We start from the raw sequence: 72089 nt of genomic DNA on the forward strand, positions 1-72089 counted from the left end.
CCATCAGTAGCACAGGTATGGGAAAAAAAGGTGGCCATTCTCGGCAAACCACCCACGAGCACAGGCTCTGAATGCAGGCATTGCAAAACTTCTGTCACTTGAAATGCTCTCATTCAGGCTGGTGGAGACTGACAGCTTCCGTAACTTGATGGCATCGGCAGTCCACAATACAATGTGCCCAGCCGCTTTTATTTCAGCTGGCAAGCCGTCCCTGCCCTGCAAAAGCATGTGGAGGGAAACATCAAACATGCGCTACTAAACACCATTAGTAGCAAGGTCCACCTCACCATCGATGCGTGGACCAGTCACCATTGGGTCAATGTTGTGGAGCCGGGTACAGACATGGCGAGTGGCTCTCTAGGTGTACTGCCAACGCCAAGGATTGCAGAAATCCAGTCTGTGCACATTGACTCATCCTCATACTCCAGTTCCTCAGAATCATTGCTGCAGGAGCCGTCACGGTCTACCTCCACCTTGACCCGTAAACGCTTACCTGTTACAACCGATATGAGCACAGCTGTGGCCAAACATCAACAGGCTGTACTTAAATTAATTTCTTTGGGGAATCGAAGCCACACAGTGCAGGAGCTCTGGAATGCCATCAATTCTGAGAGCGACGTGTGGATTGTTCCAGTGAATCTCCAGCCAGGCATGGTAGTGTGTGACAATGGCTGAAATCTGGTGGCAGCTCTGGGCCTAGGCAGCCTCACTCACATCCCATGTCTGGCACATGTGCTCAACTTGGTCGTGCAGAGTTTTTTGAGGGACTATCTGGATCTTGATGCACTGCTGCACAAGGTCCACCTAGAGTGCGCTCACTTACGGCGTTCAAGCATGGCAAAATCGCACATTGCAGCTCTGCAGCGCTAATTCCGCCTTCCGGAACATTGCATCATATGTGACCTACCCACCAGGTGGAATTAAACGTTACATAGGTTGGAGCGGTTGTGTGAGCAGCAGGTAGCAGTAATGGAGTACCAGCTGCATCCGGCGCAAAAAAGGCGCACTGCGCGCCATTCAGAACTTCACAACCACTGGGTGGGCCACTATGAAGGACATCTGCCAGGTTTTGCGTGCCTTCGATGATTCCATGCGGATGGAGAGTGCAGATGATGCACTAGTCAGCATGACTATGCCCCTTATCTGCCTGCTTGAAAAAACACTGCAAGCACTAAGGGATGAGGATGTGGAAGAGGTGGAGGATGAGGAGTCACAAATGCCACCTGCTTCTGGACAGTCTGCGCAGCGTGGTACCGCACAAAGTCCTAGGCAGGGGACACTTTGTGAGAAAGATGAGGAGGAGTCAATGGAGGAGGAAGACATCTGTCCAGAGGAGCGAGTTACACAATGCTCTAGCAGTCAGTATGTAGAATGAGGGTGGGGTAATGCAGAGCAGGCAGAGATCATGCCTCAAACAGGGGACAGCATTTCTTGGCCAGTTGGCAGTCTGCAGCACATGATTGATTTCATGCTGCAGTGCCTGTGAAACGACCGCCGCATCACCCACATTCTTAACACGGCTGATTATTGGGTGTACACCCTCCTAGATCCTCTCTACCATGACAACTTATAAAGCCTCATAACACCTTTGAACCGGGAGCGTAAAATGTGGGAGTACCAAGACACACTGGTGCATTCCATCATCTTCTCCATTGCAACCGAGAGCAGTGCTGCTAGTGCTTTACAAAGCAGCTCAGTGCATCGAGGCAGTGGAGGACGCTCTGCACAAAGAGGGAACAGAAGCAGTGCCTCAGCACAAGGCAAGACCAGTTTGGCCCAAATGTGGCAAAGTTTTGTGTGCCCGCCACAAATGTCTACACCATCACAGATAGCTCCAGTCAGCAGGAGGCAATGTTTCCATCAGATGGTGACAGACTACATGTCTTGCCCTCTCAGTGTACTCCCACATGGCTCATCCCCCTTCAAGTTTAGGGTCTGTAAGCTGGATACATGGCCAGAGCTTAACCAGTATGCATTGGAGGTGCTGGCTTACCCTGCTGCTAGTGTATTATCGGAACGCGTCTTTAGTGCCGCAGGTGGTGTACTAACAGACCGTCGCATGTGACTATCCTCCGATAACGATGACTGGCTCACTTTTCTTGATGCAGTGTTATTGGGGTTCAATAACGTCAGCTGATCCCCTGCTGTGTATTCGGCAATTTCTCCTGCTACGTCCACACTCACACTACTTCAGATATTAAACTTGCTCCAATTAAGCCTCGGCCTACACCCTGATTGACCCTGGGCTCCAACACTGCCAGTTGCTGCTCGGAAGTGCAGTTTGCACAGAGAAAAACACTAGCTCCTGTGTTAGTGGGGTTCAGTAGTGTCAGCTGATCCCCAGCTGTGTATCTGACAATTGCTCCTGCTACCTTCACACTCACAATACTTCAGATATTAAACTTGCTCCAATTAGGCCTCAGCCCACACTCTGCTTCTCTTGTATTCCCTCGGCTCCAACACCACCAGTTGCTGCTCAGAAGTGCCGTCTGAACAGTCAGCACTTGATGCAGTGTTATTGAGGTTCCGTAACGTCAGCTGATCCCCTGCTGTGTATCCAGCAATTTCTCCTGCTACATCCACACTCCCACTACTTCAGATATTAAACTTGTAAAATGTGTCCCCTCATACCGTGAAAGTCCCAGAGGCAGGACTTTCCTACCTAATCAGACGCGGCACAGCTGTCATTCATACCCCATTGGCACCATGCGCCGCCTCCTGAGCATTGTTTGAATCTGCCCAGAGCCTGTGCTGTTATGTTATCCCTTGGCCATGCGCAGTTAGCGCTGCCGGTCTTCTGACATCATTAGATGTCAGGCTGAGTGCGCCTGTGCGGCCGCACTGCCCGAGATCCCGCCCCGCAGTGTCTTCTGATTTATTTACACTGCGGGGCTGGGATTCATGGGCATGTGAAGTGCATATCTTCGCCTCTCACTCATCTCCCTCCGCCTTCTTCAGACTGTGTGGCGTCAGCTGATCCCTAATTGCCGTGGCATGCGCTTAGGGATCAGCTAACGCCGCAGTCTGAATAAGGTGGAAGGAGATGAGTGAGAGGCGAAGATATGCACAGCACATGCCCATGAATCCCAGCCCCGCAGTGTGAATAAATAAGAAGACACTGTGTGGCGGGATCTTGGGCAGCGTGGCCGCACAGGCGCAGTCAGCCTGACAACAAACGATGTCAGAAGACGGGCAGCGCTAACTGCCATGCCCAAGGGATAACATAACAGCGCAGGCTCCAGGACAGATTCAAACAACGCTGAGGGGGCGGCACCCAGCGCCAAGGGGGTATGAAAGACGGCTGTGCTGCGTCTCATTAAGAAAGAAAGTCCAGCCTCTGGGACGGTTTCACGGTATGAGGGAGCACATTTTATAAGGGTTTACTTCAGCGTGTGCAAGGAGCATAACTAAAAGAGCCACCTTTTCCTTGTGCAGCATTAGTGCTGCACAAGGTGGCTCTTTTAGGTACAAACGCCTTGGGGGGGTTACAGGTTCCCTTTCAACTTGCTCCAATTAGGCCTCAGCCTACACTCCTACGTTTCTCCTGTAATCCCTGGGCTCCAACACTGCCAGTTGCTGCTCGGAAGTGCCGTCTGCACTGTCAAGACATGCTCCAATATTTTGGGGTTCAGAAACATCAGCTGATCTCCAGCTGTGTGTGTGGCAATTTCTCCTGCTCCCTCCACATTGACACCACTACAGATTTTAAACTTGCTCCAATTAGGCCTCAGCCTACACTCTGTTTCTCCTGTAAAACCTGGGCTCCAACACCACCAGTTGCTGCTCAGAAGTGTTTTTGGCACGCGTACTCCCTACTGCCTAGCCTGGTTCCAGCATGCCAGCTGTTTCCGGGTAGTGTCAAGGTCACTTTGCCTCCAATACGTTGCCCTGTCGGGTTGTGGTCGGGTTAGCCACCTCTATGGTGCCTGCAGTTTAGGTTCTTCCTATGTGGGCTGCGTGAACTGGCAATCAAGGCTGGTTCCATAGTGCCAATAGGACAAGCTCCCCCTCTCGGACTGTGGGATTTCGGTATCTTGCAGCCCAGTAATTTTTTTCATGTGGACCTTCTGCCGCCTATCAAAGTTCCAGCACCATTAGCTGGTTCTTTTGAAGTGAATCTTGAATAGGTCCCCCTGGGTTCCAGTACCGTCAGCTGGTTCCAGGCAGAGCCTTTGGCATATGTGCCTTCTTCTTGGTATCCGAATTCCACCAATGTATGGTGGTCCATGGTACTGCTTTCTGGCACGGTACCTCCTGCTTAGTAACCGGGTTCCAGTACCATCAGCTGGTCCTCGGTAGTTCCATTGGCTCTTGTACCTTCTGCTACCCATCCGGGTTTCAGTACTGTCAGCTGGTTCTCGGCAGTGTCTTTTGCTCTTGTACCTTCTGCTCCCCATCCTGGTTCCAGTACCATCAGCTGGCTCCAGGCTCAGCCTTTGGCTTAGGTACCTCCTTCTCAGTTTCTGAGTTCCACCAACGTCTGGTGGTCCTTGGTAGTGCTTTCTGGCACGGGTACCTCTTGCTTAGTAACCGGGTTCCAGTACCGTCAGCTGGTCCTCGGTAGTTCCATTGGCTCTTGTACCTTCTGCTACCCATCCGGGTTCCAGTACAATCAGCTTGTTCTCAGCAGTGTCTTTTGCTCTTGTACCTTCTGCTCCCCATCCTGGTTCCAGTACCGTCAGCTGGTTCCAGGCACAGCCTTTGGCTTAGGTGCCTCCTTCTCTGTATCCAAGTTCCACCAACGTGTGCTGGTCCTTGGTAGTGCTTTCTGGCACGGGTACCTCCTGCTTAGTAACCGGGTTCCAGTACCGTCAGCTGGTCCTCGGCAGTTCCATTGGCTCTTGCACCTTCTGCTACCCATCCGCGTTCCACTACTGTCAGCTGGTTCTCGGCAGTGTCTTTTGCTCTCGTACCTTCTGCTCCCCATCCTGGTTCCAGTACTGTCAGCTGGTTCCAGTACTGTTAGCTGGTTCCAGGCACAGCCTTTGGCTTATGTACCTCCTTCTCTGTATCCGAGTTCCACCAACATCTGGTGGTCTTTGGTAGTGCTTTCTGACACGGGTACCTCCTGCTTAGTATTCAGGTTCCAGTACCGTCTGCTGGTCCTCGGTAGTTCCATTGGCTCTTGTACCTTCTGCTACCCATCCGGGTTCCAGTACCGTCAGCTGGTTCTCGGCAGTGTCTTTTGCTCTTGTACCTTCTGCTCCCAAGCCTGTTCCAGTACCAACAGCTGGTTCCAGGCAGAGCCTTTGGCTTAGGTGCCTCTTTCTCGGTATCCAAGTTCCACCAACATCTGGTGGTCCTTGGTAGTGCATTCTGGCACGGGTACCTCCTGCTTAGTAACTGGGTTCCAGTACCGTCAGCTGGTTCTCGGCAGTTCCTCAGCCTTCTTGCACCTTCTGCTACATTTCCAAGTTCAAGCTTTTGGAAACGGCTTTTGCTAATCACTCTGGATCTCCCTGACGATGACCCTAAAGACGACGACCCTGAAGACCACCCCGAAGAAGACGACGACCCCGGAGACGACGACCCTGGAGACGACAACCCTGGAGACGACGACCCTGGAGACGATGACCCTGAAGACCACCCCGAAGAAGACCAAGAAGCAGAAGAGCAAGAAGCTGCAGAACAAAAAGCAGAAGAACATTAAGCATAAGACTAAAAATCACAGCAAAGGATATTATCTAAATTATAAGCAGAAGACTAAGCAGTGTATGGGGGTGAGACCATTCCTTCTTGTGGTGCCCCTGGAAAAAACCTGCTGCGGCAGTCCAAACTCAACGCGGACAAATCCTGTTGTAAATCTTTGTGACAGGCAGAACGGAAGGTGTAATCTTCTAACTTTCAGAGATAACAACTATAGGAATGCCTGTCACAAGTAAGAATATGATGAAGAGGAAGACTATGAAGAAGATGAAGAAGTACAATATGAAGAAGAATAATAGTTGAATAAATAGAATATGGAGAATGTAAGAAAAAGAATAATAGGAAGAAGGTGAAGAAGAAGAAGATGAATAAGGTGAAGAAGAAGTTGATGAAAAAGATGCTGCTGCTGAGGATGATGAAGAAGAAAGTATGGGAGAAGTAAAAAAGAAGGTGAAGAGCATGGAAGTAGTGAAACATAAATATCTGACAAAATATAAAAAATCTTAACATAGTCAATATCTTTGTAACTCCGAACGTCTTTTAAAAAAAATAATTCCTGCTATTCCATTTGATTGGGCTAAACCTCTATGCCTTTAATGTCTCCTCCACCTCCCCCAATACATCCTACATTATTCTTAGTTGTTTTTCTTCATGTAGAATTAACCTACAAGGTAAGAAAGGGTTTATCTTAATTCCGATATTTTTGTCCCATTGACTTGCATTGGTATCGGGTATCGGTATCGTCGATATCCAATATTTTTGGGATATCAGCCGATCCTATCCGCTACCGATATTTCCGAATATCGGATGGTATCGCTCAACACTAGGCCAGACACATATAGACAGAATGCGACTGGAAGTATGCAATTCACGTGCCCACTCCTGGCGCCATCATGAAAGAAACCTTACAGCATGCAGTGCACATGATGTGAGGATTCATAAGTCTGCAGTCACATAAACTCACTGCAGAGTTGTAGCCTAAGGCCGACTACCCATTTAACAATAGCTAAAGGTAGAGAGCTCCTCAGCTACAATACAACATTTTTAACAAGAGCCCCCAATATACCAAGAGCAAGTCATAATATCATTCAGAATATGATGCTATGTAACAATGCAAGCAGTCATAAGGACCAGAACCAAAGTGATTTTGCTTCTCTACCTCTGGATCATCTGTAGCTGGGGTCTCAAACCTTACTTAACTTGGAAGCCAAACCTCAGGGGCCAGCAAATTAAATGTATGTTACAAACTATGGGTTTAGGATCCTTGCCTTATTGTTGCATCCCGGTGTAACAAGCCAGATTAACCCCCCACCCAGAATATACCCGGGGTTAACCGCTTTACCCCCAAGGGTGGTTTGCACGTTAATGACCGGGCCAATTTTTACAATTCTGACCACTGTCCCTTTATGAGGTTATAACTCTGGAACGCTTCAACGGATCCCAGTGAATCTGACATTGTGTTCTCGTGACATATTGTACTTCATGACAATGGTAAAAATTCTTTGATAGTACCTGCGTTTATTTGTGAAAAAAATGGAAATTTGGCAAAAATTATGAAAATTTCGCAATTTTCCAACTTTGAATTTTTATGCAATTAAATCACAGAGATATGTCACACAAAATACTTAATAAGTAACATTTCCCACATGTCTACTTTACATCAGCACAATTTTGGAACCAATTTTTTTTTTGTTAGGGAGTTATAAGGGTGAAAAGTTGACCAGCAATTTCTCATTTCTACAACATCATTTTTTTTTAGGGACCACATCTCATTTGAAGTCATTTTGAGGGGTCTATATGATAGAAAATACCCAAGTGTGACACCATTCTAAAAACTACACCCCTCAACGTGCTCAAAACCACATTCAAGAAGTTTACTAACCCTTCTGGTGCTTCACAGGAATTTTTTGAATGTTTAAATAAAAATGAACATTTAACTTTTTTTCACAAAAAATTTAATTCAGCTCCAATTTATTTTATTTTACCAAGGGTAACAGGAGAAAATGGATCCCAAACATTTTTGTACAATTTGTCCTGAGTATGCCAATACCCCACATGTGGGGGTGAACCACTGTTTGGGCCCATGTCACAGCTCGGAAGCGAAGGAGCGCCATTTGACTTTTCAATGCAAAATTGACTGGAATTGAGATGGGACGCCATGTTTCGTTTGGAGAGCCCCTGATGTGCCTAAACATTGAAACCCCCCACAAGTGACACCATTATGGAAAGTAGACCCCCTAAGGAACTTATCTAGAGGTGTGGTGAGCACTTTGACCCACCAAGTGCTTCACAGAAGTTTATAATGTAGAACCGTAAAAATAAAAAATCATATTTTTTCACAAAAATTATCTTTTCGCCCCCAATATTTTATTTTTCCAAGGGCAAGAGAAGAAATTAGACCCCAAAAGTTGTTGTACAATTTGTCCTGAGTATGCTGATACCCCATATGTGGGGGTAAACCACTGTTTGGGCGGATGGGAGAGCTCGGAAGGGAAGGAGCGCCGTTTGACTTTTCAATGCAAAATTGACAGGAATTGAGATGGGACGCCATGTTGCGTTTGGAGAGCCACTGATGTGCCTAAACATTGAAACCCCCCACAAGTGACACCATTTTGGAAAGTAGACCCGCTAAGGAACTTATCTAGAGGTGTGGTGAGCACTTTGACCCACCCAGTGCTTCACAGAAGTTTATAATGCAGAACCGTAAAAATAAAAAATCATATTTTTTTACAAAAATTATCTGTTCGCCCCCAATTTTTTATTTTCCCAAGGATAAGAGAAAAAATTGGACCCCAAAAGTTGTACAATTTGTCCTGAGTACGCCAATACCCCATATGTTGGGGTAAACCACTGTTTGGGTGGATGGGAGAGCTCGGAAAGGAAGGAGCGCCGTTTGACTTTTCAATGCAAAATTGACAGGAATTGAGATGAGACGCCATGTTGCGTTTGCAGAGCCCCTAATGTACCTAAATAGTAGAAACCCCTCACAAGTGACACCATTTTGGAAAGTAGACCCCCTAAGGAACTTATCTAGATGTGTGGTGAGCGCTTTGACCCACCAAGGGCTTCACAGAAGTTTATAATGGAGAGCCGTAAAAATAAAACAAAAATTTTTTCCCACAAATATTATTTTTTAGCCCCCAGTTTTGTATTTTCCCGAGGGTAACAGGAGACATTGGACCCCAAAATTTGTTGTCCAATTTGTCCTGAGTGCGCTGATACCCCATATGTGGGTGGAAACCACTGTTTGGGCGCATGGCAGGGCTCGGAAAGGAAGGAGTGCCATTTGAATGCAGACTTAGATGGAATGGTCTGCAGGTGTCACATTGCGTTTGCAGAGCCCCTAATGTACCTAAACAGTAGAAACCCCCCACAAGTGACACCATTTTGGAAAGTAGACCCCCTAAGGAACTTATCTAGATGTGTGGTGAGCGCTTTGACCCACCAAGGGCTTCACAGAAGTTTATAATGGAGAGCCGTAAAAATAAAACAAAAATTTTTTCCCACAAAAATTATTTTTTAGCCCCCAGTTTTGTATTTTCCCGAGGGTAACAGGAGAAATTGGACCCCAAAATTTGTTGTCCAATTTGTCCTGAGTGTGCTGATGCCCCATATGTGGGGGGGGACCACTGTTTGGGTGCATGGGAGGGCTCGGAAGGGAAGGAGCTCCATTTGGAATGCAGACTTAGATGGAATGGTCTGCAGGTGTCACATTGCATTTGTAGAGCCCCTAATGTACCTAACCAGTAGAAACCCCCGACAATTGACACCATTTTGGAAACTAGACCCCGTAAGGAACTCATCTAGATGTGTTGTGAGAACTTTGAACCCCCAAGTGTTTCACTACAGTTTGTAACGCAGCGCCGTGAAAATAAAAAAAAAAATCTTTCCCCCCAAAATTATTTTTTAGCCCCTAGTTTTGTATTTTCCCGAGGGTAAGAGGAGAAATTCGACCCCAATAGTTGTTGTCCAATTTGTCCTGAGTACGCTGATACCCCATATGTTGGGGGGAACCACCGTTTGGGCGCATGGGAGGGCTCGGAAGGGAAGGAGTGCCATTTGGAATGCAGACTTAGATGGAATGGTCTGCAGGTGTCACATTACGTTTGCAGAACCCCTAATGTACCTAAACAGTAGAAACCCCCCACAAGTGACCACATATTGGAAACTAGACCCCCCAGGGAACTTATCTAGATGTGTTGTGAGAACTTTGAACCCCCAAGTGTTTCACTACAGTTTATAACGCAGAGCCGTAAAAATAAAAAATCTTTTTTTTTCCCAGAATAATTATTATTTAGCCCCCAGTTTTGTATTTTCCCAAGGGTAACAGGAGAAATTGGACCCCAACAGTTGTTGTCCTATTTGTCCTGAGTACGCTGATACCCCATATGTTGGGGTAAACCCCTGTTTGGGCACACGGGAGAGCTCGGAAGGGAAGAAGCACTGTTTTACTTTTTCAACGCAGAATTGGCTGGAATTGAGATCGGACGCCATGTCGCGTTTGGAGAGCCCCTGATGTGCCTAAACAGTGGAAACCCCCCAATTATAACTAAAACCCTAATCCAAACACACCCCTAACCCTAATTCCAACGGTAACCCTAACCACACCTCTAACCCTGACACATCCCTAACCCTAATCCCAACCCTATTCCCAACTGTAAATGTAATCTAAACCCTAACTGTAACTTTAGCCCCAACCCAAACTGTAGCCCTAATCCTAACCCTAGCCCTAACCCTAACCCTAGCCCTAACCCTAACCCTAACCCTAACCCTAGCCCTAACCCTAGCCCTAACCCTAGCCCTAGCCCTAACCCTAGCCCTAACCCTAGCCCTAGCCCTAACCCTAACCCTAGCCCTAACCCTAGCCCTAACCCTAGCCCTAACCCTAACCCTAGCCCTAACCCTAGCCCTAACCCTAGCCCTAACCCTAGCCCTAGCCCTAATGGGAAAATGGAAATAAATACATTTTTAAAATTTTTCCCTAACTAAGGGGGTAATGAAGGGGGGTTTGATTTACTTTTATAGTGGGTTTTTTAGCGGATTTTTATGATTGGCAGCCGTCACACACTGAAAGACGCTTTTTATTGCAAAAAATATTTTTTGCGTTACCACATTTTGAGAGCTATAATTTTTCCATATTTTGGTACACAGAGTCAAGTGAGGTCTTGTTTTTTGCGGGACGAGTTGACGTTTTTATTGGTAACATTTTCGGGCACGTGACATTTTTTGATCGCTTTTTATTCCGATTTTTGTGAGGCAGAATGACCAAAAACCGGCTATTCATGAATTTCTTTTGGGGGAGGCGTTTATACTGTTCCGCGTTTGGTAAAATTGATAAAGCAGTTTTATTCTTCGGGTCAGTACGATTAGAGCGACACCTCATTTATATCATTTTTTTATGTTTTGGCGCTTTTATACGATAAAAATTATTTTATAGAAAAAATAATTATTTTTGCATCGCTTTATTCTCAGGACTATAACTTTTTTTATTTTTTTGCTGATGATGCTGTATGGCGGCTCGTTTTTTGCGGGACAAGATGACGCTTTCAGTGGTACCATGGTTATTTATATCTGTCCTTTTGATCGCGTGTTATTCCACTTTTTGTTCGGCGGTATGATAATAAAGAGTTGTTTTTTGCCTCGTTTTTTTTTTTTTTCTTACGGTGTTTACTGAAGGGGTTAACTATTGGGCAAGTTTTATAGGTCGGGCCGTTACGGACGCGGCGATACTAAATATATGTACTTTTATTGTTTTTTTTTATTTATTTAGATAAAGAAATGTATTTAGGGGAATAATATTTTTTTTTTTTTCATTATTTAGGAATATATTTTTTTAATTTTTTTTACACATTTGGAAATTTTTTTTTTACTTTTTTACTTTGTCCCAGGGGGGGACATCACAGATCGGTGATCTGACAGTTTGCACAGCACTCTGTCAGATCACTGATCTCACTTAGAGCAGTACAGCCTTCACAGTGCCTGCTCTGAGCAGGCGCTGTGAAGCCACCTCCCTCCCTGCAGGACCCGGATCTGCGGCCATCTTGGATCCGGGTCTGGAGCAGGCAGGGAGGGAGGTAAGACCCTCACAGCAACGCGATCACATCGCGTTGCTGCGGGGGGCTCAGGGAAGCCCGCAGGGAGCCCCCTCCCTGCGCGATGCTTCCCTGCACCGCCGACACATCGCGATCATCTATGATCACAGTGTGCCAGGGGTTAATGTGCTGGGGGCGGTCCGTGACCGCTCCTGGCACATAGTGCCGGATGTCAGCTGCGATAGGCAGCTGACACCCGGCCGCGATCGGCCGTACTCCCCCCGTGAGCGCCGCCGATCGCGCTGGACGTACTATCCCGTCCGTGGTCATAGGGGCCCACCCTACCTCGACGGGATAGTACGTCCGATGTCAGAAAGGGGTTAAAGTGGTCAAGGCCAGATTATACCCCGGGCATATTCTGGCCTAGGCCAAACTATCCCCCAGAGTATAAATTCGAATAGGCCAGTTTATACCCCTCTGGGCCAGAATATACCCCAGGTGTATTATGGCCTAGGCCAAACTATACCCCGGAGTATAAATTGGCCTAGTCCAGTTTATACCACTCTGGGTCACAAATGTACCCCAGCTGCTGTAGATCAGATTTTTCAGGCATCTGAGAACTATTGAGTAATATACTCAGTAACGGTGCCCCGGGCTTCACACGGGGTCCCAGGCAGAACACGGGGCCCTAGGTAGCAGATGGGTGGGCAGAGACAGTGAATGGGGTCCCAGGCAGCACACGAGGGGCAGAGACAGCAAACGGGGTCCCAGGCAGCATACAGGGCCCAAGGCAGTGAGCAGGGCCCCAGGCAGCACACAGGAGCACCAGGCAGCGCAAAGGGTGCCAGACATTGCACAGTGGCCCCAGGCAGCATACAGGTGCCTCTGGCAGTGCACGGGGCCCCAAGCAGCACACATGACTCCAGGCAGCACACAGTGGCCCCAGGCAGCACATGGGGGCAGAGACAGTGAACTGAGTCCCAGGCTGCACATGTGGCCCCAGGCAGCACACGTGAGCTCCAGGCAGCGCACAGAGGCACCACGCAGTGCACTGGGTGCCAGGCAGCGCACTGTGGCCCCAGGCAGCATACAGGGGGCCCTGGAAGCACACAGGGGCTGCTGGCAGTACATGGGGCCCCAGGCAGCACATGGGGACTCCAGGCAGCACATAGTGGCCCCAGGCAGCACATGGGGGTCAGAGACAACGAACGGGGTCCCAGGCAGTACACGGGGGCTCTAGGGAGCATACAGGGCCCAAGGCAGCACACAGGGGCCCCAGGCAGCGCGCAGTGGACCCAGGCAGCGCACAGTGGCCCCAGGCAGCATACAGGGCTCCTGGAAGTGCATGGGGCCCCAGACAGCACACGGGGGCCCCAGGCAGTGCACAGAGCCCCAGGCAGCATACAGGGGCCCCTGGCAGCACACAGGGGCCCCAGGCAGCATACAAGGGCCCCTGGCAGCACACAGGGGCCCCAGGCAGCATACAAGGGCCCCAGGCACTGCACATAGGGGCAGAGACAACACATGGGACCGTGAAAATTAAAAAAAAAATCTTTCCCCCCAAAATTATTTTTTAGCCCCCAGTTTTGTATTTTCCCGAGGGTAAGAGGAGAAATTCGACCCCAATAGTTGTTGTCTAATTTGTCCTGAGTACGCTGATACCCCATATGTTGGGGGGAACCACCGTTTGGGCGCATGGGAGGGCTCGGAAGGGAAGGAGTGCCATTTGGAATGCAGACTTAGATGGAATGGTCTGCAGGCGTCACATTGCGTTTGCAGAACCCCTAATGTACCTAAACAGTAGAAACCCCCACAAGTGACCCCATATTGGAATCTAGACCCCCCAGGGAACTTATCTAGATGTGTTGTGAGAACTTTGAACCCCCAAGTGTTTCACTACAGTTTATAACGCAGAGCCGTAAAAATAAAAAATCTTTTTTTTCCCAGAAAAATTATTATTTAGCCCCCAGTTTTGTATTTTCCCAAGGGTAACAGGAGAAATTGGACCCCAACAGTTGTTGTCCTATTTGTCCTGAGTACGCTGATACCCCATATGTTGGGGTAAACCCCTGTTTGGGCACACGGGAGAGCTCGGAAGGGAAGAAGCACTGTTTTACTTTTTCAACGCAGAATTGGCTGGAATTGAGATCGGACGCCATGTCACGTTTGGAGAGCCCCTGATGTGCCTAAACAGTGGAAACCCCCCAATTATAACTGAAACCCTAATCCAAACACACCCCTAACCCTAATTCCAACGGTAACCCTAACCACACCTCTAACCCTGACACATCCCTTACCCTAATCCCAACCCTATTCCCAACTGTAAATGTAATCTAAACCCTAACTGTAACTTTAGCTCCAACCCAAACTGTAGCCCTAACCCTAGCCCTAGCCCTAACCCTAACCCTAGCCCTAACCCTAGCCCTGACCCTAGCCCTAGCCCTAACCCTAACCCTAGCCCTAGCCCTAACCCTAACCCTAACCCTAGCCCTAACCCTAACCCTAACCCTAGCCCTAGCCGTAACCCTAGCCCTAACCCTAACCCTAGCCCTAACCCTAACCCTAGCCTTAACCCTAACCCTAGCCCTAACCTAACCCTAACCCTAGCCCTAACCCTAGTCCTAACCCTAACCCTAGCCCTAACCCTAGCCCTAACCCTAGCCCTAGCCCTAACCCTAACCCTAGCCCTAACCCTAGCCCTAACCCTAGCCCTAGCCATAACCCTAACCCTAGCCCTAACCCTAGCCCTAACCCTAGCCCTAATGGGAAAATGGAAATAAATACATTTTTAAAATTTTTCCCTAACTAAGGGGGTAATGAAGGGGGGTTTGATTTACTTTTATAGTGGGTTTTTTAGCGGATTTTTATGATTGGCAGCCGTCACACACTGAAAGACGCTTTTTATTGCAAAAAATATTTTTTGCGTTACCACATTTTGAGAGCTATAATTTTTCCATATTTTGGTACACAGAGTCAAGTGAGGTCTTGTTTTTTGCGGGACGAGTTGACGTTTTTATTGGTAACATTTTCGGGCACGTGACATTTTTTGATCGCTTTTTATTCCGATTTTTGTGAGGCAGAATGACCAAAAACCAGCTATTCATGAATTTCTTTTGGGGGAGGCGTTTATAATGTTCCGCGTTTGGTAAAATTGATAAAGCAGTTTTATTCTTCGGGTCAGTACGATTAGAGCGACACCTCATTTATATCATTTTTTTATGTTTTGGCGCTTTTATACGATAAAAATTATTTTATAGAAAAAATAATTATTTTTGCATCGCTTTATTCTCAGGACTATAACTTTTTTTATTTTTTTGCTGCTGATGCTGTATGGCGGCTCGTTTTTTGCGGGACAAGACGACGCTTTCAGCGGTACCATGGTTATTTATATCTGTCCTTTTGATCGCGTGTTATTCCACTTTTTGTTCGGCGGTATGATAATAAAGAGTTGTTTTTTGCCTCGTTTTTTTTTTTTTTCTTACGGTGTTTACTGAAGGGGTTAACTATTGGGCAAGTTTTATAGGTCGGGCCGTTACGGACGCGGCGATACTAAATATATGTACTTTTATTGTTTTTTTTATTTATTTAGATAAAGAAATGTATTTAGGTGAATAATATTTTTTTTCATTATTTAGGAATATTTTTTTTATTTTTTTTTTACACATTTGGAAATTTTTTTAAACTTTTTTACTTTGTCCCAGGGGGGGACATCACAGATCGGTGATCTGACAGTTTGCACAGCACTTTGTCAGATCACTGATCTCACTTAGAGCAGTACAGCCTTCACAGTGCCAGCTGCTGTAGATCAGTTTTTCAGGCATCTGAGAACCATTGAGTAATATACTCAGTAACGGTGCCCCGGGCATCACACGAGGGCCCAGGCAGAACACGGGGCCCTAGGTAGCAGATGGGGGGGCAGAGACAGTGAATGGGGTCCCAGGCAGCACACAAGGGGCAGAGACAGCAAACGGGGTCCCAGGCAGCATACAGGGCCCAAGGCAGTGAGCAGGGCCCCAGGCAGCACACAGGAGCCCCAGGCAGCGCAAAGGGTGCCAGATATTCCACAGTGGCCCCAGGCAGCATACAGGTGCCTCTGGCAGTACACGGGGCCCCAAGCAGCACACATGACTCCAGGCAGCACACAGTGGCCCCAGGCAGCACATGGGGGCAGAGATAGTGAACTGAGTCCCAGGCTGCACATGGGGCCCCAGGCAGCACACGTGAGCTCCAGGCAGCGCACAGAGGCACCACGCAGTGCACTGGGTGCCAGGCAGCGCACTGTGGCCCCAGGCAGCATACAGGGGGCCCTGGAAGCACACAGGGGCTGCTGGCAGTACATGGAGCCCCAGGCAGCACATGGGGACTCCAGGCAGCACATAGTGGCCCCAGGCAGCACATGGGGGTCAGAGACAGTGAACGGGGTCCCAGGCAGTACACGGGGGCTCTAGGCAGCATACAGGGCCCAAGGCAGCACACAGGGGCCCCAGGCAGCGCGCAGTGGACCCAGGCAGCGCACAGTGGCCCCAGGCAGCATACAGGGCTCCTGGAAGTGCATGGGGCCCCAGACAGCACACGGGGGCCCCAGGCAGTGCACAGAGCCCCAGGCAGCATACAGGGGCCCCTGGCAGCACAGAGGGGCCCTAGGCAGCATACAGGGGCCCCTGGCAGCACACAGGGGCCCCAGGCAGCATGCAAGGGCCCCAGGCACTGCACATAGGGGAAGGGACAGCACATGGGACCCCAGACAGTGGACAGGGGGCAGAGACAGCACAAAAGGGGGGAGAGACAGCATGCAAGGGGGAAAGAGATAGCGCACAGGGCCCCTGTGTGATGTGTGGGACCCCCTGTGCGATGTCTGGGGCCCTGTTCTTGAGTATATCACTCAATCCTGTGTGATATATGGGGCCCCTGTATTGTGTCTGGGGCCCCTGTGTGATGTCTGGGGCCTCAGTGGACTGCTTGGGGCCCCGTGCGCTGCCTGGGGCCCTGTGCGCTGCCAGGGGCCTCTGTATGCTGCCGGGGCCTCGTGCATGGCCTGGAGCCCCATGTGCAGCCTGGGACCTCATTCACTGTCTCTGCCCCCTGTGTGCTGCCTGGGGCCCTCGTGTGCTGTCTGGGTCCCTGTGTGCTGCCAGGGGCCCATGTGCTGCCTGGGACCCTGTGCACTGTTTGGGGCCCTGTGCACTGCTTGGGGCCCCCGTGGCTGCCTGGAGCCCTATTTGCTGCCTGGGGCTCTGTTCGCTGTCTCTGCCCCCCTGTGCACTGCCTGGGGCCCTGTTCTTGAGTATATCACTCAATCCTGTGTTATGTCTGGGGCCCCTGTGCCATGTCTGGGGCCCCATGTGCTGTCTCTGCCCCCCATGTGCTGCCTGGTGCCCCTGTGCACTGACTGGAGCGCAGTTATTAAGTTTATCACTCAATGGTTCTCAAAAGCCTGAAAAATCTGATCTATAGCAGCTGGGGTATATTCTGGCCCAGAGGGGTATAAACTGGCCTAGTCCAATCTATACCCTGGGGTATAGTTTGGCCTAGGCCAGAATATACCTGGGGTATAATCTGGCCTAGGCCACTTTAACCCCGGGTATATTCTGGGTGGGGGGGTTAATATGGCCTGTCACACCGGATAGAAGATACAGAATATTTTACAGAATATTTTTAAACAAAATTAGTACCTAATCCCAATTTATTGTTCCGCAACATCCACTGTTAGTTCCTGAATCCTGATGCTCTACCTCTTCTACATTATTATTTTGAACAGTTACATATGGCAGTTTTGCTCATTAGTTTTCATAGCAACAGTGAATTTGTCCTTCGGTTCATATGCAATCATCACACCTGACAATCTCTGACTAAAACTCTCTTGTACAATCAGATTTTCACCGAAATATTAAAAGTAATTACTAATTAACAAACAAAAAAAGAAAAAAAATAATTCCCCGCTAATATCAATTAGGTAAATGTTTAGTTTCGCCTAGCATGCAAAATATTAATGACCAGGGTCCATTCTGTAGGGGCATCTAATCATAAATGTTAAGATATTATAGGAAAGATATATGCAAATTATTCTTATAACCCATCTGTATGCTGAGGCATCATTAAATATTGCACAGCAAACAATAAAGGTAAAATTACCAAGAAGTATCAAAGGGATATGAATTAAGCATCACACTGTGAATTACAGAACAATGATGAATAAACAAATCTTTGAAAAATAAAATTATAAAAAAAAACTCTTATTTAACTCTTCTTTTAACTCTTCCATTGTCTATAAAAAATTTGACTGTTAGGCCTTGCTCACATGAGCGTATAACTCAGACAAGTACTTTATGATGTGCGTGAACTCTGCAAATCAGATCATGTGTACCTTTTAAAGTCTTTCGGTGCGTGTAAATATTGGACTCCACTCGGATGTCTGTAAGGAGGTGGTGAGGACCCTCTAATGCTCCTCTCCCCTGGTCTCTGCTTACATATTACATGCGGCACCCCATGGTGTATTAATCTAAAATGCAACATTTATACATGTTTAACCCCTTCACGACATGCGCCGTACATCTACTGCGCATGCCGTGAATCCCCCTTTGATGTGGGCTCCGGCGGTGAGCCCACATCAAAGTCGCGACATGTCAGCTGTTTTGTACAGCTGACATGTGCGCGCAATAGCGGCGGGTGAAATCACTATTCACCCGCCGCTATTAACCTGTTAAATGCCGCTGTCAAACACAGACAGCGGCATTTAACTACCGCATCCGGCCGGGCGGCCGGATATGACGTCATCGCCGACCCCCGTCACATGATCGGGGGTCAGCGATGCATCAGGAAGGTAACCATAGAGGTCCTTGAGACCTCTATGGTTACTGATGCAGGTCTGCTGTGAGCGCCCTCCTGTGGTCGGCGCTTACAGCACACCTGCATTTCTGCTACATAGCAGCGATCTGATGATCGCTGCTATGTAGCAGAGCCGATCAGGCTATGCCAGCTTCTAGCCTCCCATGGAGGCTATTGAAGCATGGCACAAGTAAAAAAAAAATGTTTTTAAAAATATGAAAAAAATATAAAAAATATAAAAGTTTAAATCACCCCCCTTTCGCCCCATCCTAAATAAAACAATAAAAAAAAAAAAACCTACACGTATTTGGTATCGCCGTGTTCAGAATCGCCCGATCTATCAATTAAAAAAAAGCATTAACCTGATCGCTAAACGGCGTAGCGAGAAAAAAATCCGAAACGCCAGAATTACGTTTTTTTGGTCGCCGCGACATTGCATTAAAATGCAATAACGGGCGATCAAAAGAACGTATCTGCGCAAAAATGGTATCATTAAAAACATCAGCTCAGCACGCAAAAAATAAGCCCTCACCCGACCCCAGATCACGAAAAATGGAGACGCTACGGGTATCGGAAAATGGCCCTTTTTTTTTTTTTTTTTTTTTTTTAGCAAAGTTTGGAATTTTTTTTCACCACTTAGATAAAAAATAACCTAGTCATGTTAGGTGTCTATGAACTCGTAATGACCTAGAGAATCATAATGGCAGGTCAGTTTTAGCATTTAGTGAACCTAGCAAAAAAGCCAAACAAAAAACAAGTGTGGGATTGCACTTTTTTTGCAATTTCACCGCACTTGGAATTTTTTTCCCGTTTTCTAGTAAAAGACATGGTAAAACCAATGGTGTCGTTCAAAAGTACAACTTGTCCCGCAAAAAATAGGCCCTCACATGACCATATTGACGGAAAAGTAAAAAAGTTATGGCTCTGGGAACGAGGGAAGCGAAAAACGAACACGCAAAAATGAAAAAGGGCCGCGACTTGAAGGGGTTAATGATGTTTGTGCACTCCAATGTAAATGCATTTGTTATGTTTTGGGCATAGGCTTAGGAAAAGGTTAGGAAGTAGTATAGAACCAAGGGGGATTAGAATAGAGATAGGGAATAGGATAGCATAGAATAGACAGGAGTGTTAATGAGATGCAGGCAGCAAAGGGGTTAAGCAGATGGGAGGAGTTAGAGCAGAGCAGTGCAAAGCTACAGGGATATAGGAGTAGCACTTCCTGTATAGGCAGCAGAGCCTGGGCAATCTTACCCAGGCGAGATGCAGGCAGCAGAGAGAGCAGAAGGCTCACAGGCTGTGGGGATAAAGTTGCTAGACAATAAGGGGCCCCAGGCTGGGAGTCGTGCTGTGGTCACCAGCAACAATAGAAGCCAACCCAAAGAGGTTCCGGGGTCTAAGACCAAGGCAGAAGGAGCTAAGATGGCAATCCTGGCACCTTTCTCAATTCGAACCGAACAAGGGACGGGTAGGAAGCTGGTGGGCCTGGAGCAAGAGTGGGACAGTGATTGTTCAGAAGAAGGACCAGGAGCGTCCAATAATGGGTCAGAGATTGACCAAGAGTGAGTCAGAGGCTGCAAGGATGTAGACAGAGGCTGCAAGGATATAGACAGAGTTGACTGGAAGAACAGAGTCTGCATGGAAGGCAGGGAAAGATAAGAAGATGTCTCTGTGTGTGTTTAACTTATGCTGCCTGTGTGATGAATGCAGATAAGAAGTCTTTATGTTTAACTTGTGCTACCTGTGAGATGAATATGCTGCTGTTTAGTAAAGGTCAACTGTTGGAAAGATCCCATCTCTGAAGTGATTTGCAGAGATCATGAATGCGGAGCTGACATGACAGCAGCCGAGTAGCCTCTTACAATAACCCTGAGTTTGTTGCTGCATACGCTGCACATGCAGCAGAAGGGACACTGTATTTCATCTGTAGGGCGCCAGGGTGTGGGAACACTACAGCCCGTTGCCATGACTACCACCCTGGCCGCCTTACATGTCAACTGAGTCCAGGCTATTTACGTGGACACAGGCAATGGAAAAGAGGAAGAAACTAAGTTCTCCATCTTCTCCGCCTCTGTAATATGATTCTCGCATCCAAGAGAATTGGATCACAGTAAACTGAAACTCGGATCAGAGTTTGATAGAGAGAATCATCGCTTGTGTGAGCAAGCCCTTACAAAAATGATTGCTACATATTGACAAAGTAAATAGAGTAAGGGCTCATTCAGACTTCCACTTTTTCATGTACAGTACAAGAAAAACAGACCGACTTTAATCAGTGTTTTTGAATAGCAATTTGTCAAAGTTTCAGGAGAGTATGGTCCAAGATTCATCATAGTTTCTCAGATGAGAAAAAAAATGTTTTTCCAGCTTCTCCTACTAACTAGTCAATGAAAAACAGAATGCATCCAAGTGCTGTCCAATTTTTTCACAGACAAATAGGCCCTCATTGACGATTTTGATTTGTCACTTGTATTGATATCGGACATGTCTCTGTGCTTTTGTATAGACCATTCAGTCAGACAATAAAACTGGATATGTGAAAAGCTCCATAGGTTATGATAGGTAAAAGTTCTAGCCAGGAAAATTTGAATTGTGTGTAGTGTTGAGCGATACCTTCCAGTATTTGAAAGTATCGGTATCGGATTGGATCGGCCGATATTCAAAAAATATCGGATATCGCCGATACCGATACCCGATACCAATGCAAGTCAATGGGACGAAAATATCGGAATTAAAATAAACCCTTTCTTTCCTTGTAGGTTCATTCTACATGAAGGAAAACAACTAAGAATAATGTAGGATGTTTTGGGGGAGGTGGCGGAGACATTAAAGGCATAGAGGTTTAGCCCAATCAAATAGAATAGCAGGAATATTATTTTTTTAAGATGTTCAGAGTTACAAAGATATTGACTATGTTAAGATTTTTTTATTTTGTCAGATATTGATGTTTCACTACTTCCACGCCCTTCACCTTTTTTTTTACTTCTCCCACACTTTCTTCTTCATCATCATCAGCATCTTTGACATCAACTTCTTCTTCACCTTATTCATCTTCTTCATCTTCTACCTATTATTTTTTTTTGTTACATCCTTCATATTCTTTTTATTCAACTATTATTCTTCTTTATATTCTACTTCTTCATCATATTCTTATTTGTGACAGGCATTCCTGTAGTTGTTATCTATAAAAGTTTGAAGATTACACCTTCCGTTCTGCCTGTCACAAAAGAGTTACATTTGTCCGCGTTCAGTTTGGCCTGCAGCATCAGGCATTATCCAGGGGCACCACGAGGAGGAACGGACTCACCCCCATACACTGCTTAGTCTTCTTCTGCTTATAATTTAGATAATATCTTTTGCTCTGATATTTAGTGTTATGCTTAATGTTCTTCTGCTCTTTGTTCTGCAGCCTCTTGTTCTTCTGCTTCTCGGTCTTCCATGTCGTCATCTCCAGGGTCGTCGTCTCTGGAGTCGTCGTCGTCGTCATCGGGGTGGTCCTCAGGGTCATCGTCTCCAGGGTCGTCATCATCTCAGTGGTTGTCATCTCTGGTGTTGTCGTCATCTTAAGGGTGGTCTTCCGGGTCGTCATCTTTAGGTTATCCGGTTACTAAGCAGGAGGTACCCATGCCAGAAAGCACTACCAAGGACCACCTGACGTTGGTGGAACTCGGATACCCAGAAGGAGGCACCTAAGCCAAAGGCTCTGCCCGGAACCAGCTGACGGTACTGGAACCAGGATGGGGAGCAGAAGATACAAGAGCAAAAGACACTGCCGAGAACCAGCTAACGGTACTGGAACCAGGATGGGGAGCAGAAGGTACAAGAGCAAAAGACACTGCCGAGAACCAGCTGATGGTACTGGAACCCACATGGGTAGCCGAAGGTCCAAGAGCCAAAGGCTCTACCCGGAACCAGCTGACAGTACTGGAACCCGGATGGGGACCTATTCAAGATTGTCTTCCTAGAGCCCCAACTAGCAGTATTGGAGCAAAGGGTCAGCAGGGGGAGCAGAGTGTAGGCCGAAGCCTGCACTGGAGGCAGTTTTAGGTCTGTTGTGTCTGCGTGGCGTTTGCAGGACACGATGCCGGCTACACAGCAGTGGAACAGCTGGCGTTGCTGAACCCCACTGACACATTGGCTGGTGTTTTTCTCTGTGCAGCTAGCACTTCCGGGCACCAACTGGCGGTGTTAGAGCCCAGGGTCAGCAGGAGGAGCAGAGGAGCAGAGTGTAGGCCGAAGCCTGCACTGGCGGCAGCTTTGTGTCTGCATGGCGGTTGCAGGACACGTTGCCGGCTACACAGCAGGAGAACAGCTGGCGTTGCTGAACCCCACTGACACATTGGCGGTGTTAGAGCCCAGGGTCTGCAGGAGGAGCAGAGTGTAGGCCGAAGCCTAATTGAACCAATTTTAAAGGGAACCTTTAAACCCCCTCAGGTGTTACACACTAGAAGAGCCACCTTGTGCAGCAGTAATGATTGCTGTTTTAATTTTGTTCCTTGCACACGCTGAATCAAACACGTATAAAATTTAGCCCCTTATACAGTCAAACTGTCTTGGTGGCGGGAGTTTCCTTCTTAATGAGACGCAGCACAGCTGTCAAAAATACCACCTTGGTGCTGGGCGCAGCCTCCTGAGCGTCGCTTTTTGCTGTACAGGAGTCTGCGCTGTTGTGTTATCCCTTGGCCATGCGCTGTTAGCGCTGCCCATCTTCTGACATCATTTGATGTCGGCCGGTGCGGTTTGCAATGCCCATGAATCCCAGCCCCGCAGTGTCTTTTCATTTATTCACACTGCGAGGCTGGGGTTCATGGCCTTGCGCAGTAAATATGTTCACCTCTCAGTCATGTCCTTACACCTGCTTCAGACTGTGTGGCGTCAGCTTATCCCTTATCGCATGCCACGGCCATGAAGCCGCACAGTCTGAAGAAGGCGGAAGGAGATGAGTGACAGTCGAAGATATGCACTGCTCATACCCATCAACCACATCCTCGCAGTCAAAATAAATAAGACACCGAGGGGCGTTGTGTCGGGCAGGGCGGCCGCAGAGGCGCAGCCAGCCAACAAATGATGTCAGAAGACAGGCAGCGCTACCAAGGGGGTTGCTGTGTGTCATTACAAAGGAAAGTCACACCTCAGGGACGGTTTAATGGTCTCAGGGGACACATTTTATACGTGTTGAGTTCGATGTGTGCAAGGAGAATAACTTAATGAGCCACCTTGTACAAATGCAGCTTTACTGCTGTACAAGGTGGCTGTTATACATACAAACGCTTGGGGGGGACAGGTTCCTTTTAATTTCAGTTGTTGTGTCTGCGTGGCGTTTGCAGGACACGATGCCGGCTACACAGCAGGGGAATGTGCTGACACATTGGCTGGTGTTTTTCTCTGTGCAGCTAGCACTTCCGGGCACCAATTGACAGTGTTAGAGCCCAGGGTCAGCAGGAGGAGCAGAGGGAGCAGAGTGTAGGCCGAAGCCTGCACTGGAGGCAGTTTTAGGTCTGTTGTGTCTGCGTGGCGTTTGCAGGACACGATGCCGACTACACAGCAGGGGAACAGCTGGCGTTGCTGAACCCCACTGACAAATTTGGCTCAACCAAATTGAGCACATGTGCCAGACATGGGATGTGAGTGAGGTTGCCAAGGGCCAAAGCTGCCACCAGATTTTGGCCGTTGTCACACACTACCATGCCTGGCTGGAGATTCGCTGGCACAAACCACACATCGCTCTCCTGCTTGATGGCATTCCAGAGCTCCTGCACTGTGTGGCTTCGATTCCCCAAAAGAAATTAATTTCAAGACGGCCTGTTGACGTTTCGCCACGGCTGTGCTCATGTTGGTCGTATCAGGTAAACCTTCACGGGTCCATGTGGAGGTGGACTGTGACGGCTCCTGCAGCGATGATTCTGAGGAACTTGTGTATGAGGAGGAGTCAATGCGTACAGACTGGATTCCTGCAATCCTTGGAGTGGGCAGGATACGTCCTGCGCCACTCGCACGATCTGTACCCAGCTCAACAACATTAACACAATAGGCAGTGAGGGAAAGGTATTGCCCCTGTCCATGTAGACTGGTCCATGCACCGGTGGTGAGGTGGACCTTGCTATTGACGGCGTTTAGTAGCGCGTGTTTTATGTGTCCCTCCACATGCTTGTGCAGGGCAGGGACGGCTTGCCTGCTGAAATAAAAGTGGCTGGGCACATTGTACTGTGGGACTGCCAATGCCATCAAATCACGGAAGCTGTCAGTCTCCACCAGCCTGAATGAAAGCATTTCAAGGGACAGTAATTTTGCAATGCCAGCATTCAGAGCCTGTGCTCGGGGGTGGTTTGCCGAGAATGGCCGCCTTTTCTCCCATGCCTGTACTACCGATGGCTGTAGACTGGGCTGGGAGTGTGAGGATGACTGGGAACGTGGTGCTGTGGGTGGAATTACAGTGGGTCTATGGACAACAGTACCAGAGGTTCTTCCATGGCGATCCTGGGAGGAAGCCGTACCAGCTGTGTGTGAGCTGGAGGAAGAGGCAACACGAGCTGAAGAGGTGGTAGCTGCCGCTGTTGGTTGGCCTAGGTCTTCAGTGTGTTTTTGTAACTCCACCGCGTGCCTGGTCCGCACATGTTTCCACATATTTGTGGTACTGAAGTTGCTGACACGTTTCCCTCTTTTCACTTTCTGATTACACAGCTTGCATTTGACAAAGCAAATGTCATCTGCAACTGTGTCAAAAAAGGACCAGGCACTGCAAGTCTTGGGAGCGCCCTTTTTGGCTTTTGGAAGAGACATGCTCCTAACGGGTGCCAAAGTGGAGGCTACAGGCTCCGCAGTCTTCTCCCTCCCTCTCCCTCTTTGGCCCGTTTGGGGAATCTCTTCCTCAGAGCTGCTCCCACCACCTTCCTGTACCTCACGCCACGATGGGTCAAGGACCTCATCATCTACACTACCCTCTGCCACCAACTGCTCCTCCTGGGTAGTCTCGGCAGCACAGTAAGCACCAGAAAGTGGCACCTGAGTCTCATCATCAGATGCATACTGCGGTGTGGTGACCAGAGGCACTGGCCCACCCGCCTCTTCAGAGACAGAGAGACAAAGCTGTTGGGCGTCACTGCACACTGCCTCTTCTTCCATTTCTCCAATGCTGCTTGGCTGGCCCCCTGTTTCCAAGCCAAGAGATTCAGAGGACAGAAGTAGAGACGGCTCCTGTCCTGGGCTCTCTGACTGCCTAGGCAATTTGGCAGGTGGTGAAGAGACAGATGGGTGCTCTCCAGTGCTCTGTGCCTTAGAGGATGTGGCACTAATTGAAGTCGATGCGTTAGCTGCCATCCATCCGACAACGGCTTCAATTTGATCTTCACGCAGCAGAGGTGTACGGTGCTCTCCTACAAAGCTGCGCATGAAGGACTGTTCCCTGCTGAAACTGGGTGATGATGAGTCACCGGTGCCCACAGCAGGCACAGAATCACCACGTCTTCTCCCTGCTCCGCGCCCACGCCCATGTGCCTTACTCTCTGCCCTCTTCATCTTGGTTGACTGATAAAGATAAGCAGAAAAGTACTAAGGGCTTAGTGTGCTTATTCCTGAACAGCTCCTAACAGGTATAAGAAATGTGGCCTACACAACTGTAAAGTGGTGTGTTTGGTGAACTTTTTTATTATTTTTTTTGGGGGGCAGATCTGACTACAGAGCGAGTTGCACTCAAACGGTGACCGTGCAGACAGCCGTAAACGGCGCTGCAAGGCCCAAAAAACCTCCTCTATGTTATCCTATGTAGCGTTTTTCCACAATTTAGCTGGATACGGGTGGAAAGCCACTAATAGGAAATTTTTTTAAAAATGTGCAGCAGGCTGCACTATTAGCAAAAAAGGACAATGTATTTTACGGTATGAGGCAGTGACGCACCCTGAGCTGAATACAGCCGGCTGTGGCTGCACACAGACTACAGGGCGAGCTGCACTCACACAGAGACCGTGCAGACAGCCGTAAATGGCGCTGCAAGGCCCAAAAAACCGCCTCTATGTTATCCTATGTAGTGTTTTTCCACAATTTAGCTGGATACAGGTGGAAAGCCACTAATAGGAAATTTTTTAAAAAGTGTGCAGCAGGCTGCACTATTAGCAAAAAAGGACTATGTATTTTACGGTATGAGGCAGTGATGCACCCTGAGCTGAATACAGCCGGCTGTGGCTGCACACAGACTACAGGGCGAGCTGCACTCACACAGAGACCGTGTAGACAGCCGTAAATGGTGCTGCAAGGCCCAAAAAACCTCCTCAATTTTATCCTATTTAGTGTTTTTCCACAATTTAGCTGGATACGGGTGGAAAGCCACTAATTGGAAATTTTTGAAAAAATGTGCAGCAGGCTGCACTATTAGCAAAAAGGGACAATGCATTTTATGGTATGAGGCAGTGACGCACCCTGAGCTGAATACAGCCGGCTGTGGCTGCACACAGACTACAGGGCGAGCTGCACTCACACGGAGACCATGCAGACAGCCGTAAATGGCGCTGCAAGGCCCAAAAAACCTCCTCTATGTTATCCTATGTAGTGTTTTTCCACAATTTAGCTGGATACGGGTGGAAAGCCACTAATAGGAAATTTTTGAAAAAATGTGCAGCAGGCTGCACTATTAGCAAAAAAGGACAATGTATTTTACGGTATGAGGCAGTAATGCACCCTGAGCTGAATACAACCAGCTGTGGCTGCACACCGACTACAGGGCGAGCTGCACTCACACGGAGACCGTGCAGACAGCCGTAAACGGCACTGCAAGGCCGAAAAAACGTCCTCTATGTTATCCTATGTAGTGTTTTTCCACAATTTAGCTGGATACGGGTGAAAAGCCACTAATAGGAAATATTTGAAAAAAATGTGCAGCAGGCTGCACTAATAGCAAAAATGGACAATGGATAGAACAGTATGAGGCAGTGTGAACCACCCTGAGCTGAATACATCCGGCTGTGGCTGCACACAGACTAAAGAGTGAGCTGCACTCACACACACACACAGAGACCTTGCAGACCGCTGTGAAAACAGCGCTGCAAGGCAAAAGCAAGGTTCTCACGCAGCGGTTGCTAAATTAGCCTGGGAAAAGCACAATGAAGCAAATCGCTATCTCAACTGGCCCTCAGTCAGAACACAGCATCCTGTCCCTAACTGAATTCACAGCAGAGTGAGCCCAAAATGGTAGCAGCGTTTTTTATAGTGCATCATGACATCATTTCAGCAGCCAATCACAGCCTTGCCAGTAGTTACATGCCCACCATGCTGAACAGGATGTGCCCACACTTGTAATCATTCCTCATTGGCTGAATTCATGCAGTTTGAATTCTGGGAACTTCCAATTCCGGTATCCGATAGGCGGTAAATATCGGAAATCGGTATCGGAATTCCGATACCGCAAATATCGGCCGATACCCGATACTTGCGGTATAGGAATGCTCAACACTAATTGTATGCCTACATGAAATATGGAGGTCTGAATGAGCCCCATGGCTGAAACCTCAGCAAAATATAATTTATCTCCATTCAGAAGTATAGCTGAGACCACACTTATCTTGCTTAAAGTTGGTTAAAGGAAATATCCAATCTAATACGCAAAGTTGGTCAAGTGCTTGAATTTCCTAAAAAAACAGAATCTACGGTACTGACCTGCTGTCATCACTGTGGATCCAGTGCCCTGACATAGGACATAAGTGGACAATGTTTGGTGCAGTGATCAAGTGACTTGTACAGTGTCACATCAGAGAAACTTCCATTGCCAGCAAAGACAACCATGGAGTAGCTTGATAAATGATGGTGAGAGCAAGTGAAAATGTGTAATGCGCTGGGTAGTGGAACCACTGTGCCATGGCCCAAGGAAAGCCTGGATGGGTGTAACTAGGTGCCTCATGAAGTCTAACCTAGGATAGACGATGGTTGACGATACCGTGATCCGAGGTTGGTACCACCTTATGAAGATAGTGTTATGCTATCAAAACGCGTTGTGGAGATCGAAGGGTTAATAAAGGTTTGTTAACCAGATTCCTGTCCCTATAAAAATCCATTATCTCAGCGCTCCATAGACCGCTACAACTCTTTTTCTCCTTCATCATTCCATATCCCTCCTCCTGAGGGTTTGCGGCAGGAGCAGCTATGAGCATAGTCAATTCCCTTGAGAAGCTTAAGAACCAGCGGTGTCCGGGCAATGCTGGATCCACACTTCCCAGCTTAAGGACCTGCGGTGACGCGTATGCTGTTCCCTGGTCATGTGACCAGAACCCGGAAGTGCTGCCTAGCAGCAGCGGTGCACGTCAGTCACCAATGGTCCTCAGGGAATATCCCTTCAAGTGCAAACTGGGGTTGTGCAGGGGTGCACAACCCCATTAGGTTAGTGGCCACTTGGCCCCTGTTTGATAATCCACCTAAGCACCAGGTTTCACACATTTGTGTTCCTTGTTTATTGTTCTCATTACACAGACTGGTTATGGCAAACACAACAGATATCTTGTTAGGCAAGTGCACGCAGGCATGGCTGACGTACAGACAGGCAGACAGGGATAGCTGATAAATAGGCAGGCAGGCATGGTTGATAGGCATTCTGGTAGGCATGACTGTAGTCCAAGACTGGCATGGCTGACGTACAGACAGGCAGACAGGGATAGCTGATAAATAGGCAGGCAGGCATGGTTGATAGGCATTCTGGTGGGCATGACTGTAGTCCAAGACTGGTATACAGGATACATGTACTGGAACCTGGGTACTAGCAAGCATGTTAAGATACATAAACAATGTTGCTCAGGCACCTTCGTGCTGGAGGAGGTGTCTGAAATAGTAAATGTCCTCCAGCTATCGGCTGGGGACACTTTAGCAAAACACCCGCGCCCCTTTGAAAAAGGGGAAGCGTGCAGGTGCTCCCTAAGCACAGTGCCTGCAGATCTCCATGCAGTGCTTGCATCCCAGGTAGCCTCCTACCAGGAAGAAGGAGACAGAGCAAGACAGAGGCCAGAGGTGGTGAGTAAGCCAGAGTTTCTGCCTGGAGAGGGAGGCAGAAGGCAGAGACGCCGGTGTTACAATATGGTAAGATAAATTATTTTCAGATAATTCAAATGCTCAGACAACTTTGTATTCAACCCTAACAAACCATTAAAAGAGTTTTAAGGGGTGTCTGGACCGAAAAAACTCAATGTACTACTATTTAATGCCATATCAACCTCCCCAAATCTTTATTTACTATTGAAAAGAAGCAGAAATAATTTTTTATTCCAAAATGCTGTCATTTTATATTTAGTTTCATATTTTGCACAGAATACAGAAAGTTTTAGTTCTTTTGTGTCAACTCATCAGATGCATATGACCACACAGCAAATTAATTCTGTTGATGTCAACACCATGGAGTTGTGTAGGAATGACACATTGTTGAGGAGAAAACTTTGTAATGTAACTCCAGGCTTTACTATTGTAACACATACTGTACACTAACATTAGGACAAATAGATGTGACAGGCTTAAATTTGGGACAGTTTTTTTTAGTTTTTTTAGTTTCTGCCTGCAGAATCACCAAACATGACATTTATTTTATCTATCGTCATTTCATAGCCGTCACAAAAAAAAAGTACAACTACAAATTAAGAAGTTGTACAATCTACATGTTAGTCTTATATCATGGTATATTGGATAATGAAGAATAGCCCCAGTTACATGGCTATCAGGTGGTACAGCTGCCAACTCTTCTTGGCAAAAAAAATTCCAGCTCCTGTAAATTCCTGGGCTGTCTATCATGATCTGCGTGCTTGAGATCTCCGCAGAGTGGCTCAATGATACTGAGGTGAGGATACTGAAATGGCTACTCCAGAACCTTCACTTTGTTCTGCTGTAGCCAATGACAGGTTGACATGGCCTTTTGTTTTAGATCGTTGTCATGTTTTAACGTCCAAGTACATCCCATGTGCAGCTTCTAGGCTGATGAGTGCAAATTTGCCTCCAGTATTTGCTAATAACAAGCTGCATTCATCTTTCCTTCAACTTTGACCAAGTTTTCTGTGCCTTTGTAGCTCACACATTCTCAAAACATCAGTGATCCACCTCTCTGCTTTTCAGTAGCTTCATCATAGGACTTGTTGACCTCTCTCCTAAGGTAACATTTATGGTTCTGGACAAAAAGCTCAATTTTGGTCTCATCACTCCAAATTACCTTGTTCCTGAAGTTTTGAGACTTGTCTCTGTGCTGTTCTGCGTATTGCAGGGGAGATACCCTACGACATTTGATCAGTAATGGCTTTCTTCTGGCGACTCAACCATGCAGCCCATTTTTCTTGACGTGCCTCCTTATTGTGTATCTTGAAACAACCACACCACTAGTTTTCAGAGAGTCTTGTAATTCAGCTGATGTTATTTGTGGGTTTATCTTTGCATCCCGAACAATTTTCCTGACAGTTGTGGACGACATTTTTGTTGGTCTACCTGACCGTGGTTTTGTTTTAACAGAGTCCCTGATTTTCCATTTGTTAATCACAGTTTGAATGCTGCTAACTGGCATTATCAATTCCTTGGATATCTTATTGTATCCCTTTCCTGTTTTATGCAATTCAACTACCTTTCCCCGTAAGTCCATTGACAATTCTTTTGCTTTCCCCATGACTCACAATCCAGAAAAGTCAGTGGCTGGATAAAAAATGCAAGAGTCTGTCTGGATCCCAGAAACTCACTCAGCTTTTATGCACACACTGATTACAAGCAAACAGGTCACAGGTGAGAATGTTAACTTTAGTAGCCATTCAAACCCATTTGTGTACACTTCTGCATGTGTTATCAGGCCAAAATCACTAGGGTATGTGAACTTTTGATCAGGGTCATTGGGATGTTTTGGGATGTCATTATGATTTAAAAAGAGAAAACACAGTTTGACAATAAATGGCTTCACCCAACCACTAACCATGAGTAGAGAAAAAGTTTCATATTCTCTGAAAAAAGACCATGAAAGCACACACATTATATATGTATATATACAAATATATATATATATACATATATATATATATATATATACATATATATATATATTATTACTGAGAGAGAAATACCTTTCTTTTCAAATGTGCATTAAAATTAATGTTGATGCACCCAAAGACCAATAATCTGTCAGCCTAGTATAATACAGGAACAATCAATTTCTGCCTTGCTTGAATAATATTGTTTTGCAGTAATTGTCTTGTTCTATGATAATTTGATTTCAGATACCAATAAAACCTCTCGAAATAATATCAGATGTCCTGTGATCAGAAAGTGTTTTGACGATATGATCCTCTTTTTATATTTTTCTAGCATCTCAAAGATAAGAAATTAAATTAACTTTAAAGTTTATCTACCCTAGGGGGTTTACACATATCTTTTTTCATTTTATGCTTATCAGATTGCAGACTTTGCACATGCTGCTCAACTATGTGCCTTCATTCCTAATTTTGCCTTTATTAGAATACATCTAAGATATATTAAGAAACAAAGTGACAGAAAACATTAATATCCAGAATATACAGTACAAACCTTGAGCTTCCACCTATGATGCTGCAAGCACTTCACATCTGTAGTATGAGTTCTCAATTAATTTGCTCATGCTCCAGATTGCCTACCAAAGATAAGAGTAAAGTGGAAGTGCACAGCAACCAGTAACTTCTACCTGGTTGTTCACTTTATTAAGGACGGTTTCACACATCAGTGGCTCTGGTACGTGAGGTGACAGTTTCCTCACGTACCGGAGACACTGACTCACGTAGACACATTGAAATCAATGTGTCTCTGCACATGTCAGCGTGTTTTCACGGACCGTGTGTCCGTGTGCAAAACACGGAGACATGTCAGTGTTCGTGGGAGCGCACGGATTACACGGACCCATTAAAGTCAATGGGTCCGTGTAAAACACGTACCGCACACGGACGCTGTCCATGTGCAGTCCGTGTGCCCTGCAGGAGACAGAGCTAGAGTAAGCGCTGCCCCCCCCCCACGTGGTGCTGAAGCCGCCATTCCTATCTTCTCTCCAGCAGCGTTCGCTGGATAGAAGATATGATAAATCCTTTTTTTTTTTTCGTGTTTAAAATAAAGATCCCTGTCCCCACCCCCTCCCACCCCCTGTGCGCCCCCCCACCCCGCCGATTACAGTCATGAATATGCGGCTCCACCTCCCATAAGGGTGGAGCTGCATATTCATCACTGTAATGGGCTGCACCACGTGACCGCTCATACAGGAGAAGCTGCGGCGAGGACAGGACGCTGCGAGGGAGCCGGGAGATATTTTATTAACAGGGGGGGATGGGGGGCGCACAGGGGGTGGGAGGGGGGTCGGGACAGGGATCATTATTTTAAACACAAAAAAAAAAGGATTTTTCATATCTTCTATCCAGTGAACGCTGCTGGAGAGAAGATAGGAATGGCGGCTTCAGCACCAGATGCAGGGGACAGCGCTTATCTCTAGCGCTGTCTCCTGCACGCTCCGTGTGGTACCCAGTCGGCACACGTGTGCCGAATGTGTGCCACACGGATGACCTACGTGAGCTCACGGACACACAGACATGGATAATTCCGGTACCGATTTTTCCGGTACCGGAATTATCTGGACGTGTGAGACTGGCCTAAGGCTGCTTTCATCCTGCATTCTTCCCCATGTTCCCATTGGTGTTTACATCCAACCCCCCAGGAAAGCTGAGGTTTTTGTAGAAGGGGACATTGAGTATAGTGGTGCAAACGGAGTCACTGTGTCACTCTGTTGTGCATCATTTTCGGGCGTATATACCTATTAGAGTTGGACACCTAGACGTAGTGAAAACCAAGAAGAAGATGGACACAAGAGCTAAAATTAACCATTTATTGAGAAAACTCTAAAATATTACAAACAAGTACCACAATAAAAACCAGAGTAATAAAGATACAATAGAAAAAGGAGAGGCAGACCTAGTGCCACGCACGAATATCACAATCAGATGAGGAGCAAATTGGCAATAATAAATATACCAAAAGACCATATATATAAATATATATATATAAACTTGTGAGGATATACCAGATGGATAAAAAAGGTTAGCCCAATATTCAATCTAATCGTGGAGTATAATAATAACAATAAGTGGGCAACTACATAAGAGAGAGAGAGCTCCAGAATAGTTAGCAAACAGCAGGGAGGTGCAAGCAGTAGATTACCATATAAACAAAGTGTTCAATGCAGGCGTTATATGGTGACTCACCCCAGACGGCTCATCAGCACAAATACATGTTAGATAATATCCCGGGAGGTCCCATATACATGCGTGAGAGAGACTGAGCCCAAATTATGCCTGCCAAATGGCAGATGGGGAAGAGACAGGAAATATCAAATGTACAGTACACCAACCTGCTGCTGCCGTGCGTGGAAGGGAAGGCCCCGACGCGCGTTTCGCAAGTCTTGCTTCCTTGAAACGCGCGTCGGGGCCTTCCCTTCCACGCACGGCAGCAGCAGGTTGGTGTAATAGGCTGTATGGGGTTCCTCATGGTACTAGGATTGTATTAAATCATTTGCTTGTATGTTCATACTTTGAACCTCCTAATAGATGTGTGACGCCATGGAGCCTTCTATTGTTGGTGTGGCTGCTCCTATGCCCTATTAGTTATTGGCACAATTATTCAATATGATTTGTTCGCATGTGGAGTAACCAGATCACCCATTTGGGTCATTTATAGATATACACACATATGTATCCCTTGTACGGCTTACCTGACTATTGTGTTTGTGCGTGGCACTAGTGTTGCCTTTCTTTTTTCATTGCATCTGTTTTACTGTTGTCTGTATTGTTGTATTTATATACTCTTTTAGATTTTTGTCTTTAATAAAATTGTTCATTTTAGCTCGTGTGTCCATCTTTTATTGGTTTTCTCACATGTCTATAAGGTATGGAAGCCGAGTTATCTTCCGGGCTGCAACCTCCCCATAGCCATGAAGAGGTATCTTATATAATATCATAAAAGTTGTTTTATCCACAACAAGGCATCTGATGTGAGGCATAGCTCAAAAGTGGTGACTGATTCCCTTTAAATTATTTTTAGTGGCAAAGATTTAGGCATAATGCACTATTAGGGTATGCACACATGTTGCGGATTTTCCTGCGGATCCGCAGCGGACTGGCCACTGTGGATTTGCAGCTGTATTCCATGCGGTTTACAGTACCATGTAAACCTATGGAAAATACATGCGGAAAATACCGTGCAGAAATGCTGCATTGTATTTTCTGTAGCATGTAAATTCTTTTTGCTGATTCAGCAGCGTTTTACACCTGCTCCTCAATAGGAATCCGCAGGTGTAAAACCGCAGGTGGAGTCCGCACAAAAACAGCGGTAAATCCACAGGTAAAATGCACTGCGTTTCACCTGCGGATTTAGCAAAAACGGTGCAGAAAAATCCGCACACCAATCCGCAGCATGGGCACATAGCCTTACTCTTGAGGTGTTTTGCTTCCCACAATTATTTTGGGTGACATAATGTTGGCACTTTTCAGGCTGCAACACTTTGCTTGGGGCAGTTATTTTAAGAAACACTATGTGAGCATGATTGGGGGAACTTTCCTAGGCATTAGCAGAACTTCTATAGTTTAGGAAACCTTTATTAGTCCAATTATTTTGGAGGCTCTAAAAATGTGATGGTATCTATTATCTACCTGTCACAATTATTTTCATGGGTACTAGTGCTGGTATATTTAATAAAAAAAAGAGCAGCACAATATTCGAAGTATCAGCAAAAATCTCTGAAAAGAGAGAACCAATGTGCAGGAGTTATATTGGAAATGGGTAGATGTTGTAAGATGGCCGCCGGACGAGTCCTTGAGGGAAGATATGTGTCATCGTAGCTGTAAGGTGCGGTGATGTGAGCTCGGAAGCATGCTCCAGCACGTATAGTGCTGAGAGAGTTATTTGGCCATTCCATGGCCGGGTTTTATGAGTGGTCATAAGAGATGGGTGGGAATTACCCGCTCATATATCCTAACCCCAGGGGCGTGGTTTGGCAGATAAAATGGAGGATGAGTCTCTCATTTAGGCCGGGGACACACACAACGTATAAAAAAACGGACCGTTTTTGACGGACGAGAATCGCACAAATTTTTACAAAACAGTGATCCGAGTACAGTGCGAGGATGCGATTTTCTCGCATCAAATGATCCGTTTGACATCCGTGTGACATCCGTATGGCATCCGTATGGCGAGAATTTCTCGCAGGCTTGCAAAATGGACATATAACGGTTTTGACACCTGAAAAAATTTAAATCATCACCAAGAACATTATTTAATGGCTATAAACAAAGGTGCCACCCACCAATCTATGCAGTAGAGTCCCTGCTTCTGTTGATGCACTTCGGATTGATGAGCAACATGTCTGATCGACTGACTTTCAACACCACAGAGCGTGTGCTTTTCAACTGGGTACTTTCCCAACGTTTTGGACAGCCATACCCAGTTATTGTAGATCCGAGGAGGCGGAGACGGATGTGGGTACATCCACTTATCAAACAACGTATCACTAAAGGCCATTTCAGCCGTCTGTATGCTGCTCTGAGGACTAATCCGGACAAGTTCTTCAAATATTGTCGGATGAGGATTCAAACCTTTAACATTTTGTTGGAGATTTTGCGTCCAGGGATCACGAAGAAGGACACCAGGATGCGGAAATCTATTTCAGCTGAGGAGCGCCTTATCCTTACCTTGCGGTATGCCTTAATACTAATTGACCCAATCTGTTACACATTTTTTGTCGATCCCCCTTATTCAAATTAGATACTTAAATGGTTAAGTAACTTCAACATAATTTGTCCTTCTTTTCTTAATTTAAATTTTTGAAAAGATCAAAGCCATAGCATCTCATTTTTTGGGGGAATCCAAAAAGGGTTTTATTGCCCCATATCACCCTGTATTGTGGTAATTTTATCTTTGAAAACAATATTCTTTTGTCTTTTAGCTTCCTTGCCACTGGCCTATCATATGCGGCCCTGCATCTAGAGTTTTTATTGGGCAAATCTACAATTTCTGGGATTGTGCGGGATACATGCACGGAAATCTGGAGAAGACTCCATCAAGAGGTGATGCCTGAACCAAAAATTGCAGACTGGTTATGTATTGCTCAAGGATTTCAGGACACATGCCAGTTTCCGCACTGTATTGGGGCTCTTGACGGAAAGCACATCCGTGTGCGTAAGCCGCCAGGTTCAGGGACCCAATTCTATAATTATAAACAGTTTTTCTCTGTAGTGCTGTTGGCCCTAGTCGACAGCAACTACAGGTTTATAATTGTAGATATTGGGGCCTATGGGAGAACTGGAGACTCTAGAGTCTTCAGTTTTTCCATTATGGGTCGGCGGCTGCGCAACAATGAATTGGATCTCCCACCCCCAAGTCACATACCAGGTGCTAATATGGATGCGGTGCCTTACATGATGGTAGCAGATGAGGCCTTTCAATTATCAAGGAATGTCATGAGACCCTATCCACGGAGAGGCCTGGACTACCGGCGCAGAATCTTTAATTTGCGTCTTTCCCGTGCCCGCCGTCTGGTCGAGTGTTCATTCGGCATTCTCAGTGCAAAATGGCGGGTACTTCAGTCTGCAATCCAACTGAGTGAAGGCAATGTAAATGGCGTGATTAAAGCATGTGTTGTTCTTCACAACTTTACAAGAGACCATGATTGCCCATCATCTGCTGCAGATGACATTGATTATGCAAATACTGTCTTGACAACTACATGTGTTCGTCCTTCACGTCGTCAGCCCTCTGGCCTAAAAGTTCGTGATGTTTTAACCAATTTTTTTGTGTCACCAGAGGGATCTACGGTTTGGCAAGACAATGCTGTTTTGCCTTAATTTTATTTTAGATTCTAAGTTAATAAATCACATAATTTGCTTCAGAAATTGGTGTAATATGTATCTGATGATGAAAAGATGTAAGTGTGTAAAGTTGACAAATTATGTATGTAGCTGGACCAATACAAAAGACTCTGTTTTCAGAACAAATTTTTACTGCTCTGCGCATATATATATGTATTCCAAAAACATATTTCAAGTTTCATATGTCATTTAACCAAAACAAAATACACAGCTTTACATGCCATGGTCACAAAAAACTAAGGCCAACAAAAAGCCAAAATGACAGGCAAAATAAAACATACCAAACATTACAGGTTATGGTAGGTTGGGGGTGGTGATGGTGATGGCGGGTGTCCAGCATGTGCGGAACTTGGCCTGGGTGGTTGACCAACCACTCTGTCTACCTGTGTTATTGCAGATAGAAATTGCGGGTGTTGCTGCAAGCTGCGATCATGTGTATGACCTAACACTTGATGTGGAGGGTAGAAGGGCATCAAGTCCTGGCTACTGGCTTGACCCATTTGTTCAGAACCCCCAATATGGCCATGTCGAGCAGACACATGTTGGGACCAGCCTCTAAACATGTGTCTGTTCAAGTGGTCAGATTGGGGATGTGCTGCAAAATCATAAATACCCCTGTTTTGGCCTTGTTGTGTGGTTTGTGCAGGCTGTTGTTGGGGAGCTATAGGTTGCGGGGGTGGTGCTGACACAGTTTGTGATTGGTCCTGTGAAAGGTCTTGCACCGCCAGAAGGTTGGTAGATGACATTTGCCACCGTTCCAGATAATTAAAGATATTAGTCGGGTTGTTTGGGGGTGTTGCCGCATCTAGCAAAATTTGGATGCAACCTCTGGTCCGCAGCCTGAGCGAGCGGGGAATGGGCCGTAAATAGCGGGCAAGACTGCGGAAGTAAGCTTCCTCCCCATTATCATTGGCAGCTCGGGACAAATAGTCCAACACCCCGGCATCAACTTGCCTCCTGGTGCCAATGTTCAAAGCCACCCTTCTGCGACGACCACGGTTTGGTCTGGTAGTAGGCTGTGGTGATGTATCCAGAGCCAATGTTGGACTGCTGCTCTGGCCTCCTTCATCAACCTCAGGATTTGCCTCCTGTGGAGCGGTAGACGCTGCTGCTGGTTGTGGTGGTGGTGGAGGGTGGTTGCTGCCTGTTGCTTGCCCAGATGGTCCAGCCAATTCTGCATCTTCAGCAACAGGGTCAATCAGCAACTCTGAGTCAGATCCAGTCTCTCTTTCAGTCAGATTTGACTCTGTTCTGTATTTCACAAAACATTATTTATATTAAAAAATACATACATATTCACATCATAAAATGTGTTAAATATTTGTAGACATGCATGCACTTACGGTCGTAGCTCCATCACCGGGACAAGAAAATTTAGACGGTCATAATAAAGGTATTTCCTTTTTTTGGGGGCTGCATCACCACTCCGACAAGAAAGTTGTCGTTCACGGCAGTATTGGTCCCGGCAACTCCGCCAGCGTCTATTTACATCATTGACTGCAAATATACAAAATATTTGATATAAATATCACACACAAACAGTTACAGGCTTTGCCAAAACACATGGGCCCAGGAGGCTAGGGGGACATAAAATTCCTTTGGCCCTATATTAACAGACTATAGCTAAAATAATTTTAAGCCATATTTTTGTCTCTTGATAATGTTTTTGCATCTTCAACTAAGAGCATGGATGATTTACTCACATCATAAACAAAACACATATGATGTTTTCAGGCTTTTTTTTTTTTTCAGTTAAAAAAAAAACATTTTTTTGAAGAATGGTACTTACATATTTCTTGCTGAACCTCTTGAGGTCGCTCATCAAAATCGGGGAACATGTGGCGACATATTGCCCTCCATGCTGCGTCTTTACGTCCACGGTCTGCATAATGTGCGTCGCGTTGGTCCCATAATTCGGGCCTATCATGGACCAGAGCAATGAGCATCTCCACATTAATATGCCTGGCCATGCTGCTACAACAGAACACTCCGTGGAGGCGTGCTTCCTGGTTTGCAATCCAGCATGGGCCAGAAATTAGCATGCCAAAGCTTCCTGATAATGGATGATTCAATTTCCTGTCACCTGGAGAAGTCTTCCGTATTTCTCGCAATGCACACGCATGGTCCGTATGTAATCCGATGTTTTCTCGCACCCATAGACTTTCATTGGCGATTCTCGCCCGAGATACGCTGACAATCGCAGCATGCTGCGATTTCACTCGGATCCTGAATACGGCCGAGAAAATATCGGATGATGGGAGCTGACCCATAGATTAACATTGGGACGAGTGCTATGCGATTTTTTAGCGCACTGCACTCGTCCGTATTACGGTCTAGTGTGACCCCGGCCTTAGTGTCTGGAGGCGAGGAGAACTCCAGACAATAACTTGAGCGGGCGGTCCCGCAGGGTGATATCGACTATTCACTTGCAGTGTGTGTTTACCGTTAGTGTGTGCAGCTAAAAGCATTGACCTGAGCGGGTGGACCCGCAATACCTTATGGACTATTTTTTTCCTGTTTTTTTCACTTTGTGCTGGAAAATGCTGTTCGTTTGTTTTTCTATCCAGAGCAGTTTTTGCAGTTTCAATAAATTTCTTGGACATTTTAACAATACAGCTTCCTGTGCCTACCTCAATCGTAGCTGATAGAGTGCAGATCTCTACAAGGTTTCTAAAAGTGAAGTGTCAAAGAAAACTGGATATGGACACCTTCATAATCTGGGCCAATTGGAGAAGTGTAAAATAAACCTACAATCCAAAAGTGACCCACTGAAATGTATTAATTAATGTACTCTGCTTTCATCGGCATCTGATCCAAACTATTCTTATGTAGGTACAGTGTAACGCTGTAACAGTGTATTTAGGTATCAGGATGTTTATGTTGAAAAAATCAAGATATGCTGTAAAAATTAGGTGCAAAAAATCATACATTCATTTCTGCAGATACATGGTTTCAAACTGATTGTTAATTACTGTGAGGTTTTAAAAATAAGGGCTCGTTCACACTGGCGAGTAGCATCCGATGATTCTCTCATGCGTGAGAATTGGATGTTATATGCAAATGACCCTCGGCTCAAACTATGCTGCAAGTGTGGTCCCAGTGTCATTTTACTGTGATCCAATTCTCTCGCATGCAAGAATCGGATCACACTTGTGGAGAACATAGTAACATAGTAACATAGTAACATAGTTAGTAAGGCCGAAAAAAGACATTTGTCCATCCAGTTCAGCCTATATTCCATCATAATAAATCCCCAGATCTACGTCCTTCTACAGAACCTAATTGTATGATACAATATTGTTCTGCTCCAGGAAGACATTCAGGCCTCTCTTGAACCCCTCGACTGAGTTCGCCATCACCACCTCCTCAGGCAAGCAATTCCAGATTCTCACTGCCCTAACAGTAAAGAATCCTCTTCTATGTTGGTGGAAAAACCTTCTCTCCTCCAGACGCAAAGAATGCCCCCTTGTGCCCGTCACCTTCCTTGGTATAAACAGATCCTCAGCGAGATATTTGTATTGTCCCCTTATATACTTATACATGGTTATTAGATCGCCCCTCAGTCGTCTTTTTTCTAGACTAAATAATCCTAATTTCGCTAATCTATCTGGGTATTGTAGTTCTCCCATCCCCTTTATTAATTTTGTTGCCCTCCTTTGTACTCTCTCTAGTTCCACTATATCCTTCCTGAGCACCGGTGCCCAAAACTGGACACAGTACTCCATGTGCGGTCTAACTAGGGATTTGTACAGAGGCAGTATAATGCTCTCATCATGTGTATCCAGACCTCTTTTAATGCACCCCATGATCCTGTTTGCCTTGGCAGCTGCTGCCTGGCACTGGCTGCTCCAGGTCAGTTTATCATTAACTAGGATCCCCAAGTCCTTCTCCCTGTCAGATTTACCCAGTGGTTTCCCATTCAGTGTGTAATGGTGACATTGATTCCTTCTTCCCATGTGTATAACCTTACATTTATCATTGTTAAACCTCATCTGCCACCTTTCAGCCCAAGTTTCCAACTTATCCAGATCCATCTGTAGCAGAATACTATCTTCTCTTGTATTAACTGCTTTACATAGTTTTGTATCATCTGCAAATATCGATATTTTACTGTGTAAACCTTCTACCAGATCATTAATGAATATGTTGAAGAGAACAGGTCCCAATACTGACCCCTGCGGTACCCCACTGGTCACAGCGACCCAGTTAGAGACTATACCATTTATAACCACCCTCTGCTTTCTATCACTAAGCCAGTTACTAACCCATTTACACACAATTTCCCCCAGACCAAGCATTCTCATTTTGTCTACCAACCTCTTGTGCGGCACGGTATCAAACGCTTTGGAAAAATCGAGATATACCACGTCCAATGACTCACCGTGGTCCAGCCTATAGCTTACCTCTTCATAAAAACTGATTAGATTGGTTTGACAGGAGCGATTTCTCATAAACCCATGCTGATATGGAGTTAAACAGTTATTCTCATTGAGATAATCCAGAATAACATCCCTCAGAAACCCTTCAAATATTTTACCAACAATAGAGGTTAGACTTACTGGCCTATAATTTCCAGGTTCACTTTTAGAGCCCTTTTTGAATATTGGCACCACATTTGCTATGCGCCAATCCTGCGGAACAGACCCTGTCGCAATAGAGTCCCTAAAAATAAGAAATAATGGTTTATCTATTACATTACTTAGTTCTCTTAGTACTCGTGGGTGTATGCCATCCGGACCCGGAGATTTATCTATTTTAATCTTATTTAGCCGGTTTCGCACCTCTTCTTGGGTTAGATTGGTGACCCTTAATATAGGGTTTTCATTGTTTCTTGGGATTTCACCTAGCATTTCATTTTCCACCGTGAATACCGTGGAGAAGAAGGTGTTTAATATGTTAGCTTTTTCCTCGTCATCTACAACCATTCTTTCCTCACTATTTTTTAAGGGGCCTACATTTTCAGTTTTTATTCTTTTACTATTGATATAGTTGAAGAACAGTTTGGGATTAGTTTTACTCTCCTTAGCAATGTGCTTCTCTGTTTCCTTTTTGGCAGCTTTAATTAGTTTTTTAGATAAAGTATTTTTCTCCCTATAGTTTTTTAGAGCTTCAATGGTGCCATCCTGCTTTAATAGTGCAAATGCTTTCTTTTTACTGTTAATTGCCTGTCTTACTTCTTTGTTTAGCCACATTGGGTTTTTCCTATTTCTAGTCCTTTTATTCCCACAAGGTATAAACCGCTTACACTGCCTATTTAGGATGTTCTTAAACAATTCCCATTTATTATCTGTATTCTTATTTCTGAGGATATTGTCCCAGTCTACCAGATTAAGGGCATCTCTAAGCTGGTCAAACTTTGCCTTCCTAAAGTTCAGTGTTTTTGTGACTCCCTGACAAGTCCCCCTAGTGAAAGACAGGTGAAACTGTACAATATTGTGGTCGCTATTTCCTAAATGCCCAACCACCTGCAGATTTGTTATTCTGTCAGGTCTATTAGATAGTATTAGGTCTAAAAGTGCTGCTCCTCTGGTTGGATTCTGCACCAATTGTGAAAGATAATTTTTCTTGGTTATTAGCAGAAACCTGTTGCCTTTATGGGTTTCACAGGTTTCTGTTTCCCAGTTAATATCCGGGTAGTTAAAGTCCCCCATAACCAGGACCTCATTATGGGTTGCAGCTTCATCTATCTGCTTTAGAAGTAGACTTTCCATGCTTTCTGTTATATTTGGGGGTTTGTAACAGACCCCAATGAGAACTTAATTTCTCCATCTTTTCTATTGTAGGAGTCGGCTTAAATCAAACTGCACTCGGATGATATCTGAGTGCAGTCCGATCTTTTGCACGCAACCACAGACTTGTATAGGTGCACTCCGTCCAATATACACACAGAATGCAGCGATTTTTTTTTTCATGCCGACTTGGTAGTCAGCACTGCTCCATAGAATAACATTAGAGAGAGTGCTATCCGATGAAACATCAGACAGCGTTAGTCTGAGTTATATACTGGCTCCTCGCCAGTATGAGCTTACCCTAACTATTATTATATTCTATTGGGGGGAGGGGAGTGGAAGCAGAGTGACAAATCAAGAAGAGGCAGACAAGACCGGCAAATTGTGCTGAAATTAATGTGTTTTGGTTCATCCTAGAACTAACTTCCCAGCCAGAAAACTCAATATTACTATATAATTTCCTTTATTTTTTTTAAAGGGAATTTGTCACCCATTTTTTCGTATATAAGCTTAGGCAATCACCTTTAGGGGCTTATCTACAGCATTCTGTAATGCTGCATATAAGCCCCCGATGTAACCTGAAAGGTAAGAAAAACAAATTAGATTATACTCACCCGGGAGGGCGGTCCAGTCCGATGGGCATTGCGGTCCGGCGCCCCCCATCTTCATGCGATGACGTCCTCTTCTTTGCTTCCTGTCGTGGCTCTTGCTCAGGCGTACTTTATCTGTCCTGTTGAGGGCAGAGCAAAGTACTGCACTGTGCAGGGAAAGGTCCGAGAAGCCCGGCGCCTGCACACTGCAGAACTTTGCTCTGTTTTCAACAGGGCAGATAAAGTACGCCAGAGCAGGAGCCGCGACAGGAAGCAAGGAAGAGGACGTCATCGCATGAAGATGGGAGGCGCTGGACCTGCGATGCCCATCGGACCGGACTGCACAGCCCCGCCTCTGGGTGAGTATAATATAACCAGTTTTTCTTATCTTTCAGGTTACATCGGGGGCTTATCTACAGCATTACAGGATACTGGAGATAAGCCCCTGATGGCGGTGACCGCAGCTTATATACGAAAAAGTAGGTAACAGATTCCCCTTAAATCAGATGATTTTTATTCAACAAAAATAACAGTTACAACTTATATGAAATGGCATAAAATTAGGCATTTAGAATTTTGTTTTCCCAAATTATGTTAAAGAATCAGCCGCCCTCCCCCCCCCCCCCTCCCCGTAGACAGCAATCGCATTATTCACCTCCCTGTGGGTACCCAAAAACAGACTTTGCAATGCACTCTAATACCCTAATATACAGCTGGAATGGGAGTCTTTAGGCAGCCTCTAATATAGCTTTAATTATATAATTTCCTTTATACTTTTAATGAATATGTATTAAATAGAGAAAAGCTAAGAATCCTTCTGTATTAGTGTATTGCGTATGGACGACATCTTGGCAGCAAGTGTACACCCACCAACTAGTTCAGAAAGAACTAAACATTTGAAATAAAGCCTTCCTTTGCCAACCATTTGTACATTTTTTAACATGTCCTCAAAAAACAGGACTTTTTTCTACCATCTTTAGTGCTGTGCATTTTTTCCGCTGTTGGTACTGTTCATATGCTAAGATGACAGTCTCAGTGCAAAAAGAATTTGACTTCAGAAGGAGGAGGGAAAAGAACCAGAATGAAAGATCAGCTTTATTATACACTAATTACTAATGCTGAGCACTAATTCTAATGTCCCAAGTGAAATTAACAGAAACACTAGCCTGCTAGTCAGTATATTTCAGACTAACAGTATGTATCAGTGTTAATGTGTGTTAGTTTTGCTAGGGTAATGTTCAATCACCGCACACTCTTGATAGATGCTTGTGAAGACTTTATTATACAGATGTAGATAGAGTGATGATGATGAATAATGAATTGGTGCAGGGATAGAGAAAATGGTGATGTGACAAGAACATAACATTTCGATCCTCATAGGGTCTTATTCATATATAACCCTCTTCCCATTGGAAAAAATAAAGTTGGATCCAACATATCTGACTTCAAAATGGCCGCCATGGTCACCACCCATCTTGAAAAGTTTTCCCCCTCCCATATACTAAAGTTCTACAAACAGGAAGGTGATATCTCCAACCATTCCCATTTTATTTAGGTGTATCCATATACATGGCCCACCCTGTATAATAAAGTCTTCACAAGCATCTAACAAGAGGTTGCTGTGATTGAACATTGGTCTATTGTGAGGATTGCCATCCCACTTCACCCGCACCTCGGATCTCAGCAAGAGTGCTCGCCACACTACCCGTCCTAGTGTTGTTAGTGTCAGTGTGTGTGTGTCACTATGTGTCTGTCCACATATCACTGCTGGTCATGGGATTCATTCCAATCATATCTATCTGCCTGGTCCTTTATCTACCTCAAGCCTCGGCCACTGACAGATCTTGCAGGGTGAGTATGTCTTTGGTCCTCTTCTGTGTGAAAGAAGGGTGGCGGTTATGTTTCTATGTGACACACTTGGTCTTCTCCTGTCCTGTATGCTGGAAGAATCTCCCTGTATCTTTTCTTTCTGTGTATATGCAGCTAGGTTAATTTCTGGTGTTATGCTAGCATCTGTATTATATGGTGTCTGTAGTAATATACATAATGGCATAAATTCCTAGAATTAGTGCACCCAGTACACAGGACAGGAAACTGGTATTGCAGAGTTTTGAAACGCCACTTTTCCTGTCCTGTGTTCTAGGTATACAAATTATTGTTATCTTTATTATTCTATGTATCTATACACTGTAATACCTTCCCTATATGCTTGTTGATATTCTTAGTGTCTGCTCTTATCTTCATAATCTTACAGAGCATGGTTTTTATCAGAAGGCATGCTCATTGTGTACAAGAAGGCACAAAATATACATAATTTCATTTAATTTCTATTCAACACTAGTGATGAGCGAGTGTACTCGTTGCTCAGGTTTTCCCAGGCACGCTCGGGTGACCTCCGGGTATTTATGACTGTTCGGAGATTTAGTTTTCATCGCGGCAGCTGAATGATTTACAGCTACTAGCCAGGCTGAGTACATGTGGGGGTTGCCTGGTTGCTAGGGAATCCCCACATGTAATCAAGCAGGCTAATAGCTGTAAATCATTCAGCTGTCGGGATGAAAACTAAATCTCCGAGAAGTCATAAATACTCGGAGGTCATCCGAGCGTGCTCGGGAAAACCTGAGCAACGAGTACACTCGCTTATCACTATTCAACACACCACGTTTTATCCTGCTCCTAATTTCATTTTATTTCTATTCATTTCACAACTAGGTCATCTAAGTTAAAGAAAAAACAGATATTTTCACCATTTCATAACACTTGGAATTTTCTTTTCTGATTTTCAGTGCATTAAAGGAAATCTGTCAGGTTTTTGCCATTGAATCTAAGAACAGCATAATATAGAGAAAGAGAGCTTGATTCCAGGGATGTGTCACATATTGAGCTGTGTGTTGTAGTTTCAAGACAATCAGTGTTTTATCAGCAGAAGTTTATCACTACAGGACTACATGTCTCCTGTTTCCTGGTCCAACCACGCCCCCAGCACTGATTGGCAGCTTGCTGACAGTGTAAACAGGAAACTGCCAATCGGGAGTGTCCGAAGTTGCATCCAGCTAAGCATTCTGATCCAAGATACATTTGCAACAGGGGTTTTGTGAAAACTACACCAAGCAGCCCAGCTTGTGATACATCGCTGGAATCAGGCTCTCTGCTCTGACATTATGGTGCCTTCAGATTACATAACAAAAACCTCCTAACAGGTCGTTTTTAAATGAAAAAAATAATGTGGCGTTATTTAAAGCTACAATTTGTCTCGCAAGATGTTAACCTTTATATTGTTACTTTGGTAGTAAAAAAAAAAACTTTCGCTCTTGGAAAAAGGTAAGTAAAAAATCAAAGGCTTAAAATGATAAATGGCTCCAAAGTGAAACGGGCAAAAGTGGTAAAAGTAAAAACTGTCTTCTGACTTTACTTACAGTACGAGGTTACCAGTTGTTTAGACTCTTTGATCAAAGCACATTTTCTCTTGATCTTGACGCCATATGATTTTGGTAATGGTAATTTATTTTACAGATTTTACATCACCAGAAATAGTTTATAAATACTTGTAGGTCTATATATTCGGCTTAAATTCTATTCACACTAAACAAGTGAATGGATGTATAAATCCGAATAAAGTGCTGTATTCTGCAAAGAAAAAAGTTGTTTTTTCAGATAAGTATATTTTCTTTCTTATTTATGGTACAGAAAACAACTTTACGAAACATATGTCTGCGGTATTTTTGATTATTAACATAAAACATAACCATCAACATAATAAATAAAAAGTTGCAGCCCCAGTTCAGTGTATTTGGTATGCGTTATTAGGCACAATGCATAAATCTAATAAAGCATAAAATGCTGGAAATTAAATTATAGATTCCTCTTGAAGGGAAATTATTAAGTGATAATGTATGATGTTAATAGCCAAGCAACCTATAAAATAAGTATCTATTATTAACATTTTTGTATAGAAAAATATATGTTTGTTTTGTTTTGCTGACTGTGCTGAATATATTAAAATTACACTTTTTAGAATCATTATTATGAACAGTCCAACCGCAGTTAATATGTGAAGCTTAGAATTTGCCTATAAATTACTTTTATGCGACATATTTACAATAAATAGATGTAATACAAACTTCATGGTAAGATTTCAACTTTGAATGAATATTAATATGACAAAATGATAGTTTTTGTATTAATTCCATGAATTAAGAATATTCCTAAACTAGTAAACTTTCAACTTAGTACCAGTTAAAATAATCTAAAAGGATCATAGTTTTAGAAATATTATCTAATTATTCAACAGTATTTATTACTCACCCACGTCCACTCTTCACCCCCTCACCCCCATTGTCTAAGGGGCATAACTTCATGGGCACAGAGATGGCAGTTGCACAATGTTCAGTGTGCCTTAAGAAGCTCCATGGTACTTCTGCCATATTGAAGAATCATAATATTTAAGAGGGTAGTCCCATCTAAATCTACAAGACTGCAGTCTCTATATTTGACTGCAGACATGTTAAACCTCACATCCTGCTCACTGCGAGGATTATCCGGTGTCAGTTCTGTGAACGGTATGCAATATGCATACTCTTGCCTCAACCCATCTAGACTGTTAATGCTCTTAATGCACTTGCATTGAGTGATGCCATGCCCAACTAGTCATTCGCACTGTTGTGTATGCATACCAAATACTTGAGGTCACATGAACACCATTTCCGGTGCTTACACCAGAGAATGCTCAAAGCACACAGTGCACACGTTGTAAAGATTCTCAAGTCAGCGGTCACATACAGTAACTGCAAACTTGTTATTTTAGAACGGGCAACCCATTTAATGCAATTTCTAATTTAGGGGCTTTCACACATAAAGGACCTATTAAAACTGCTATTGTACTAGCAGTGGTGGCGGCGGAACTTCCGGTATTGTGCATCCTCAGCTTTGGACCTCTGTCTACTTCATCTATGAAGGCACTGTACTCCGGTAAGATGGTGGACGGAAGTGACGCGCCTAAGATGACGGCGGAACTTCCGGTATCGTGCGTCCTCAGTGTTGGAACGCAATGGTGGGCGAGATGATCGGAATTGGGTATGTAGCTATTTTTTCTTAACAATTAGGGGGCGATTCACTTCAGCTGTATAACGAGGACCTTTATAAGGAGCGCTCTCTTGGTCTGTGGGGCAGGACTTACCTAAGTTACAGACACAGCCAGTATTCTTTATACTCGTGGGATCTCCCAGCCACTGCGGGACCCATCTGAATATGGACTGATACGGACGTTTTCTGAATTGTCTTGTTTAGGACTATCAAGAGGACCCATTGGCACCTTTTGAACTATACAACTCCCCTGATGATGCTCCCCCATCGGAGTTGAAACGCATAGGGAGAAGATATACATTTAGGGCTACATTGTTTGGTTGGTGGATCCCCATAGCAGGGCACACTTTGGGACTGTCCTTGTTAGGACAGGAGCTCTTCTAAGGGTTTACAGGGAAGACAGTGGTATTGTATCCTTCCCTACCCTTGGCCCTTAGCACTTGGAACTACTACCCTTGTGAACTTTGAGGGATCCTCTCATGTGTCTGTCCAAATTGGTAAGACTGATCCAATTTTTTATCTTGAGCACTGGTTCACTTGACCTCGTTTGTATTGTTCGTGTATGTGTTATTGTTTAGATTCGAGTTTTTACCCATGTTCATTAAAGGTTATGTATTAACTTAGTGGATATCCTCCATAGCTATCTGCAGTATTTGTCCTGAGGGTACAGACAGGGCTGTTTTTTATATACAGGCCTTTGCTTGTCTTGCTATTGTACTAGCCAGTTTTTAATCCCTTCCCAACATCGGGCATAATAATACGCCGATGTCAGACTCTCCCTGTTTGGTGTGGGATCCGGCGCTGAGCCCACAACTCTTTGGGCACACATCAGCTGATATACACAGCTGACATGTGACTGCAACAGCCACAGATGGAATTGTGATCCACTCGTGACTAATAACTAGTTAATTGCTGCTTTCAATTTGTGACAGCATCATTTAACTCACGCTTACCAGAAACGCGTCATAAATGCCGCCCATCAGTGACCCCGTCACATGATCATGGATCACCAATGGGTTGGTATGACAACCAAGCGTCTGAAGCAGAAATATATGGTTGTCATTGCCGGATTGCTATGAGCACCACCCGGTGGTGAAGGAGTTATGAACGGGCATGGTGGAATAAGACGCATTCAATTTATTAATGCTTATGCCTCTTAAAGAATTAAGCACATAATTAGTGTCATTTGCCTCTGCAAGAAATATACTCCAATTGGGTACTACTAGATTACTCTTCTGTCAAAATGTACGCAACCACAGTGGCATAACATTTTATGAATCAGAGAGGCAGGCATAGAGCTATTCAAAATAGAACAGGGGTGGGAGATTTAATTTTTTTTTTGTGGATGCCAAACCAATGTGCTGAAATTAATTCTGCTCTATATTAACATTAATTAATTAATGGCGCTATATAGAGTTCAAGTCCTCTTTCTCTCTGATGAGGCAATTTGCATATAACATTTCCCAGAATAGCATTGCACATTGAATAAGCATCCTTACTAGTGATGAGCGAACGTGCTCGACACTACTCCTTACTCGTCCGAGTATCAGTGTACTCGGCGAGCACCGAGCTTTTCCGGGATTATTCGGTGGTAACTGATGTCTCCACCCAGCCTTTTTGGCAGACTTTAGAGACCTAATCACGCTGCAGGAATTGTCTTCCAGGCTATGAAATGCCGCAGCCATCTTTGTTGTGGTCGTGCAGCGATTGGCTGGGCCGCACAGCATCATCCTGAGTATAAAAGATTTGGCGCCGTCCTGCTCACCGCATTCTGTTCCTGATTCAGCGAGAGTAGGGAGAGCTGCTGCCGAGATAGGGTGAGAATTGTGTTTTTAATAGTTAGTGTAGGTCTGCAACTGTTAATTCCCTAGGGGCTGCCAGGAGAGGTGGGTTTACCCCCCTAATAACCTAATGGGTAAGCATGCATCATTTTTATGCATTGTGACATTTACCTTTGGAGGCCTGTGGGATTATTTATTAGTCTGTATACTTGATGCTTGCATTCCAGGGATGAATTTGGTTGCCCTTCCCTAACCCGGCGTACCGTCATGTTTCCTCTGTTTTATCTCCTGGTTTCTATACATTGTTTACAGCATGTATTATGCAAAGCCTCATATATCTGCATGATCAAAGATTAGGCATTTAGAATGTCTGAGGAGCAGAGTGTGAACACTTGGGCGGTGTTGTACTCTGTCTCTGTACTCTGTCTCTGTATGCCTGCTCTTTCAGAGATGTCCACAAATCTCCATCGTTGTGCGGCTTGTCAGCTAAGCATATTAGCTTCAGCACAGCCTGTTCCCACTTGGCTGAGGCAGTGCTGCAGTGCTCCCAGCTTGTGACTGATGTGCTACTTGAAGAGATGGAGGCTGAAAAGCCGGAGGTGCAGGAGCTGAAGACTGTGGGGGCAACCCAGATTGACATAGGGCCCGCAATACTCAGGGATGGTCGGACGTGTACCATCCCAAGGTCAGACTAGGTCCCGGTTTCCACTATGTTAACCCAGTGTGCTGTTAGTGTGATGTACCGTCCCTGACCACAAGCACATGTCCACGTGTCTGTGGTTATATTGACTTTACCAATAACAGCAGCTTGGGGGCACTGGTAATGTTTTGGGACATGTGCCTGTTTAATGCCGGGATGCCACACCGGTACAAAAAGTCCCACCTGTTTGGAGCCTCGGGGTGATCCACGACTCTGCCCTCTCTTTCAATATACATATCCAAGCCCTTGCCTTCTCCTGCCCACTACAACTCAAAAACAGTTCTAGGATCCGTACATTCCAAGAAACTGCAAAAATGTTTGTGCACACCCTCATGATCTCCCGCCTCCACTATTGCAACCTTCTACTGTCTGGCATCCCCTCTAGCACTCTTGCACCACTCCAATCCATCCTAAAGTTTAATGCCTGAGTAATCCCAGTGTCCCTCTGTTTTTCCCCGGCCTCTCTTCTCTGCTAGGCCCTTCAATTACTTGCCCAGAGGCTACAGTTCAAAGCCCTAACTATGACATGCAAAGCCATCCACAACCTGTCTCCATACATCTGTTACATAGTCTCCCAATGTTCGACTGGGTCATGGCTTCCTCTACACTAACCCAACATGCCGTCAGCAAGATGTACCATCCCTGCCCACAAGCATTTATCCACGTGTCCTTGGTTAGATGCACTTTCCCTGTAACAGCATTGTTGAGGGATCGGGTAATGTTGTGGGACATGTCCTTGCTTGTGTAATGTCGTGATGGCAGACCGGGCAAGCAGATGAGAAATGTGTGAATTTAGTACTGTGGCTGCATATTTCTGCTTGCGTTCCAAGGACTGGGGTATGGACAACTGAATGGTGCGCTGGGACAAGGATGTGCTTGTTGATGGTGCTAGTTGAGTTTGTGTGCAACTGCAGATGCAGGGCATGAGGCATCTTTGCATGCAGCATGGACAGGGGATTGGCTTTCATGCGCAACATCAGAAGAAGCAGTGGTATCACCCACAGACATTGTTCATGGAGCCTTGTGTTCAACCAACAAAATCGGGTGCTTTGCTGCCATATGCTTGATCATGTTTGTGGTGGTTAGGATGGGAGTTTTGCTACCCCTGCTGATGCGGGCATGGCCGGTGGTGAAAATGGCCTTTTTGGGGTTATCGGCACAGTCTATGAAAACAACTAGGCTGTTACGGGAACATTCAGTGTCCCATAACCCACACCACCTCCTAACCTCAACCTCGGTCTATCGGTGTTCCCCAAGGCTCAGTACTTGGACCCTTACTCCTCTTCATCTACACCTTCGGCCTAGGCCAGCTGATGTAATGGCACGGTTTGCAATATCATCAGTACGCGGATGACATGCAGATCTACCTATCTGTGCCTTATATCACCTACTTACTGACCAAAATCACACGTCTTCCCGCTAATTCATCCTTCTTTTCTGCTTGCTTTCAAAAAGTGGACATGGACAAAACAGAATACGTCATCTTTCAACCATCTCAGGCTAAATAGACATGAGAGCTGTGTATGCATCATTCGGTATCACTTTAGTAAGAGGGAAAGTGTGCCCAACAGAAAATTATATTCCAGATATTCACGGCCTTTTTTGCACATTTTTTGCAGCTGTGATCTTCATCTTCTTGGCGTGGATGTGGTAAATTTCAAAGTGGTCATCAATACCATCATCGTCCATATCTCGTTAAAAGGAAATCAGGTGTTTCCCAGGGTCCTGGTTATCTACATTTTGTGGCATTCCTTTAACACTGTTCATTACACTAGAAGAAATAATTGTTGACTGTGACATTTATATATTATTGGTAATATGTATGGGTGAAGATGAAGAAGCTTGTGCCACGGGTGTGTTTATAGTTACGGATGGTGCACTGATCTTTAAACTTAAGGTACCGTTACACTAAACGATTTACCAACGATCACGACCAGCGATACGACCTGGCAGTAATCGTTGGTGAGTCGTTGTGTAGTCGCTGGTAAGTCGTTGTGTGGTCGCTGGAGAGCTGTCACACAGACAGCTCTCCAGCGACCAACGATGCCGAAGTCCCCGGGTAACCAGGGTAAACATCGGGTTACTAAGTGCAGGGCCGCGCTTAGTAACCCGATATTTACCCTGTTTACCATAGTAAATGTAAAAAAACCCAAACACTACATACTCACATTCCGGTGTCTGTCACGTCCCTCGCCGTCAGCTTCCCGCACTGAATGTGAGGGCCGGCCGTAAAGCAGAGCACAGCGGTAACGTCACCGCTGTGCTTTATAGCCGGCGCTCACAGTCAGTGCGGGAAGCTGACGGCGAGGAACGTGACAGACTCCGGAATGTGAGTATGGACTGTTTTTTTTTTTTTTACATTTACAATGGTAACCAGGGTAAATATCGGGTTACTAAGCGCGGCCCTGCGCTTAGTAACCCGATGTTTACCCTGGTTACAAGTGAACATATCACTGGATCGGCGTCACACACGCCGATCCAGCGATGACAGCGGGTGATCCAGCGACGAAATAAAGTTCTGGACTTCTAGCTCTGACCAGCGATGTCACAGCAGGATCCTGATCGCTGCTGCGTGTCAAACACAACGAGATCGCTATCCAGGACGCTGCAACGTCACGGATCGCTATCGTTCTCATTGTAAAGTTGCTCAGTGTGAAGGTACCTTTAGTTTTTCACAAGCATCCATCATTTTGTTTGGTTTTCCTACAACACTGATCTGCTTTCTCTTTTTCAGCATCTCTTGAACTTGTTGCACTTTGTTCTTTAGACAGACACATGCGTCTTTGGCAACATATTTGTGACAGGCATTTTTTTGGCCGAGTTTAACACACGCATCTGTTGCACAGATCTTCTGACAGGCATGAAACACATTCTGGTAATTGGTGGTGGCTAAATGACTAATCATTGTAGGTTGTATCCTGGATCTCATACCTCCCAAAGCCACCTCCTTTATTAATCATGTACGTTCCTATTCTTGTTATCACCATGCCCCTTTTCCTGATCTCTTCATCCAACGATTCGTCCACCATATTTTTAGTAAAAACCTGCACCTTCCCAGCAGCAACTGTGTAGGAAACCACTTTACAGTTTTGCAAGGTGTTTATGATGCCCGTTAACAATTAAAAAAAAAATTAACCCCCCCATGGGGAAATGTTTGACTGCCCATGCACTTAGTGTATGGGCATTACAAGTGTAGGAGACCGTGTTTGGTGTCGAGTTCCTGCCACCTTACAGGGCAAATCTCAAACCATGTCGGCTGCAGTCTCTCATTCTCCTCCAGCCACAGTGGAACCTGCTTAGTGGAGACATCGGTCCCAGCGTCTGGCTCAAACAGATACTGTGCGAATGGTTACTGCTGCCTTTCCAGTAGGCTCTGCCTTTGTAGCCAGCACTAGTGTTGAGCGATACCTTCCGATATCGGAAAGTATCGGTATCGGATAGGATCGGCCGATATTCAAAAAATATCGGATATCGCCGATACCGATACCCGATCCCAATGCAAGTCAATGGGACCAAAATATCGGAATTAAAATAAACCCTTTCTTTCCTTGTAGGTTCATTCTACATGAAGGAAAACAATTAAGAATAATGCAGGATGTATTTGGGGAGGTGGCGGAGACATTAAAGTCATAGAGGTTTAGCCCAATCAAATAGAATAGCATGTTTTTTTTTTTTTTTTTAAAGACGTTCGGAGTGACAAAGATATTGACTATGTAAATATTTTTTTTATTTTGTCAGATATTGATGTTTCACTATTCCACGCCCTTCCCCTTCTTTTTTTTTTTACTTTTCCCACACTTTCATCTTCATCATCATCAGCATCTTTGACATCAACTTCTTCTTCACCTTATTCATCTTCTTCTTCATCCTTTACCTTTTTTTTTTTTATTACATTCTTCATATTCATTTTATTCAACTATTATTATTCTTCCTATTCTACATATTCATTTTATTCAACTGTATTATTCTTCCTATTCTACTTCTTCATCATATTCTCATTTGTGACAGGCATTCCCGTAGTTGTTATCTATAAAAGTTGGAAGATTACACCTTCCGTTCTGCCAGTCACAAAAGTTACATTTGTCCGCGTTCAGTTTGGCCTGCAGCATCAGGCTTTATCCAGGGGCACCACGAGGAGGAACGGACTCACCCCCATACACTGCTTAGTCTTCTTCTGCATATAATTTAGATAATATCTTTTGCTCTGATATTAAGTGTTATGCTTAATGTTCTTCTGCTCTTTGTTCTGCAGCCTCTTGTTCTTCTGCTTCTCGGTCTTCCATGTCGTCGTCTCCAGTGTCGTCATCTCCGCCGTCGTCGTCTCCGCCGTCGTCGTCTCCGCCGTCGTCGTCGTCGTCGTCATCGGGGTGGTCTTCCAGGTTGTCGTCGTCGTCATCGGGGTGGTCTTCCGGATCGTCGACTTTAGGGTCTTCAACTTGGAAATGTAGCAGAAGGTACAAGAAGGCTGAGAAAATGGCAAGAACCTGATGATGGAACTGGAACTCGGATGGCTACCCGAAGGTTCAAGAGCCTATGGAACTACCGAGGACCAGCTGACGTTACTGGAACCCGGTTACTAAGCAGGAGGTACCCGTGCTAAAAAGCACTACCAAGGACCGCCTGACGTTGGCGGAACTCGGATACCCAGAAGGAGGCACCTAAGCCAAAGGCTCTGCCCGGAACCAGCTGACGGTACTGGAACCAGGATGGGGAGCAGAAGGTACAAGAGCAAAAGACACTGCCGAGAACCAGCTGACGGTACTGGAACCCGGATGGGTAGCCGAAGGTCCAAGAGCCAATGGAACTACCGAGGACCAGCTGACGTTACTGGAACCCGGTTACTAAGCAGGAGGTACCCGTGCCTGAAAGCACTACCAAGGACCACCTGACGTTGGTGGAAATTGGATACCCAGAAGGAGGCACCTAAGCCAAAGGCTCTGCCCGGAACCAGCTGATGGTACTGGAACCAGGATGGGGAGCAGAAGGTACAAGAGCAAAAGACACTGCCGAGAACCAGCTGACGGTGCTGAAACCAGGTGGTGGACCCGAAGGCCCACAGGAGAGGAGAGAACAGCTAGGCCGCGAGGCAGCCGCAGTTACCGAACCCCAACAGTCCTACAGGGGGAGCTGGGCCTACTGGCACTACAGAACCAGCCTTGACTACCAGTTCACGCAGCCCACATAGGAAGCTCCTAAACTGGAGGCACCCTGGAGTTGGCTAACCCGACTGCACCACGACGGGGCAAGCATAGGCGTCTCAGTGAGCTTGACACAACCCGGAAACAGCTGATGGTGCTGAAACCAGGTTTGGCACGAGGGAGTACCTGTGACAAAAACACTGCCGAGAACCAGCTGGCGGTGCTGGAACCCAGATGCGTTGCCCCAGTGTGCAAGAGCCAATGGCACGACCGAGGACCAGCTGACGGTGCTGGAACCCGGTTACTAAGCTGTAGGTGCCCGCGCTTAAAAGCACTACCAAGGACCGTCTGACGTTGGCGGAACTCGGATACCCAGGAGGAGGCACCTAAGCCAAAGGCTCGGCCCGGAACCAGCTGACGGTGCTGGAACCAGGTGGTGGACCCGAAGGCCCACAGGAGAGGAGAGAACAGCTAGGCCGCGAGGCAGCCGCAGTTACCGAACCCCAACAGTCCTACAGGGGGAGCTGGGCTACTGGCACTACAGAACCAGCCTTGACTACCAGTTCACGCAGCCCACATAGGAAGCTCCTAAACTGGAGGTACCCTGGAGTTGGCTAACCCGACCGCACCACGACGGAGCAAGCATAGGCGTCTCAGTGAGCTTGACACAACCCAGAAACAGCTGACGGTGCTGAAACCAGGTTTGGCACGAGGGAGTACCTGTGATAAAAACACTGCCAAGAACCAGCTGGCGGTGCTGGAACCCAGATGCGTTGCCCCAGTGTGCAAGAGCCAATGGCACGACCGAGGACCAGCTGACGGTGCTGGAACCCGGTTACTAAGCTGTAGGTGCCCGCGCTTAAAAGCACTACCAAGGACCGCCTGACGTTGGCGGAACTCGGATACCCAGGAGGAGGCACCTAAGCCAAAGGCTCGGCCCGGAACCAGCTGACAGTGCTGGAAGCAGGTGGTGGACCCGAAGGCCCACAGGAGAGGAGAGAACAGCTAGGCCGCGAGGCAGCCGCAGTTACCGAACCCCAACAGTCCTACAGGGGGAGCTGGGCCTACTGGCACTACAGAACCAGCCTTGACTACCAGTTCACGCAGCCCACATAGGAAGCTCCTAAACTGGAGGCACCCTGGAGTTGGCTAACCCAACCGCACCACGACGGGGCAAGCATAGGCGTCTCAGTGAGCTTGACACAACCCGGAAACAGCTGACGGTGCTGAAACCAAGTTTGGCACGAGGGAGTACCTGTGACAAAAACACTGCCGAGAACCAGCTGGCGGTGCTGGAACCCAGATGCGTTGCCCCAGTGTGCAAGAGCCAATGGCATGACCGAGGACCAGCTGACGGTGCTGGAACCCGATTACTAAGCTGTAGGTGCCCGCGCTTAAAAGCACTACCAAGGACCGCCTGACGTTGGCGGAACTCGGATACCCAGGAGGAGGCACCTAAGCCAAAGGCTCGGCCCGGAACCAGCTGACAGTGCTGGAACCAGGTGGTGGACCCCAAGGCCCACAGGAGAGGAGAGAACAGCTAGGCCGCGAGGCAGCCGCAGTTACCGAACCCCAACAGTCCTACAGGGGGAGCTGGGCCTACTGGCACTACAGAACCAGCCTTGACTACCAGTTCACGCAGCCCACATAGGAAGCTCCTAAACTGGAGGCACCCTGGAGTTGGCTAACCCGACCGCACCACGACGGGGCAAGCATAGGCGTCTCAGTGAGCTTGACACAACCCGGAAACAGCTGACGGTGCTGAAACCAGGTTTGGCACGAGGGAGTACCTGTGACAAAAACACTGCCGAGAACCAGCTGGCGGTGCTGGAACCCAGATGCGTTGCCCCAGTGTGCAAGAGCCAATGGCACGACCGAGGACCAGCTGACGGTGCTGGAACCCGGTTACTAAGCTGTAGGTGCCAGCGCTTAAAAGCACTACCAAGGACCGCCTGACGTTGGCGGAACTCGGATACCCAGGAGGAGGCACCTAAGCCAAAGGCTCGGCCCGGAACCAGCTGACGGTGCTGGAACCAGGTGGTGGACCCCAAGGCCCACAGGAGAGGAGAGAACAGCTAGGCCGCGAGGCAGCCGCAGTTACCGAACCCCAACAGTCCTACAGGGGGAGCTGGGCCTACTGGCACTACAGAACCAGCCTTGACTACCAGTTCACGCAGCCCACATAGGAAGCTCCTAAACTGGAGGCACCCTGGAGTTGGCTAACCCGACCGCACCACGACGGGGCAAGCATAGGCGTCTCAGTGAGCTTGACACAACCCGGAAACAGCTGACGGTGCTGAAACCAGGTTTGGCACGAGGGAGTACCTGTGACAAAAGCACTGCCGAGAACCAGTTGGCGGTGCTGAAACCCGGATGCGTTGCCTATCAAAGATTGTCTTCCTACAGCCCCAACTAGCGGTGTTGGAGCAAAGGGTAAGCAGGGGAAGCAGAGTGTAGGCCGAAGCCTGCACTGGAGTCAGCTTTGTGTCTGCGTTGCGTTTGCAGGACACTTTGCCGGCTACACAGTGGGGGAACAGCAGGCGGTGCAGAACCCCACTAACACATTGGCTGGTGCTTTTCTCTGTGCAGCTAACACTTCTGGGCAAAAACTAGCAGTGTTATAGCCCAGGGGCAGCAGAAGGAGTAGAGGAGCAGAGTGTAGGCCGAAGCCTAGTTGAACCAATTTCAAAGGTAACCTTTAACCCCCCCTCAGGTGTTACAAAGTACAAGAGCCACACCTTGTGCAGCATTAATGCTGCACAAGTAAAAGGTTGCTCTATTAATTTTTCTACTTGCACACGCTGAATGCAACACGTACACAATTTAGCCCATTCTACAGTCAAACTGTAGTTGAGGCGTGACTTGTATTTTTAAGGAGACGCAGCATAGGTGTCCCAAATAACGCCTTTGTGCTTGGCGCAGCTTCCTGAGCATTGTTTTTTGCTGTACAGAAGTCTGCGCTCTTGTGTTATCCCTTGGCAATGCCCTGTTAGTGCTGCCCGTCTTATGACCTCATTTCATGTTGGCCGCTGCGGTTAACGATGGCCATAAATCCCAGACCCACAGTGCCTTTTCATAAAGTCACACTGCGGTGCTGGGATTCGTGGCCTTGAGCAGTAAATATTTTCGACGCTCACACACGTCCTTACACCTGCTTCAGACTGGGCGGCCTCTGCTGATCCCTTTTCGCATGCCGCGGCCATGAGGCCGCACAGTCTGAAGAAGGCGGAAGGAGATGAGTGACGACAGGCGAACATATGCACTGCTCGTGCCCATAAACCACACCCTCGCTGACAAAATAAATAAGACAACGAGGGGCGTTGTTTCACGCAGGGCGGATGCACAGGCGCAGCCAGCTAACCATGATGTCAAAAGACGGGAAGCGCTACCAAAGGGGGTGCTGCGTATCATTAGAAAGGAAAGTCACACCTCAGGGACAGTGGAATGGTCTCAATGAGACACATTTTGTACGTGTTGAGTTCCACGTGGGCAAGGAGAAAAAGTCAGCCACCTTGTACAAATGCAGCAGTACTGCTGAACAAGGTGGCTGTTATACATAGAAACACCTGGGGGTGGGGGGCAGGCTCCCTTCAATTTCAGTTCATGTGCCTGCATGGCGTTTGCAGGGCACGCTGCCGGCTACACAGCTGGGGAACAGCTGGCGGTGCTGAACCCCACTGACACATTGGCTGGTGTTTGTCTCTGTGCAGCTAGCACTTCCAGGCTAAAACTGGCGGTGTTATGAGCCCAGGGTCAGCAGGAGGAGGAGAGGAGCAGAGTGTAGGCCGAAGCCTGCACTGGTGGCAGCTTTTGATCTGTTGTGCCTGCGTGGCGTTTGCAGGTCACATTGCCGGTTACACAGCTGGGGAACAGCTGGCGGTGCTGAACCCCACTAACACATTGGCTGGTGTTTTTCTCTGTGCAGCTAGCACGTCCGGGCAAAAACTGGTGGTGTTAGAGCCCAGGGTCAGCAGGAGGAGGAGAGGAGCAGAGTGTAGGCCGAAGCCTAGTTGAACCAATTTAAAAGGTAACCTTTAACCCCCCTCAGGTGTTGCAAGGTACAAGAGCCACACCTCGTGCAGCATTAATGCTGCACAAGTAAAAGGTTGCTCTATTAATTTTGCTCCTTGCACACGCTGAATAAAACACGTACACTATTTAGCCCATTCTACTGTAAAACAGTAGTGGAGGCGTGACTTGTCTTTTTAAAGAAAAGCAGCCAAGGTGTCGAAAATAACACCTTGGTGCATGGGCGCAGCTTCCTGAGCGTTGTTATTTGCTGTACAGGAGTCTGCGCTCTTGTTATCCCTTGGCCATGCGCTGTGAGCGCTTCCTGTCTTCTGACCTCATTTCATGTCGGCCGTTGCGCTTAGCGATGGACATGAATCCCAGACCCACAGTGTGTTTTAAAAAAATCACACTGCGTGGCTGGGATTCGTGGCCTTGTGCAGTAAATATGTTTGCCGCTCACACATGTCCTTACACCTGCTTCAGACTGGGCGGCCTCATCTGATCCCTTATCGCATGCCGCGGCCATGAGGCCACCCAGTCTGAAGAAGGCGGAAGGAGATGAGTGAACACAGGCAAACACATGCACTGCACATGCCCATCAATCACACCCTCGCTGTCCAAAAAAATAAGACACCGAGGGGCGTTGTTTCGAGCAGGGCAGACGCACAGGCGCAGCCAGCTAACCAATGATGTCAAAAGACGGGCAGCGCTAACAAGGGTGGTGCTGCGTATCATTAGAAAGGAAAGTCACACCTCAGGGACAGTGGAATGGTCTCAATGAGACACATTTAGTACGTGTTTAATTAAACGTGGGCAAGGAGAAAAAGTCAGCCACCTTGTACAAATGCAGCAGTACTGCTGCACAAGGTGGCTGTTATACATAGATACACCTGGGGGTGGGGGGCAGGCTTCCTTCAATTTCAGTTCATGTGCCTGCGCGGCGTTTGCAGGACACGTTGCCAGCTACACAGCAGGGGAACAGCTGGCGTTGCTGAACCCCACTGACACATTGACTGGTGTTTTTCTCTGTGCAGCTCGCATGTCCGGGCAAAAACTGGCGGTGTTAGAGCCCAGGGTCAGCAGGAGGAGGAGAGGAGCAAAGTGTAGGCCGAAGGCTGCACTGGTGGCAGCTTTTGGTCGGTTGTGCCAGCGTGGCTTGTGCTGGACACGTTGCCAGCTACACAGCAGGGGAACAGCTGGCGGTGCTGAACCCCACTAACACATTGGCTGTTGTTTTTCTCTGTGAAGCTCGCATTTCCGGGCAAAAACTAGCGGTGTTAGAGCCCAGGGTTAGCAGGAGGAGGAGAGGAGCAAAGTGTAGGCCGAAGCCTGCACTGGTGGCAGCTTTTGGTCGGTTGTGCCAGCGTGGCTTGTGCTGGACACGATGCCGGCTACACAGCAGGGGAACAGCTGGCGGTGCTGAACCCCACTAACACATTGGCTGTTGTTTTTCTCTGTGAAGCTTGCATTTCCAGGCAAAAACTAGCAGTGTTAGAGCCCAGGGTCAGCAGGAGGAGGAGAGGAGCAGAGTGTAGGCCGAAGCCTAGTTGAACCAATTTCAAAGGTAACCTTTAACCCCCCCTCAGGTGTTGCAAGGTGCAAGAGCCACACCTTGTGCAGCATTAATGCTGCACAAGTAAAAGGTTGCTCTATTTAGTTTGCTCCTTGCACACGCTGAATAAAACACGTACAGTATTTAGCCCATTATACTGTCTAACAGTAGTGGAGGCGTGACTTGTCTTTTTAAGGAGACGTAGCACAGGTGTCAAAATTTACACCTAGGTGCTGGGCGCAGATTCCTGAGCGTTGTTATTAGCTGTACAGGAGTCTGCGCTATTGTGATCCCTTGGCCATGCGCTGTGAGTGCTGCCTGTCTTCTCACCTCATTTCATGTTGGCCGTTGCGGTTAGCAATGGATATGAATCCCAGGCCCGCAGTGTGTTTTCAAAAAATCACACTGCGTGGCTGGGATTCGTGGCCTTGTGCAGTAAATATGTTTGCCGCTCACACATGTCCTTACACCTGCTTCAGACTGGGCGGCCTCAGCTGATCCCTTATCGCCTACCACGGCCAGGAGGCCGCACAGTCTGAAGAAGGCGGAAGGAGATGAGTGACGACAGGCGAACATATGCACTGCACATGCCCATCAATCACACCCTCGCAGCCAAAATATATGAAACGAGGGGGGTTGTGTCGGGCAGGGCGGACGCACAGGCACAGTCAGCCAACCAATGATGTCAGAAGACGGGCAGCGCTACCAAGGGAGGTGGTGCGTGTCATTAAAAAGGAAAGTCACTCCTCAGGGACATTGTAATGGTCTGTAATGAGACACATATTTTAAGTGTTTAATTCTACGTGGGCAAGGATAAAAAATCAGCCACCTTGTACAAATGCAGCAGTACTGCTGTACTAGGTGGCTGTTATACATAGAAACACCTGGGGGGGGTGGGGCCAGGTTCCCTTTAATTTCAGTTCATGTGCCTGCGTGGCATTTGCAGGTCACGTTGCCAGCTACACAGCAGGGGAACAGCTGGCGTTGCTGAATCCCACTAACACATTGGCTGGTGTTTTTCTCTGTGCAGCTAGCACTTCCGGGCAAAAACTAGCGGTGTTTAAGCCCAGGGTCAGCAGGGGGAGGAGAGGAGCAGAGTGTAGGCCGAAGCCTGCACTGGTGGCAGCTTTTGTTCTGTTGTGCCAGCGTGGCTTGTGCTGGACACGCTGCCGACTACACAGCAGTGGAACAGCTGGCGGTGCTGAACCCCACTAACACATTGGCTGGTGTTTTTCTCTGTGCAGCTAGCACTTCCAGGCTAAAACTGGCGGTGTTATGAGCCCAGGGTCAGCAGGAGGAGGAGAGGAGCAGAGTGTAGGCCGAAGCCTGCACTAGTGGCAGCTTTTGTTCTGTTGTGCCTGCGTGGCGTTTGCAGGTCACGTTGCCGGCTACACAGCTGGGGAACAGCTGGCGGTGCTGAACCCCACTAACACATTGGCTGGTGTTTTTCTCTGTGCAGCTAGCACTTCCGGGCAAAAACTAGCGGTGTTTAAGCCCAGGGTCAGCAGGAGGAGGAGAGGAGCAGAGTGTAGGCCGAAGCCTGCACTGATGGCAGCTTTTGTTCTGTTGTGCCAGCGTGGCTTGTGCTGGACACGTTGCCGACTACACAGCAGGGGAACAGCTGGCGGTGCTGAACCCCACTGACACATCACCTAGTGTTTTTTCTGTGTAGACAACACTTCCAGGTGGCAACTGACAGTGTTGAAACCCAGGGAATCAAAGAGGAGCAGAGTGTAGGCCGAAGACTGCAGTGGAGCAAGTTGAAAGGGAACCTTTAACCCCCCCACAGGCATTTGTTGCTGAAAGAGCCATCTTGTACAGCAGTAATACTGCACATGGAAAATGGTGGCTCTGAAAATTATGCTCCTTGCAAACGCTGAAGTACACACTCATATAATGTGTCCCCTCACACTGTCAAACCGTCCCGGAAGTGGGACTTTCCTTTGTAATGTGACACAGCAAAGCCGTCATTCCAACCCCCTTGATGCCGTGCGCCACCTCCTCAACGTTGTTTGGTTCTGTCACGGAGCCCGCGCTGTAATGTTATCCCTTGGCCATGCACAGTTAGCGGTGCCCGTCTTCTGACATCATGTAGGTGTCAGGCTGGCAGTGCCTGTGCGTCCAAGCTGCCCGAGATCCAACCTTGCAGTGTCATCTAATGTAGTCCCACTGCGGGCCAGGGATCCATGGGCATGCGCAGTGCATATCATCGCCTCTCACTCACCTCCTTCCTGCTTCTTCAGACTGTGCGGCGTCACGGCCGTGGCATGCTATTAGGGATCAGCTGACGCCGCCTAGTCTGAAGAAGCGTGAAGAAGGGGAGTGAGAGGCTAGTATATGCACTGCGCATGGCCATGGATACCAGGCCCACTGTGGGATCACATTAGACGACACTGCGAGGTGGGATTTCGGGCAGCGTGGACGCACAGGCGTAGCCAGGACGACAACGAATGATGTCAGAGGACGGGCAGCGCAAACTGTGCATGGCCAAGGGATAACATAACAGCGCAGGGTCCATGACGGAATCAAACAACGCTAAGGAGCCAGCGCACGGTGGCAAGGGGGTAGCAATGACGGCTGTGCTGCGTCACATTACAAAGGAAAGTCCCACCTCCGTGACGGTTGGACGGTGTGAGGGGACACATTACATGAGTGTGTAGTTCAGCGTTGGCAAGGAGCATAATTTCAAGAGCGACCTTTCCCTTGTGCAGTATTAGTGCTGCACATGGTGGCTCTTTCAGTAACAAACGCCTAGGGGGGAAGGGGGACAGGTCCCCTTACATTTTAGTTGTGCCAGCGTGGCGGTCGCATGACACGTTGCCGGATACACAGCTGGGGATCAGCTGACGTTACTGAACCCCAATAACAGAGGAGCGACTGTTAACTGTGCACACAGCACTTCCAGGCACCAACTGGCGGTGTTAGAGCCAAGGGACAGCAGGAGGAGCAGATTGGAGGTATTGCCGCACACACAGCTGGGGATCAGCTGACGTTACTGAACCCCAATAACAGAGGAGCGACTGTTAACTGTGCACACAGCACTTCCAGGTACCAACTGGCGGTGTTAGAGCCCAGGGACAGCAGGAGGAGCAGATTGGAGGTATTGCCGCACACACAGCTGGGGATCAGCTGACGTTACTGAACCCCAATAACAGAGGAGCGACTTTTAACTGTGCACACAGCACTTCCAGGCACCAACTGGCAGTGTTAGAGCCCAGGGTCAGCAGGAGGAGCAGAGGAACAGAGTGTAGGCCGAAGCCTGATTGGAGCAAGTTGTAAGGGAACCTTTAACCCCCCCCTCAAGACGTTTGTAGCTGAAAGAGCCATCTTGTGCAGCACTAAGGATGCAAAAGGAAAAGGTTGCTCTTTTAATTATGCTCCTTGCAAACACTGAAGTAAACACTAAAAATGTGTCCCCTTTTACCGTTCAACTGTCCCGGAGGTGCGAATTTCCTTCGTAATGGGACACAGCACAGCTGTCATTCCTATCCCCTTGGTGCCGTGCGCTGCCTCCTCAGCGTTGTTTTAAGCTGTCACGGAGCCTGCGCTGTTCTGTTAGCCCTTGGCCATGCCCAATTAGCGCTGCCTGTCTTCTGACATAATTTGGTGTCAGGCTGTCAGTGCCTGTGCGTCCACGCTGCTCCAGATCCCACCTCGCAGTCTCGTCTAACGTAATCCCACTGCGGGCCTTGGATCCATGGGCATGCACAGTGCATATACTCGACTCTCACTCCCCTCCTTCCCTCTTCTTCAGACTGTGCGGTGTCACGGCCGTGGCATGCTATTAGGGATCAGCTGACGGCGCACAGTCTAAAGAAGGCGGAGGGAAATGAGCGAGAGCCCGAGGGGAAGATATGCACTGCGCATGCCCATGGATCCCAGGCCCGCAGTGTGACTCAATCAGAAGACACTGCGAGGCGGGATCTCAGGCAGCGCGGCCGCACAGGCGCAGCCAGCCTGACACCAAATTATGTCAGAAGACAGGCAGCGCAAATAGGGCATGCCCAAGGGATAACAGAACAGCGCAGGCTCCGTGACAGCTTAAAACAACGCTGAGGAGGCAGCGCATGGCACCAAGGGGGTAGGAATGACGGCTGTGCTGCGTCACATTACGAAGGAAAGTCCCAGCTCCGGGACGGTATAACGGTATCAGTGAACACATTTTATAAGTGTTAAGTTCTGCGTGTGCAAGGAGCTAAACCAAAAGAGCTACCTTTTCCTTGTGCAGCATTACTGCTGCACAAGATGGCTCTTTCAGTAACAAACGACGGGGGGGGACAGGTTCCCTTACATTTAAGTTGTTGTGCCAGCGTGGCGGTCGCAGGACACATTGCCGGCTACACAGCTGGGGATCAGCTGACGTTACTGAAACCCAATAACACTGGGTCGTATGTTTTTACTGTGCAGCCTGCACTTCTGAGCCGCAACTGGCGGTGTTGGAGACCAGGAATAGCAGTTCAGGTGGTAGAAAGATGAACACAGCAGGAGACCTGGATGACACCCAATTACTTAATCAGGCAGAGGAGTGGCAAATTCCTGCGAGATCCAGGCCTGGTTCATTTTCAGGAAAGTAAGCCGGTCAACGTTATCGGAGGACAGTCGCATGCGACGGTTTGTTAGTACACCACCTGCGGCACTAAAGACACGTTCCGATAAGACACTAGCCACAGGGCAAGCCAGCACCTCCAATGCATACTGGCTTAGCTCTGGCCATGTATCCAGCTTAGAGACCCAAAACTTGAACGGGGAAGAGCCGTCTGGGAGTGCAGTAAGAGGGCAAGCCATGTAGTCTGTCACCATCTGACGGAACCGTTGCCTCCTGCTGACTGGAGCCGCCGGTGATGGTGTAGACATTTGGGGCGGGCACACAAAAGTGTGCCAGAGTTGTGCCATACTGGGCTTGCCTTGGGCAGTGGCACTGCTTCTGCTCCCTCTTTGGGCAGAGCCTCCCCCACTGCCTCGACGCACTGAGCTGCTTTATAAATCACTAGCAGCACTCCTCTCAGTTGGACAGCAGAAGATGATGGAATTCACCAGTGTGTCGTGGTACTCCCGCAATTTACGCTCCCGGGTCAACGCTGGGATGAGGTTTTAGACGTTGTCCCGGTAGCGAGGATCGAGGAGGGTGAACACCCAATAATCAGGCATGTTGAGAATGTGGTCGATGCGGCGGTCGTTTCTCAGGCACTGCAGCATGAAATCCACCATTTGCTGCAGAGTGCCAACTGGCCCAGAAACGCTGTCCCCTGCTTGAGACATTATCTCTGCCCGCTCGTCATCACCCCACCCTCGCTGTACACACTGACCACTGGACAATTGTGTCGCTCCCTCCTCTGGACGGAGCTCTTCCTCCTCCATTGACTCCTCCTCATCCTCCTCACAAATTGGCCCCTGCGTACCCCTTTGTGAGGAACCACGTGGCGCTGACTCTCCAGAAGCTGATGGAAACGGTGACTCCTCATCCTCCACCTCTTCCACAACATCATCCCTTAACCCTTGCAAAGTTTGCTGAAGCAGGCAGATAAGGGGGACAGTCATGCTGACTAGTGCATCATCTGCACTTGCCATCCGCGTGGAATAATCAAAAGGACGCAAAACCTGGCAGACGTCCTTCATAGTGGCCCACTCTGTGGTTGTGAAGTCTGATCGGCGCTGACTGCGACTTCTTTGCGCCTGATGCAGCTGGTACTCCATAACTGCTTGCTGCTGCTCACACAACCGCTGCAACATATGTAACGTGGAATTCCACCGGGTAGGTAGGTCACATATGATGCGGTGTTCCGGAAGGCGGAATCGGCGCTGCAGAGCAGCAATGCGGGATCTGGCCAAGCTGGAACGCCGCAAGTGAGCACACTCTAGGCGGACCTTGTGCAGCAGGGCATCAAGATCCGGATAGTCCCTCAGAAAACTCTGCACAACCAAATTGAGCACATGTGCCAGACATGGGATGTGAGTGAGGTTGCCAAGGGCCAAAGCTGCCACCAGATTTCGGCCATTGTCACACACTACCATGCCTGGCTGGAGATTCGCTGGCAGTAACCACACATCGCTCTCCTGCTTGATGGCATTCCAGAGCTCCTGCGCTGTGTGGCTTCGATTCCCCAATGAAACTAGTTTCAAGACAGCCTGCTGACGTTTGGCCACGGCTGTGCTCATGTCGGTCATAGGTAAACGTTCACGGGTCCATGTGGAGGTGGACTGTGACGGCTCCTGCAGAGTTGATTCTGAGGAACTTGTGTAAGAGGAGGAGTCAATGCGTACAGACTGGATTCCTGCAATCCTTGGAGTGGGCAGGACACGTCCTGCGCCACTCGCACGATCTGTACCTGGCTCAACAACATTAACCCAATGGGCAGTATGGGAAACGTATCGCCCCTGTCCATGCTGACTGGTCCACGCATCGGTGGTGAGGTGGACCTTGCTACTTACGGCGTTCAGTAGCGCATGTTTTATGTTTCCCTCAACATGCCTGTGCAGGGCAGGGACAGCTTGCCTGCTGAAGTAAAAGCGGCTGGGCACCTTGTACTGTGGGACTGCCAATGCCATCAAGTCACGGAAGCTGTCAGTCTCCACCAGCCTGAACGAGAGCATTTCCAGGGACAACAGTTTGGCAATGCCTGCATTCAGAGCCTGTGCTCGGGGGTGGTTGGCCGAGAATGCCCGCCTTTTCTCCCATGCCTGTACTACCGATGGCTGTAGAGTAGACTGGGAGTGTGAGGATGACTGGGAAGGTGGTGCTGTGGGTGGAATTACACAAGGTCTCTGGACAACAGTGCCAGAGGTTCTTCCATGGCGATCCTGGGAGGAAGCCAAACCAGCTGTGCGTGAGCTGGAGGAAGAGGCAACACGAGCTGAAGAGGTGGTAGCTGCCGCTGTTGGTTGGCCTACATCTTCAGTCTGTTTCTGTAACTCCACCGCGTGCCTGGTCCGCACATGTTTCCACATATTTGTGGTATTGAGGTTGCTGACATTTTTCCCTCTTTTTACTTTCTGATGACACAGCTTGCATTTGACAAAACAAATGTCATCTGCAACTGTGTCAAAAAAGGACCAGGCACTGCAAGTCTTGGGAGCGCCCTTTTTGGCTTTGGAAAGAGACAGGCTCCTAACGGGTGCCAAAGTGGAGGCTACAGGCTCCGCAGTCTTCCCCCTCCCTCTCCCTCTTTGGCCCGTAAGGGGAATCTCTTCCTCAGAGCTGCTCCCACCACCTTCCTGTTCCTCACGCCACGATGGGTCAACGACCTCATCATCTCCACTACCCTCTGCCACCAACTGCTCCTCCTGGGTAGTCTCGGCAGCACAGTACGCACCAGAAAGCGTCACCTGAGTTTCATCATCAGATAAGTACTGCGCTGTGGTCACCGGAGGCACTGGCCCACCCGCCTCTTCAGAGTCAGAGAGACAAAGCTGTTGGGCATCACTGCACACTGCCTCTTCTTCCATTTCTCCAATGCTGCTTGGCTGGCCCCCTGTTTCCAAGCCAAGAGATTCAGAGAACAGAAGTAGAGACGGCTCCTGTCCTGGGCTCTGACTGCCTGGCCAATTTGGCAGGTGGTGAAGAGACAGATGGCTGCTCTCCAGTGGTCTGTGCCTGAGAGGATGTGGCACTAACTGAAGTCGATGCCGAGGCGTTAGCTGCCATCCACCCGACAACGGCTTCAATTTGGTCTTCACGCAGCAGCGGTGCACGGCGCTCTCCGACAAAGCAGCGCATGAAGGACTGTTCCCTGCTGAAACTGAGTGACGACGAGTCACCGGTGCCCGCAGCAGGCACAGAATCACCACGTCTTCTCCCTGCTCCCTGCGGGGTGCCTTACTCCCTGCCCTCTTCATCTTGGTTGACAGATAAAGATAAGCAGAAAAGTACTAAGGCCTTAGTGTGGTTATTCCTGAAATTCTCCTCCTAACAGGTGTAAGAAACACTAATGTTGTAAAGTGTGGACTAAACTTTATTATTTTTCAAATGTGGCCTACACAAGTGTTTAGTTGTGTTTGGTGAACTTTACTTTTTTTTTTTTGCAGATCGGGCTACAGAGCTAGTTTAAATCACACAGAGACCGTGCAGACAGCCGTAAACGGCGCTGCAAGGCCCAATAAACACCCTCTAGGTTATCCTATGTAGTGTTTTTCCACAATTTAGCTGGAGACGGGTGGAAAAACACTAATAGGAATTTTTTTTTTTAAATTTTAAACTGGCTGCACTATTTGAAAAAAATGAAATTTTTTTTCAAGGTATGAGGCAGTAAAGCACCCTGAGCTGAATCCAACCGGCTATGGCTGCACACAGACTACAGGGCGAGCTGCGCTCACACAGAGACCATGCAGACAGCCGTAAACGGCGCTGCAAGGCCCAAAAAAAACCCTCTAGTTATCCTATGTAGTGTTTTTCCACAATTTAGCTGGAGACGGGTGGAAAAACACTAATAGGAATTTTTTTAAAAAAATTTTAAACAGGCTGCACTATTTGAAAAAAAAGGAAAATTTTTCTCAAGGTATGAGGCAGTAACGAAACCTGAGCTGAATCCAAAGGGCTATGGCTGCACACAGACTACAGGGCGAGCTGGGCTCACACGGAGACCGTGCAGACAGCCGTAAACGGCGCTGCAAGGCCCAAAAAAACCCCTCTAGGTTATCCTATGTAGTGTTTTTCCACAATTTAGCTGGAGACGGGTGGAAAAACACTAATAGGAAATTTGAGAAAAAATGTGCAGCAGGCTGCACTATGAGCAAAAAAGGACAACTGTGTGAGGCAGTGTGAACCCCCCTGAGCTGAATACAACCGGGTATATGGTTGCACACAGACTACAGAGTGAGCTGCACACACACACACACAGAGACCTTGCAGAACGCTGTTAAAACAGCGCTGCAAGGCAAGAGCAAGGTGAACAGTGAAGAACACACAGCGTTTTGCTAAATTAGCCTTTGGAAAGGAAAATAAAGCAATTAGCTAGCTCGACTGGCCCTCAGTTAGAACACAGCGTCCTGTCCCTAACTGAAATCACAGCAGAGTGAGCGCAAAATGGCGGCAGCGTTTTTTATAGTGCAGAGTGACATCATTTCAGCAGCCAATCACAGCCTTGCCAGTACTTACATGCCCACCATGCTAAACAGGATGTGCCCACACTTCCAATCATTCCTCATTGGCTGCTGCGTTCAGTTTGAATTCTGGGAAATTCCGGTATCCGATACGCGGGAAGTATCGGAATTCGGTATCGGCAATATGTGGGGGGAACCACTGTTTGGGCGCATGGGAGGGCTCGGAAGGGAAGGAGCGCCATTTGGAATGCAGACTTAGATGGAATGGTCTGCAGGTGTCACATTGCGTTTGCAGAGCCCCTAATGTACCTAAACAGTAGAAACCCCCCACAAGTGACACAATTTTGGAAACTAGACACCCTAAGGAACTCAACTAGATGTGTTGCTAGAGCTTTGAACCCCCAAGTGTTTCACTACAGTTTGTAACGCAGAGCCGTGAAAATAAAAAAAAAAACTTTCCCCCCAAAATTATTTTTTAGCCCCCAGTTTTGTGTTTTCCCAAGAGTAAGAGGAGAAATTCGACCCCAAAAGTTGTTGTCCAATTTGTCCTGAGTACGCTGATGCCCCATATGTGGGGGGAACCACCGTTTGGGCGCATGGGAGGGCTCAGAAGGGAAGGAGTGCCATTTGGAATGCAGACTTAGATGGAATGGTCTGCAGGTGTCACATTGCGTTTGCAGAGCGCCTAATGTACCTAAACAATAGAAAGCCCCCACAAGTGACCCCATATTGGAAACTAGACCCCCCAGGGAACTCATCTAGATGTGTTGTGAGAACTTTGAACCCCCAAGTGTTTCACTACAGTTTATAACACAGAGCCATGAAAATAAAAAATCTTTTTTTTTTCCACAAAAATTATTTTTTAGCCCCCAATTTTTTGTATTTTCCTAAGGGTAAGAGGAGAAATTGGACCCCAAAAGTTGTTGTTCTATTTGTCCTGAGTATGCTGATACCCCCTATGTTGGGGTAAACCCCTGTTTGGGCACATGGGAGAGCTCAGAAGGGAAGGAGCACTGTTTTACTTTTTCAACGCAGAATTGGCTGGAATTGAGATCGGACCCCATGTCGTGTTTGGAGAGCCCCTGATGTGCCTAAACAGTGGAAACC

The sequence above is a fragment of the Ranitomeya imitator genome, chromosome 2, assembly GCF_032444005.1.
Source record: "Ranitomeya imitator isolate aRanImi1 chromosome 2, aRanImi1.pri, whole genome shotgun sequence".
Classification (NCBI taxonomy): domain Eukaryota; kingdom Metazoa; phylum Chordata; class Amphibia; order Anura; family Dendrobatidae; genus Ranitomeya; species Ranitomeya imitator.